The sequence below is a fragment of the Hevea brasiliensis genome, chromosome 3 (assembly GCF_030052815.1).
Source record: "Hevea brasiliensis isolate MT/VB/25A 57/8 chromosome 3, ASM3005281v1, whole genome shotgun sequence".
In the NCBI taxonomy this organism is placed as follows: Eukaryota; Viridiplantae; Streptophyta; class Magnoliopsida; order Malpighiales; family Euphorbiaceae; genus Hevea; species Hevea brasiliensis.
Window position 1 is genome coordinate 31,624,002 of NC_079495.1, and position 72,089 is coordinate 31,696,090.

Here is a 72,089-nt window from a genome sequence, read left to right on the forward strand (position 1 = left end):
TGCAAACAGTGGAGGGAACTGTTGCCTCATCGTCTCTTCACTTTCCCAAGTTGCCTTCTCGGTGTTGTGGTGCCTCCAAAGCACTTTCACCAGTGGAATCTGTTTGTTCCTCAATTCTTTTACTTCCCAAGCCAGGATCCGTAGAGGTTCTTCTTCATATGTCAAATCCAGTTGTATTTCAATTTCTTTCCTGGAGATGACATGTGAAGGATCTAAGCGGTATCTTCTGAGCATGGATACGTGAAACACATTGTGGATCTTGTCCAGCTCTGGAGGTAAAGCTAGCCTATAGGCCACTGGACCCACACGTTCAATGAATTCATATGGGCCAATGAACCAAGGGCTTAACTTACCTTTCCTTCCAAACCTCAATACTTTCTTCCATGGTGACACCTTGAGGAATACTTTGTCGCCAACCGCATATTCTATTTCTTTTCTCTTCAAGTCGGCATAGGATTTCTGTCTATCTGAGGCAACCTTCAGATTAGCTTTGATTAGTTTTACCTTCTCCTCAGTCTGTTTCACCAGGTCTGGCCCTACCAGTTTTTCTTCGCCCAATTCAGTCCAGCACAGTGGAGTTCTACATTTCCTCCCATACAGTGCTTCATATGGAGCCATTTGGATACTAGCTTGGTAGCTATTGTTGTATGCAAATTCTGCCAGTGGGAGGTATCTATCCCAACTTCCCTCAAACTCAATGACACAACTCCTCAGCATATCCTCAAGAACCTAACATATATTTCATGTTATTATTATCATTTTAATTCAATATTTGTATCAATTTCATTGGTTTCAATTGTTTACCTAGATTACTCTTTCTGATTGCCCATCCGTCTGAGGATGGAAAGCTGTGCTAAAGTGGAGTTGTGTATCCAAGGACTCATGCAACTTCTTCCAAAATCTTGATGTAAACCTTGGGTCTCAATCAGATATGATGGAAAGTGGAATTCTATGCAGTCTAACTATCTTACTGATATACAATTCTGCTAACTTCTCCAGTGAGTAGTCAGTTCTAACTGGCAGAAAGTGTGCTGACTTGGTCAATCTATCCACTATTACCCATGCTGCATCATGTTTCTTCTGGGTGAGAGGTAGACCACTTACAAAATTCATGGTGACCCGATCCCATTTCCATTTAGGTATGCGTATAGGCTGTAGCAAACCCGATGGAACTTGATGTTCTGCCTTGACTTGCTGACATGTCAAGCATTTAGTCACATAGTCAGCTATGTCCTTCTTCATACCAGGCCACCAATACTGAAGCTTCAAATCATGATACATTTTTGTACTTCCTGGGTGCATAGCATATACACTGGTGTGTGCCTCTTTTAGAATACTGGCCTTCAATTCCCCATCATCTGGTACACACAGTCTTCCTTTGTAATACAGACACCCATCTACCTTCACCTCATAGTCAGTTGCTTTTCCCTCTGATATTTTGGTCATAATTGCCATTAACTTTTCATCTGCCTTTTGCCCATCTAAAATCTGATGTAGCAAGTTTGGCCTCACTTGTAACTCAGCCAAAATAGCTCCATCTCGAACCAAAGATAGTCGGGCATTCAATGATCTCAAAGCTGTCATGGATTTTCTGCTCAAAGCATCAGCAACTACATTTGCCTTCCCAGGATGATAGTCAATCACACAATCATAGTCCTTCAGGAACTCAATCCATCGCCTCTGTCTAAGGTTGAGCTCCCTCTGAGTTGGCAAATATTTTAGGCTTTTGTGGTCCGTGTAAATGTAGCACTTTTCACCATACAAGTAATGCCTCCATATCTTGGTCACGAAGATAATTCTTTGTAAACTCTAGATCATGGGTAGGGTAATTCTGTTCATGTGGCCTTAGCTGCCTGGAAGCATAAGCGACCACCTTTCCCTCTTGCATCAATACACACCCTAGCCCATTATGTGAGGCATCACTGTAGACCACAAAGTCTTTTCCTGACATTGGCTGTGTTAACACTGGTGCCTCTGTCAACATAGCCTTCAACTTCTCAAAACTGGTCAGACACTTGTCATTCCAGTCAAATTTGACATTCTTGTGTAACAACTTGGTCATTAGAGCAGCTATTAAGGAAAATCCCTTCACAAATCTTCTGTAATACCCAGCTAGCCCCAAGAAGCTTCTGACCTCAGTTGTATTTCTGGGAGGCTTCCATTCCATCACTGCTTCTATTTTCTTGGGATCCACCCTAATCCCATCAGCTGACACTATGTGTCCAAGGAATGCAATCTCATTCAGCCAAAAGTCACACTTGGACAACTTAGCATACAACTTTTTTTCTTTCAGGGTTTGCAGAACAATCCTCAAATGCTCATCATGTTCTTCCCTGGTCTTGGAATACACTAAAATATCATCAATAAAGACCACTACGAACCGATCTAGGTATGGATGGAAGATACGGTTCATAAGGTCCATGAATGCCGCTGGTGCATTTGTTAGGCCAAAGGGCATCACCAGAAACTCATAATGCCCGTACCGGGTCCTGAATGCAGTCTTTGGCACATCTGCATCCTTCACCCTCAACTGATGATACCCTGATCTGAGATCAATTTTAGAAAATACTCCTGCTCCCTTCAACTGATCAAACAGATCATCAATTCTAGGCAATGGATATTTGTTCTTCATAGTCACTTTATTTAACTGCCGATAATCAATGCATAGCCTCAAAGTCGCATCCTTCTTTTTCACAAACAGCACTGGAGCTCCCCATGGTGACACACTGGGGCGTATAAACCCCTTATCAAGTAACTCTTGCAACTGAGTTTTCAACTCCCTCAATTCAGTGGGTGCCATCCTATAAGGAGCAATGGAAATGGGTCTTTGTGCCGCGATGTCTCAATAGCAAATTCAACTTCCCTTTCGTGGCAAACCGGGCAATTCTTCAGAAATACTTAGGAAGTCTCTTACTGTGGGTATACCACTCAGGTTTGGCTTAGCCTGCCTAGTATCCACCACATGTGCTAGGTAGGCTTCACAGCCTTTTCTCATCAGTTTTCTTGCAACTGTGGCTGAGATGACATTGGACAAGAAATCTGTCCTTTCCCCCACAACAATGATCTCATTACCCTCAGGGGTTTTCAAAGAAATTCTCTTCAATTTGTAATCAACTATTGCCTGATGACGTGACAACCAGTCCATTCCCAAAATCACGTCAAACTCGTGGAAGGGCAACTCAATCAAGTCTGCCAAGAATTCATACCCCTGAATCCTTAACGGGCAACCCTTGTATACTTTGTTCACCACTACACTGTGGCCCAATGGATTAGTGACCAGAATATCTTGGTCACTCTCCCCTACTAGTATCCCCCTTTCTACGGGTAGGTTGATGCAGATGTATGAATGAGTGGATCCTGGATCCACCAATGCATGCACAGGTGTATTGTAGAGGGAGAACGTACCCCTGATGACGTCCGGGGCATCTTGCTCCTCCTGAGCTCTAATAGCATAAGCTCTTGCAGGTGGTCTGCTGTCAGGCCTCTCTGGCTCGGATCTGAGCCTCTGTGATGGTCCTCTGACCTCGGACTTGCAGATTTTCTACCCCTACGTAGTGCGGAGCAGTGCATTTGCTTGTGTTGGAGCAGCTGTAGTAGTTCTGCGTGGGTAGTTCCTCAGCTGATGCTCTGTCGACCCACATCTTAAGCAGGCACCAGTTACTCTCCAATATTCCCCCTTGTGCCATTTCAGACAGTGTGGACATGAAAAAGATGTTGGGGCTGGTCCCCTGAACCCCATCCCTGGAGAGCTGCCCACTGATGGTGTGGACTGACCTCTCCTAGGGGTGAGCGTGGCACTGGGCCCTGAGACCGACCGAACCTTGTAGGCGGCCGAACTGCATGCGGATGGACCTCTGAACTTCTTCCCAGGTGTAGGAGATGAACTAGACTGACCCGGGCCCCTCTTCTGCTGTCTATCCCATGCAGTGCGCTCACCGATTCTCACTTTTTCAACCCTTATTGCAGCTTCCACTAACTTGCTAAATTCTGTGATTCCCAAGGCAGTGAGCTGGATCTTTATGTTGTCATTTAGTCCCTCTTCAAATCTCTTACATCTTTCAGCTTCATTAGGGACTATCTCCCTTCCATAGCGACTTAATCGGACGATTTCCTTCTCATACTCGGCCACTGATAGCTGTCTCTGCCTCAGATTAATGAACTCTCTTCTTCTCTCTTCCAGGTATACAGTACCCACATATTTCTTCTTGAATACAGAGAGAAAGAAGTCCCAAGTTACAGCTTATGGCTGCACTTCACTAGACACAGTATCCCACCATTCGTAGGCATCATCTTGCAACAGGGATATGGCAGCCTCTAGGTTTTGCTCTGAGGTACAGTGGAGTTGTTTTAGAACTCTGCCCGTTCTGTTCAACCAATTCTCGGCTGCGACAGAGTCATCTTTTCTCTTACCGAAAAAGTCCACTGCTCCAAACTTTCTTAGCCTTTCCAGGTGTGATTTCTGCTGTGGAGGTGGAGGTGGTGGTGGTGCTGGCATTACTCCGGCCATTTGTCTAAAGAAATCAGCCATTTGCTGGAACATGGCCTGTGGAGGCTGAGTAGGCTCTGCTTGAGCTGGCGGAGCAGGTTCTCCCATGCCCCCAGTCTCAACTGCTGCAGGTGGAGCATGACTCTCCACTTCCTCCTCGACTGCTCTTTGAGATGAAGGATCCATATCCTATTCAAAATAAGAAAAACAAACAGATCTGCATTAGTGTCACCTCGACTCTTACAAATGCAATGCATGGTATGGACTCAATCTAGGCCCAGAAACGCCTAAACCGTGCTCTGATACCACTAAATGTGACACCCCTTACCCGTGTACAGTATACCCGAGTAAGTAATGCCACATGGTGTACCGGCACACTCTAATATACCTTAATTAATTTATATCATGCTTTTGAATATAATTTGTGAAAGATAACTCATTTAAGTCATTTATTGAAATCACAATTTATTTGAGGTTCCGAAAATTTTAAGAAAATCCGGCAGAGTACCGGCTAAAAATGGAGAAAACAGTTCTTCGGAACCTGTTAAAAAAACTTCCAAATAATTTCAAAACAATCCCAACTTCAATTCATCAACAAAATCTCAATATCAAGATCTCAACAACATTTCAATTTTAGTTCTCAATCATCCATCACATGTAATGATAACGTATAAATCACAAATAAACATTTACTTTTCCATTTACAAACACCGTTTTCATCATTTACATGAACATCTAAATACATTACATAATCCAAATACATATGAGAAAATAAAATTTAATTACAAATCACCAAAATAACACCTAGTGTCCTACCAATGCACTGCAGAAGTTGAGGTGACACGGACACTGTGGAGAACTGCAGGATGGACTCACCCAGTCTGCGGTCTACTGGGCTCATGATCTGTATCTCCAGAACCTACGCGTGGCAAAAGCAACGCGCTAAGCAATAATGCTTAGTGGTGCAATAATAAAATAAAAGATAGCAAGAAATAAATATGTAATGAATGTATATGTTTTATTTGTTTTGAATTTGTGTATCATTAACTTTGTCCACTTTTATTCATTTGGTTGCCCCAAGTAACCTACACTAGACAATGAATGGATAACAGTAAGCGCCTTTGGGTATCTAGTACCTCGGGCCGTCACACCATCGGTCACAAATTGCATCTCTCGGTGTGCAACAGAACAGCTACCAAGCTGTAAATAATCTCAGGCACAAGGCCAAATCTCAATGCAAGGTCAGAATGGCTAAAAGCCATGAAATCACAGAACGACATATTGCCATGTGCGATCGCTAATCGAACCCTATTGGCATGCCAAACTATCCAAACCAATCTTTTTAGGTATACTAGGGCATTTGAAACTTTTAAATTCTTCAATTTGTGAATTTCAAGTTTTGGTGTTACTATTCACCTCATTGGTCAACAAAAATGTTGACTTTTGGATAGAAAATATGTACATTGACTTTGGCACTCCCAACATACCACATTTGGCATTTAAAACTTGTTGGAATTGGTCACCATTACCATTTCCCAACTTAAATCTAAGAGGGCAGAAATTTCAGTTTTTGTGACCCAAATTTACTGTTCCATTGGGCCCTGTTGCAGTGGGAATTTGAGGAAATGGTAAACATGAAAGTTGTTCCTTATTTTGTCTAGTTGAATTTCCTTTTCTGAATCACTCCATTTGGAGTCTTGAAGCTCCAGATATGGTCCAAAAACCACAGCTGGCCGGATTGCCAAAACTGCAGAGTTACCAAATCTATAGTACCATGAACAGTGACTGTGACTGCCATTTGGGTTAGGTTCTAGTCATAATTTGGGGTAGGTTTCTTCATTAAAGTTGTTTGTCTATGTCTTAACTTGTTGCTGTAAACATTTCAGGTCAATTGACCATAGCTATAGTGAGTTATGGCTAAATGAACAGTTACTGTTCATTTGGTCATTTCTGCAGGTGCTGTTGCAGGGTATCCGGATTGGGGCCAACTTTTGGTCCTCTTGATTTGGTCTTTTGGGCATGGTTTCTTCAGAAAAAATGTGCCATTATAAGCCTAGTTTCATGTCCAATTGGCCAAACACCAATTGGACCTACATAGCCAAAGTTATGGCTGTCTAAGTGGGCTGGAATCACGGCCACCATGCTGCACTCTCTAGGCAGCATACTCATTCACTTTGCCATGCTATATTTCAGTCCCAATTATGGTCAAATTTCCTCAAATGGTCACTAATTGACCATTAAAATGTTCTTTAACAATTTCATAAGCCAAATCAAAATTTTCACTCCTAAACCCTAGCTCAATTTCAAGGTTTACACCCATTTACCTTAGTTAGCACACCCATTCATTATACATGTGTATATGTACCTTAAACATCATTTCTAGTCCACTCTAAGTCCAACAAAATACTCATTCCTATTCCTTCAATAGGGCTACCGGAATCCATGGTATGTATACACATAATTTTTGTTCATTTAAGTTATAAATTCTTATTGATTTCAAGTTCCTAACATAGAAAATAAGAGTTTTAAATAGATAGGTGCACTAACCTCTTATAGGCAGATTTTTTCCAAGCTCAAAACTTTACTTCCTTTCCTTTTCTTGGCTGCCAAAAGGTTGTTTAAGGTGTGGGGTAAAATTTTAATGAAGAGAGGTTAGGGTTTTGTGGTGGAACAAAGTAAGAATCAAGCTTGGGAAGTGAGGTTTAATGGAGGTTGAGAGAGGGAGAGAGAAGCTGTCGATTGATGAAGGAAGAAGAACAGATTTTTTTGTTTCAATTTTGCCTCATTTTCCCTTTTTAATGAAATTGCTTGATTGTCATTGGTGGAGAGAAATTTTAATGACACCATGTGATGTCAAAAGTCCCATTTTTTTCATTTTTCTTTTCTTTTCTTTTCTACTTAATTTCAATTTAATTTTTAGTAATGTTTATTCATATTTTATGTCATATTAATTATTTACTCAACTGGACAAGTCGGCCAAAAATCACCTCTGAAGGCGAAATGACCAAAATGCCCTCCGTTTGGCTTAACGGGTTAAAATTGTCTGTACCGATTGAAAAATTTTCCTAGGTATTTTCTTGGCACTCTAATGCCATGGGAACCTCAATAACCCTTCTCTGGAGTCCTAAAAATTATTTTATAATTTTTTCCCCGGGTCTAAGGCTCCTAGTTGCTAGAACCGCAACTTCCCTCTGGGTTACCCCTCGCTAGGGCACCGGCTCGTTTAACTTGGTTGTATTTTATTTCTAAAATTTTTACTAAATTTTTCTTATTAATATTTGAGTTAATTTTGGTTCCTCCCTTTAGTTTAAATATTTTTCCGGACGTTCTAGCTGTCCGGACCGACACTGGTCACCGGAACAGTAGAATGTACGGAATTGCTACCGGGAGGGTGTTATAGATCAGTAAAGAGCCCACAGTGCGGTTTCGCCTGAAAGAACCAGCACTCGTTGTCCTTTCGACGATTTAGCCTATGTAGCTCGACAAACACCTTCGCAGTAGGACTGAGTCCCTTAGCTCGGCAGAGGCCTCTAAAGGCTGCCAGGATCTGCCATGAGTTCGAATGTACTTGGGCTATACACACTTGGTGGAATTTCAGATCTTCCTTGAAGAAGTCATCAAGAGGAAACTGTAACACCCCTAAGTTCGGTAGTGCGTTCTACTGCTCCGGTGACCAGTGTTGTCCGGACAGCTAGGATGCCTAGAACCGTACTTCAATATGAGTGAGGAGACATAAAATAATGAAATACAAGAAAAGAAAAACAAAGGAAAAATCATAGCAAAGAAATGTAACCGAGTAAGTGAGCCGGGAAACCTAGCGATGGGTGACCGCACCGGGAAGTCACGGCGTGGACCGTTGACTAGCCCTGGACTGCGGGGAACCCTGGGAAACATTTTTAGGACTTAAATAGACTATTGTTGAAGAGTAAATATCATTAGAAAGATCAAAGAAAAATTAAATAATTAGTACAAAGAAAAGTGAGAAATCGAAAAACAGACAAAATACGGTGTTACCGAAAAATTGGGAAAGCCACCCGAACAGGGGCATTATGGTCATTTGACATCCCGAAGTGTCTTTTGACCTAAATGTCCATTAAAAATAAATAGTATTACACTTAGAAAATGAAATGAAAAATTAATTTGATGGTACCTAAAATAAATAGTGGAAATAATGGGTTAAATGTGGATTAATTGAAAGTTAACTTATAATATGTTTTAATTTTAGTTAGTGGACCACTATAGGATTAATTTATCATTGAAATATGGCTGATATGGTCCACTCACCATCTGAAATTCCATCTTCCTCAAAATTCTCTCAAATGGCCGAATTGAAGAAACCTTGAAACTCCATTGACGTGTTTCTTTGAGCTTCATTTCCTCTCTCCATTTCAACTCCATTCTCTTAGGTTCTTTCATGAAAAATGGTCTACACACCACAAGGAAGATATTGATACTAATTTTGAGAAGTTTGGTGAAGGTTTAGCAAGTTACAAATAAAGGTAAGTTTGCATTTTTGAGAAATCCTTTGTTAAAGTTTTTATGCATGTTATGGGTATTGGTTTGGTGAAGGAAAATTTTGAGTTTGAAGGGTTATTGTTGTTGCCATTTTGGACAGCCATGGGTCACGTTTTTGATGAGGTATTTGTGTATATAATTGATGAGAAATAATGTTAATCATGGTGATTTAGTAACCTAGTGATTTAATGCATGTATATATGGTGAATGATGCACTTTGATGGGAATTGGCATATGGTATGGCAATGTGATGTTGATGAATGAATTGTGGCAGCTTGTGGACACTTGAATAATGGTGTATATTGAAGGGAGTGTGGGCAGCATATTGACCTAGAAGGATTGATGATATGTATGTCAATTTACATTGTAAAGTGTATGTAAAGTTTGTAATGTTTAGGTGTGGTTGTAATGGTATTTAGAAATTGTAATTGTGAATGATATTTGGTGTGTTGAGGGTGATTGGAATCTGCCCAAAATAATGCTTATGTAATGTAGAAAATGTTTTTGGTAATGTGCCAAAACAGTTTGATAGGGTATGGAAGTAAACCTTGCAAGGTAAATAATGTGTTTGAAGTTGGGGTGTGAATTGCATATTGAGGGCAGTGTATATTTCAGCCTATAACCTTGAATGTGTAACCTCAATTGGTATGAGACCAATTTGAGGTGAAACTAGGCACAAAATGTGCCAACTTTCATTGAGAAACCATGCCAAAATTCTGCTTGCAAGGTGACCTAAAAAAATGACCAATTCGGATTAGGTGCAATTAGGACCTGAAAAATGACCAATTGGGCAGCAGTGAGTGTTTAGGCCATAACTCACTCAAACCAGGTCCAATTGACCTGAAATTTTGACCAAGAATAGTTACGACCCATACCTACAAGTCTTATGAAGACACCAAAACCCAGAAATGACCATAAGCAAGTCAAACAACTTGCACAAGTTCGGGTCCAAAAACTGGCCGAACCAGAATTTACCAATTTGACCTAAAATTGACCTAAAATGGTACCACTTGACTAGCAATAGTGTAATGACCATAACTTGGTCTACTTAACTCGGATTGACCTGAAATTTTGCACCGCGTGCAATAAGACCTAGATCTACAAGTTTGTAGTTTCGACCGAGACCGAAAACCGAGGAACTAGATCGTCGGTTAGGTCAAACCGGTGTTCGGAATCCAGCAATTTGCATTAAAATGCACTAAGCAAGGAAATGACTTTGGTAAAACATACCAAATCTAAAACCTTATCGAATGTGACATATTAACGACACTAAAACCTAATTTACCTAAAACGCAATGAGGGTCGGTATATTAGGTGACTTAGTGAATAATTGAGTTCAGTGCATTATTTACCAAACCCCATCGATAGAGACAGTTTAATTTGGTACTGAAACACTTCAAATTGTGTTTCTCAGTTAGCAAGGACTCGAGAAAGGGGAAAGAAATACTGAGTCAAGACCAGGAGACAAATATCAGAGGTTTGTGCACAACAACTGTTTCTTTTGAATTATTTTCAATGGAAATAAATATTGACTATTTGTATATCATTGTTTTAAATTGTGGAAATGTGTTTGATGGACACTTATTGATTGAAAAATATTGTGAATGGTTTGAAACTGTGAAAAACTATTTGAATGACATTGATGGATACTTATTGATTGAAAAGCACTGTAAATGGTTTGAAACCACAACTATCATGTATATTGATTGTATTCCTCTCTAGCTTGTCTAGTGGGATGAATTGAATTCCCTCTCTGGCTGAAGTGTTGAGGTGTGTGCCTGTTGAGGACGAATAGAATGAGTACTCATATTTTTGCTAGCTAGCCATGTTATTCCTCATTAGTCATCGACTTTTGGGATGAATTGAATACCTCATTAGCCATCGGCTTTTGGGATGAATTGAATTATGGATCATGATTAAGCTGTGTGTGATTTATTGATGTGTATTGTGAGATTGTGAAATGGATTTAAACTCTCATTGACATATCTTGTCTTTTGAATTCAAACTGATCGACTTATGGAAAATTATTATGATATTGAGAAATGGAGTTTAAATTCTTGTTGACAATTATTGTCTTGAATTTAATTATGATTTTAAGTATCCACTATTTACATGACTTATGAATTGTGATTTAAATTGGATTTGGTTAATGTTGTGCACCATCGAGACATTGTCTCGTGATAGCTTTATTCTTTATCGCAGTAGAGAGATAGGCAGAGCGAGACTAATTTGCATATACATCCAATGAGGGATTACAGTATATTGAGTATACCGCTTTTGCTTTTTGTACTGTAATGTATGACACTGTATGTACATATTGTATTTGGTTTTGAGCAGTTGTAAATTAAATTGTACTTGAAGTTGTAAATTAAATTGTACCTTGAAGTTGTAAATTAATTATGAGTGTTTTGGATTGTAAAAGTTGTATTATATTTCCTTATCTCAGACTTTGAAAAATTCCTATGGAATTGACTTGAGAAATGTGTTGTGTTGATAAAAATGTTGGAGTTGAGACTTGGAAAAATATTGAAGTGCTTTTTACAGGTTTTCTGAAGAACTGTTTTATCCAAAATACAGAGGGCACTTTGCCAAAAATTTTACAGAAATTCTAAATAAATCAAATGAGTTAGTTATTTCACTTCAGTTCACCAAAGTCTTTAACACCTGTAAATAGTGCTCACCACTGTAAAAGAAGTAAGAAAAGTTTTTTTAAAATCCCTTGTAGTGTATTTAATGGGTTATCAGTAGACGGAGTTGGTAATTCATTAGGTATACTACGGGATCATGTTATGCCTTACAGAGGGGTAGGGTGTGACAGAAACTGCAGCCCGGCTTTTAATTACTCTTCATATACCATGATCATATCATTTTCTTCGAAGAAATGATCAACTCGGAGATTGCCATGGCATTTGATAAGCTCGTATGAGTCGATCTGAAGATTGTATTCCTGGCTAATCGTTTGCAGATCAGTTTCTTGAAGGATGGATGGCAGCTCATCCACGGGAAGGCTCTCTCTCCCTGAGGAATGCGTTCGTTTTGAGGGTGCCGCTTGATCATGGGTTGAAACGGAGGTTGTAGGAGGTTCAGATCGCCCGCTTGGTCCGACCACTTCAACCTCATCTGACGACCATGAGACATGAATGAAAGGGGGGCTCACCGCTCTCTGACACTCGGCGCCGCTCATTTTCAAAGAAAAGAGAAAATTTAACTAAAAGAAAGATCAAAACCCTTATCGGAGGGTGATCGGTGTCGGAAGAACTTGAAAAAACGAGAGGATTTTGGAATCGCTCGTGAGATGCTGAAAATGACATAAGGGAGCAACTGGCTGACCCATCCCCTATTTATACCCGTCTAAGCATTTAATGCTCACAGTATCCCAAGCGGTGCATCGGTTAGCGAGATTCGCTAGTTTTTTCTGACACATCGCAAGAATATTCCAGAAATTCCATAAATAAGTAAGGGGAGATCGGTTGGGTAACGATCGATAGATTAAGGTAGATGTTTACAATCACAGATCGGCAAAGGTCTATTTAGTTAGGAATCAGATCGGATAAACACATTAGAGATCGGAAAGTAACCAATGCAATGATAATTGTCAAAATAAAATTTCATTTCCAAAAGGTCAGATTACATTATTTGGGCGATCTCAAGAGATCGGATTACATTAAAGGTCAGACTACATCATTTGGGCGATCTCAAGAGATTGGATTACATTAAAGGTCAGATTACATCATTTGGGCGATATCTAGAGATCGGCGATGCATCCTACCTAGTAAAGACCTATGTCAAAGCCTAATCTCGTGGCTGAATCAAAAGATATATTCGATCAGGAAACCAGCCATCGACATCGGATAGATGTACAGCTCAGATGGGGTGACTATGACTCTTATGAGGGTAGGAGAGGTCATCGTCAATGTTATCGCTCAGAATCGAGCCGCTGTCGGGACATCCGATGTGGTGAGGAGCCAAGTGAACTTCAAAGGGCAGTCACCAATGATGAGAGGAAAATTAGCAGTCTTCTCGCCCGAAATTGGTTCACCAATCATATCGATCGACCGACTCGAGATGGACACGATCAATATTCTCGATCTGGATCGGTAAATTAGTCTGGTTCTCTCACTGTCATCAGGGGTAGCTATCGTGATTTTCTGATCACTGGGGTTGTAAATTTTCAGTTGATAAACAAAGGGAATAGTCAGAAAAAGATCAAAAGCAGCTTCCATGGCTGGGATTATTACCGGAGTGGCTAGAACAGGAAGAGTGAAAAACAGAAAGAGGAGAAAATGAAATGCGGAAGGATGTCTCGTTGAAGGTATATATAGAGAGAAGTTCTGAGCATTTATTGCTAGCGGAAAACGAAGCGAATGCCTCGGTAACAAAAGGAATAAATGCTTTGACTGAATCAGCCCAGAGAGAATTCTAGAATGAGAGAGATCGGGAGAAGGGCCCGGCATGAGAGATCGAAAAATGATCGTATTAGAAAGAGCGGAAAGGATGGGAGATCGGAAAGCAAAGAGAATAAGACAAACTTTCAATGACTGTTGTCATAATTAGAGCCGAGGTAGTTAAAGCATTACATATGAGATCAAATCTCCACCGCACGCCTCATTTGTAGAACCGCCCACATTGCTGACAGGTGTTAGGATATGTCATGACAGTCCTGCATATCTCGATCTCCACTGTTGATCTTAATTGCAAAGACAAACCCAGAGCCCTTGGATCAAAGAGAAGACGACAAGACCGGCGCCTTTTATTCCCGGCCCTCAGATCTCCCTTGATAAGAGGATTTTGGACCGTTGGATTAGAAAAGAAAAAGGAAAAATGTTCGGAATAAGATCTCAGCCATTCATTTTGATTCTCTTTAATTCTCAGACATCAGATCATGTCCTTTAAAATCCAAACCTTCCATCTCCCTCAATGAAAATCCTGACCCTTCATTGAGAGCACCCGTTCTCTATAAATACCTGTATGAAAACTGTTGAAGGGGGGAACAAAAAAAGGGTGGTGATTATAGTGGAAAGGCTCTGAAAATCGATTCAGTTTTGCTACTCTGCTATTTTTAATCTTTCAATATAGAAAAAACTTCAGAAACTAGTTTTCTAAAGTATTTTCTTTGAAGGAGTGTTGGACACTGAAACTCTTAATTTTCAGTTTGTTTATTACTCTGCGATACCCTCTCTTAGTTTCAGTTCTGCTTTCCTTAGCTTTATATCCACTCTTATTTTTCAAGCTCAATCTCATTCGGGCCTGGTTATTGTCATTTCGGTTCGACTGCATTTTAACTTGGTACTCTTCATTACAAGGCAAGCATTAGTCCCCAGGCTATTAGCAAGCAGCTCTACCATATTTATGACTTCATAGTTAGCATGATAGATTCAACTCTCCACAGGTGAGCGCCTGAACCGTTGTTTTATCAAGCTTCTTTATTTGTTTTCATGTTAAAGAGTTTCATGAGGGTGGTTATTCTCTTGAGTTTACCTTTATTACATCAGTTCATGTTATTTGTTTGTTCTTAGCCTTATTATCTTTCAAATATGGGTGTTCTAGTTACTGGTAACGTATAGGTAGTTTAATAAAGGTTGATAGCCGTATTTTGATACGAGGGTTTCTTTAGAATAATAAAAGTTTGGATAATAAATTGGAGGAAAAGTCATGGAGTCAAACTATTAAACAAGCTCAGGATTTAGCCTGGCATAATGGGGGATTGAGGTAAGATCGGATCCAGGCCAGTAGACGAAAAGAGATCGGACGTCACCTGCCAAAAGTACTAGTAAGGCGATCACAAAGGAGGTCAGAAGAAATTCAGTCTGGTATCCTTTCCTTAGCTATAAGGTACCAATGGGCTAAAAGAAAGCCTGGTTCAGGTCCCCATTGTCTTCGGATGCCAAAACCCTTAGTTTTAGGTTCTCATGATATGTAATTGTAATCAAATTTTAAGAGGTCGGGAAGAGTTCTTACCCGATCGTCACTTAAATACTAAAAGAGATCGGAGGAGAGTTCTTATCTGATTCTCAAATCAAATTTTAATAAATACTAAAAGAGATCGGAGGAGAGTTCTTATCCGATTCTTAACCAAAATTTTAATAAATATTTAAGAGATCGGAGGAGAGTTCTTATCCGGTTCTCAATCAAAAATTTTCATAAATATTTATGAGATCGAAGGAGAGTTCTTATCCGATTCTGAAATCAAATTTTAATAAATATTTAAGAGATCGGAGGAGAGTTCTTATCCGATTCTCAACCAAAATTTTAATAAATATTTAAGAGATCGGAGGAGAGTTCTTATCCGATTCTCAAATAAAATTTTAATAAATATTTAAGAGATCGGAGGAGAGTTCTTATCCGATTCTCAAATAAAATTTTAATAAATATTTAAGAGATCGGAGGAGAGTTCTTATCCGATTCTCAAATCAAATTTTAATAAATATTTAAGAGATCGGAGGAGAGTTCTTATCCAGTTCTCAATAAAAATTTTCATAAATATTTAAGAGATCGAAGGAGAGTTCTTATCCGATTCTCAAATCAAATTTTAATAAATATGCGAAGATCGGAGGAGAGTTCTTATCCGAAATCCCTAACTCAAACTTTAAACAGATCACCCCTAGAGATCGGAAGAGGTTTTTAAGCCGCCTCTCTCAAATTTAGACAATACAATACACCAAGTGATCCCCTAAATAAAAATCCCTACACAACATCGACTCACTAAAGGCCGTCTCATGTAGTTATGTATCTGGGTACCCGAAGTAGTGAAAAATCGAATTTTCTCTTTTATCTAAGGGATTAACATCTTCATTCTTCCCCCCTAACTATCGATTTTAATTTATAAGGAGCATAATGTTAAATCTGCTTACCCTCATTGAGGGACGAGGTGGGGTGCCTAACACCTTCCCCACTCGTTTACGGACCTCGAACCTAGAATCTCTATTTTCGAAGTGGTTGCTTTTTAATTTACCTTCACAAATGGTTTTCTTTAATTTCTCTCAAAATTAAAGTCGCGACTCCTCACTTTTCCCACTTCGGTGTCCAGGCGACCGCAAAACACCTTGCGACAAGTTGATCAAATATTGGAGTTGAGATTGAGAAATATATTTGAAGTGCTTTTTTTTACAGGTTTTCTGAAAAACTGTTTTATTCAAAATACAGAGGGCACTCCGCCAAAATTTTTACAGAAATTCCTAATAATTCAAATGTGTTAGCTATTCCCTTTAGTTCAAAAAAAATTTTAACACCTGTAAATAGTGCTCACCATTTTAAAAAGAAGTAAGAAAAGTTTTAAAATCCCTTGTAGTGTATTTAATGGGTTATCAGTAGATGAAGTTGGTAATTCATTAGGTATACTACGGGATCATGTTATGCCCTACAGAGGGGTAGGGTGTGACACTAATTACTGACACCAAGTTATATGGAGCCACGCTCCTGTCACCATCAAAGCTAAACTCTTCCACACTAAGTATATGAAAGTATACCCTTTTGTTCCTGTAGTCTAAAGTGGCATAATGAGTTGCCAACCAATCCATTCCCAAAATTACATCGAAATCCATTACTGGTAGAGGAACCAAGTCTGCTGGGAGGATCCTTCCATCCACTACTACTGGGCTACCCAGAAAAACCATATCCACATCTATGTTGTCACTAAGTGGGGTAGCTACAGACAATGGGCATTCTAAAGTTGTAGGGTTCCTACCCAATCTCATGGCAAAAACAGGGGAGACAAATGAGTGCGTAGCACCCGGATCTATCAAAACATGAGCCTCATAGGAATAGACTAGAAGAATACCTGCCACAACTGCATTAGAAACTTGAGCATCCTGGTAGGTCAAGATGAAAACCCGAGCTTGACCCCTACCCTGCATTGCAGAATCCTGAAATTGACTTCTACCTCCTGACCTGCCTCCAAATCCATGTCCTCCTTGTCCTCGGCCCTGTTGGCCACTGAACTGACTGCCTGCCATGCTGGAAGCACCAAGATACAATTGACGAGGAACATTTGCAACAAAACCTTGTGACCCCATCTGTGGCTCGCTGAACACTGGACATTCTCTAGCAAAGTGACCTTGCTGGCCACACCGGAAACATACTCCTGAACCCATCATACAAGGTCTTAAATGTCCTCTTCCACACTGCGTGCAAGGTGCCAAGGAGGATCCTGAACCAGACCCAAAACTGCTATAACCCAAACTGTGACCACTACTGGATCCGTACCTTGGTCTGAATCCTCGAGATTTATGTTTAAAACCACCCTTCTTATTGTTTCTACCCCTTCCTTTATAGTGACTTTGGCCTCCGTTATCTGTGGTACCCATGTAGGGAACACCTAAAGAACCTTCTACTCTATTATTCTTTGCCCTTCCACTGTCATCTCCTATATAGCTAATCTCAATCTATCGGGCTCTATCAACTAATACATCAAAAGACTGATTAGACATCATAGCCAAGTTTGTATACCTACTGTCCAGCCCCTTTAGGAACCTCTTTACCTTTATACTTTCTGTAGCCACTCCTGTGGGGGCATATTTACTTAGTTCCAAAAATTCTGTAGCATATTCATCTACGGATCTGCCATTCTGCCTTAAGGCCTCAAAGGCCCACTACTTTTGATCTCTGAAGCTTTCTGGCATAAACCTGTTGATGAACAGTTCCACAAACTGGGTCCATGATAATCCCTTAATACAAGGTAGTACATAGTCTATCATCCACTATCTTGGCACTGGCCCCAATACATGCTGGACACACTCTATAAGCCTCCCATCAATCAACTGCAACTCCATCCCTACCTGTTTGTAGGAATCCAAAAACTGATAGGTATCATCTGACACATCATAAGTACTAGGCACCAACTTCTTGAAATTAATTATTTGTTTGTAAGGTTCCCCTCTTGGTGCGGTGGACTGCTGCTGTTGGAGAGGGTGAACCATATATTGTGCCATCATATCGATGGTTCTCTGTAATCCGACTAGGGTAACTGCCATTGGATCCATGGGACCCTGAGCTATAAAAGATTGTTCCTTAACTAGTGGCGGCTACTCTTCTACATGAGTAGCTCTAGGTCTCCTACCCCACCTCCTCGGGGCAGGCACCTCATCTTGTGCTGACACCTCGTCTGGTACATCCCGTTCTAGTGCAGCGGCAGCTCTTCTGCTTTTACGTATTTTCCTGAAATTCAACAGTATTAGCCCAAAAAAATTCAAAATGGCATGTTACACAACTCTATAGACTCATATTTACACACAATTATATAAAGCATAAACTAGAAGCAAAGATGACAATGCAAGGATGAATGTGGACCCTATTCTCTGCATGTGACTCCTATTAGACTCTTCCCAACACTTTAGACATATATTCCCTATGAATCTGGAGCCTAAGCTCTGATACCACATTTATCATGACCCAACCTATGGGCCGGACCGACACAAGGACCTGGGCCAGCCTAAAGCCCCTAAGGCCTGTAGTAAGCCTAACTATTCCTCAACCCAATCATAAGGCCCCTTTGGGCCCAATTTTAAGAATTCAACCGAACAGAGTCCAACCATAAGATGGACCATTCAACGGAGAGTTTTTGACTCGCCTGACCGGTAAACACAATTTAAAATAAATTAGAGAGCTCAGCTCACCCTCCATATGTAACACCACTGTAGCAATTCTGTACATTTTACTGTTCCGGTGACCAGTGTCGGTCCGGATAGCTAGAACGTCTAAAAAAATATTGAAACTAAAAGTGACGAACCATAATTAACCTAAATAATAAAAAGAAAAATATAGGAAAAATTTTAGAAATAAAATACAACCAAGTTAAATGAGCCGGTGCCCTAACGATGGGTAACCTAGTGCGAAGTTACGGTTCTCGCAACTAGGAGCCCCAGACTAGGGAGAAAACTTATAAAATAATTTTTGGGACTCCAAAGAAGAGTCATTGAGGGTTCTATGGCATTAGAATGCCAAGAAAATGCTTAGAAAAATTTTTTCAATCGGTACAGACAATTTTAGTCTGTTAAGCCAAACGGAGGGCATTTTGGTCATTTTGTCTTCAGAGATAATTTTTGGCCGACTTGTCCAGTTAAGTAAATAATTATTATGACATAAAATATGAATAAATATTGTTAAAAATTTAATTGAAATTAAGTAGATAAGAAAAGAAAAGAAAATGAAAATAAATGGGATTTATTACTTCATGCTTATGTAAGCATGAGGTAATTAAAATGCTTTGGCCAATCAAAATAAAGAACCACCATATATTAAAAATGAGGAAAAGAAGTCGAATTCTAGAAAATTTCTAATGTGAACCTTCAAGCAATTGGTAACTTGAAAACCCACATTCAAGAATTAAATGAACAATATGGAAAACACCAAATCAAGATGTATGAATTTGATTCTTTGAACCAGCACAATCAGATTGTTGTGTAATTCAAAGAAAATATCAGAAATTGGATTCTTGACCTAATTCATATGGAGAATGAATAAACCAAGAATATTATGCACATTAAACCTTGCAAGATAGAAATCTCAGCAAGTTAATGAGCTTCACAAGAACAAAGGCAACAGCCAATTTACTCACTAAAGGAGCAGAAACAATCCTTCATTAATATTCAAAGTGTGTCCTCCACTCTCTCATTACACTTGTATTTATAGCCTCTTGGCTTCAAAGCTAAAGAAAAAAATATCCCTACTTTAGTAACAGCTGTAAGGAGCTTTAAGTCCAAACAAAAATTAATCTATCAAAAGACTAAAAACTCCTTACAAAAAAGTAAATTTAATACAGCAGCAAGTAAGGGCATTTAAGTCCAAAAGAGAGGTGGTTATAACAGCAAGGAATATTCCTTGAAAAAGGTGCCAACAGATACATGTACATGGGTTGGATCTAGTGCATGCATGTCCACAGGTTATTCCATGTAATCTAATGCTCCACATGACACCTGATCACTTCCAAGCATAATTTTCACAAAATTTAATCATTTATATTTTTCTTCATGCCATTCCAGCTTATACTCCTTACTCCTTATGATTTCACAAATTAAATTCTGAAGTGATTTAGCTCTAACTCTAGTAATTGGACCTTGGATGAAATCCTTTGGCGTCGATGTAGCTTGATTCTCATCATTCCCCTCCGCTTCAAAAGGTTCGTCCTCGAATCTGTTCCTGCATCAACATAAGGAGATAAATCAGCAACATTGAAGGTGGCACTGACATTATACTCACCGGGCAGGTTTATTTTGTAGGCGTTATCATTAATTTTGGTCAGCACTTGGAAAGGTCCATCACATCTTGGTTGTAATTTTGATTTCCTTCGAGAGGGAAACCATTTTTTGCGCAAGTGAACCCATACCCAATCTCCAGGTTGAAATGTGACTTTCTTCCTTCCTTTGTTGGCTTGACTAGCATATTTTTCATTTTTCTTTTCAATTTGAAGCTTGGCTTGTTCATGGATTTTAAGTGTGTGGCTCCAATTGGTATGAGACCAATTGAAGTGAAACTAGGCACAAAATGTGCCAACTTTCATGAAGGAAGCTTACTAAAATTCTGCTTGTAAGGTAACTTAAAAAATGACCAAATCCGGATTAGTACAATTAAGGCCTGAAAATTGACCATTTGGGCAGCAGTTAGTGTTTAGGCCATAACTCACTCAAAACAGGTTCAATTGACCTGAAATTTTGACCATGAATAGTTAAGACATATATCTACAAGTCTTATGAAGACACCAAAGCCCAAAAATGACCATAAACAAGTCAAACAACTTGCACAAGTACTGGTCTAAAAACTGGCCGAACCAAAATTGACCTAAAATGACTTAAAATGACCAATTTCGGTACATTCTGATCAGCAATAGTAAAATGACCATAACTTGGTTTAGTAAACTCAGAATGACCTGAAAATTTGCCCCGCGTGTAATAAGACATAGATCTACAAGTTTGTAGTTTTGACCGAAACCCAAAAATTGAGGGAACTAGGTCGTCCGACTAGGTCAAACTAGTATCCCTGAATCCAGCAAATTGCAAGAAAACGCAGTATACATGGAAATGAATTGGATAACATGTACCAACCCTAAAAGACTATTGAATGTGACATATTGGTAACATTAAAACCTAATTCACCTAGAATGCATCGAGGGTCGACATCTTAGGTTGACTAAGGAAATAATAGAATTCAGTGAATTAATTATCAAGCATTATCGTTAGAGACAGTTTAAATGAGTACTGAAACACTTCAAATTGTGTTTCTCAGTTAGCAAAGACTCAGGGAAAGAGAAGGAAACACTGAGTCAAGGCCAGGAGATAGTTATCAGAGGTTTGTGCACAACAGTTATTTCTTTTGAATTTTTCAATTGAAATAAATTATGACTATTTGTATATTATTGTTTTCAATTATGGAAATGTGTTTGAATGGATACTTATTGCTTGAAAAGCATTGTAAATGGTTTAAAACTGTGAAAAAATTTATTTAGTGTGATTTACGAAAATTGAAGTTAATTATGAATTGTGTTGCCATTTTGTGAATGAAATTATGACTTTGGAAATTTATTAGATTTCTCACAAATCATTTGAATAAAATGTTTGGAATTGATTTGTGTTCACACTTAGCATGACAGTATCACATTATTCCTCCTCCATTTATGGGGTTGAGATCGTTTATTTTCCTCCCTCTCTGGTTTGCCAGTTGAGGTTGAGATCGGATGAGTACTCATTATATAGCTAGCTTCCTCCCTCATTGATTTCGATTAGTGGGGTTGTAGATTTTTCGTGGTGTACAACGCGGCATTGATCGGAAATTTGTGTCATGGCTTAAGTTGTGTATGAATTGGCAACACTGTGTTCTTAAATTATTTGACTAAATTTTGTTATTATGAGCTTTGATAATTTGTGAAATGGAGTTTAAATTCTTATTGACATTCACTGTCTTTTGAATTTAATCATGTTTTGACTTATTGAGATTTATTGTGATATTGTGAAATGGAGTTCAAATTCTTTATGACATTCATTGTCTTGAATTTAACTATGGTTTCAATATCCACTCTTTATATGACTTATGATTTGTGATTTAAAGTTGTATTTGGTTAATGTTGTGCACTACTAAGACATTGTCTCAACGATAGCTTTTCACTACTGTCATAGATAGATAGACGGACAGGGCAGCAGACTAGGCTGCTAGTGCATTCAGCGAGTGATCATCGGGTATACTGAGTATACCACATTTTGCATTTTGTACTGTAATATATGTTCACTGTATGTATATATTGTTCTTGGTTTTGAGCAGTTGTAAATTAAAGTTGTACATTGAAGTTATAAAATAAATTATGAGTTATTTTGACTTGTAAAATTTGTAATATATTTCTTTTATCTCAGCTTTGAAAATACTGAAAAATTACTATGGATTTGAGTTGAGAAACATATTGAGTTGATCAAATATTGGAGTTGAGATTGAGAAATATATTTGAAGTGCTTTTTTACAGGTTTTTGAAGAACTGTTGTAACATCCTCATTTTAGCTAGTTCGTACAATCTACTATCCCGGTGACCAGTGTCAGTCTGGACAGTTAGAATTCAGAAAAATATTTAAACTAAAGTGAGGAACCAAAAATTAACTCAAATAATTAATAAAAAAAATTTTAGGAAAAATTATAAAATAATTCTTGGGACCCCAGAGAAGGGTCATTGAGGTTCTTATGGCATTAGAATGCCAAGAAAATACTTAAAAAAAATTTTCAATTGATAAAGACAATTTTGGCCCGTTAAGCCAAACGGAGGGCATTTTGGTCATTTCATCTTTAGAGATGATTTTTGGGCCAACTTGTCTAGTTAAATAAATAATTTATATAACATAAAATATGATTAAATGTTGTTAAAAATTTAATTGCAATTAAATAGACAAGAAATGGAGTAAAAATGAAAGAAAATAGATTTATGACATCACCATGAGGTCATTTAAAATTCTTCCAACCAACCCAATGTTGACACATGGTATAAGCTCACTTAAAAGAGACAAATGGGCTGGAAATGGAACAAAAAAATCAGACTTCTTCAACCTTTGGGGCAGCAAAAAACGTGGAGAGAGAGAGAGGAAGGAAAAACTCCATTAAAGCTCACCCAAGCTCCCAACCTCACCAAATCTCACTCCAAAACCCTAGCCTTCTTCATAAAAAAATTAACCTAGCACCTTGAGGACACTTTGGGCAGCAAAAAGAAAGAAAAATCAAGAAGTTTTCTAAGCTAGGGAATCTCTCCAACAAAGGTTAGTGGCCTAACCCTAAATTTTTACTTTGAATACATGTTTAGGGACTTAAATAAGTGTGAATTGCAAAGAAAAATTATTGAATACCATTTGGATGGAAACCCTAGATTTTGGGCAGCCATTGTTAGGGTTTGATTGGGTTGAGTTTAATGAAATTAAAAGACTATTATGGCTGCCCACAACATGTATTTACTAAGTGGATTGATGAAATGCAAGTTAAATGCATGATTTGAGAAGTTAGGGTTAGGGTTAGGGTATAAAAATAGGATTTTGACCATGTGATAATGAAAATAGATTTTAATGGTCAATTAGTGACCATTTAGTTCTTTTTAAATTAAAAATGAAGTGTGTTGAGTGATGGGATTGGGTTTGGTGTGGCTGCCATGAAAGGGACCTGCAGAATGGAGTGACCTGCAGAATTTGGACTTGAGTCCAGCAGGTTTGGACAGCCATAACTTGAATTGTAGAGGTTCAATTGGTGCAAGGCCAATTGGACATGAAACTAGACACATAATGGCACAACTTTGGTGAAGAAACCATGCCCATAAAACCAAACCAAGTGGACCAAAAGCTTGCTCAAATCCGGGTGACCTGCAGGCTGTTTCTGCACAATGACCAAATGAACAGTGATTGTTCATTTGGCCATAACTCATTGTAGAAAGGTCCAATTGACCTGAAATTTTACCAGCAACAAGATAAGATATATACCATCAACTTTTATGAAGAAACCTACCCCAAATTATGATCAGAACCTATCCAACAAGTGAGTTGTAGTCGGTGACCTGCAGTCTGATTCTGCAAAATGACTTGGCCATAACTCAATGTAGAAATGTCCAATTGACCTGAAATTTTACTAGCAACAAGATAAGATATAGACCAACAACTTTCATGAAGAAACCTACCCCAAATTATGACCATAACCTATCCAACAAGGGAGTTGCAATCACTGTTCACTGCACTATAGATATGGTCAGTCCAGAAAAATTCCAATCTGGCCAGTTGTGGTTTTTGGACCAGAACTTGAGCTACAAAACTCTAAGTGGAGTGATTCAAAAAAAGAAATTCAACTAGAAAAAATAAGGAACAGCTTTCATGTTGATCATTTTGCCAAATTCCCGCTGCAAAAATAACTAATGAAACAGTAAAAATGAGGCATGAAAATTGAAAATTCTACTTACTTAACATTAAGCTTTGAAATGGTATTGGCAACCAATACCAACAAAATTTGAATGCAAAATATGGTATGTTGGGAGTATTAAAACCAATGTACCTATTGTCTATGCAAAAGTCAACATTTTGGTTGATTAATGAAGTGAATAGTAACACCAAAACTTGAAATTCAAAAATTGTAAAACTTAAAAATGTAATATGCCCTAGTATACCTAGCAAGATTGGTTTGGATAGCTTGGCATGCCAATAGGGTTCTGTTAGCAGTACTGCATATGGCTTTATGCCATTCTGTGTTTCATGGCTTTCCCATGCCATTATGTGAAATAATAGTCTTTGGCTATGTTATTTGAGTTGATATACTTGGGTTTTAACCCTAATAATTATTATAGCTTATTAGCTGTTCTGTTGCACACCGGGAGACACAATGTGACCGATGGTGTGATGGTCCGAGGTACTTAGTACCCAGTGCCAGTTTACCCGTTTATCCAGTCCAGTCAATTAGTATGGGTTACTCGGGCAATGATAATAAACCTTACCAGAGTTTAATCAAATAATAATGAAATTAATATCAGAAGTTAAGTCTACCAAAAATGTAAACACACATTCTGCATATTTGTTTCATTTTATGTTATTTTGTATTATTTTATATTGTCACCACTAAGCAGAATTGCTTAGCGTGTTACTTTTGCCACGCGCAGGTACTAGAGACCTAGCTGGGGAGCCCAGCAGACATCAGATGGGGTGAGTCTTCAGAGCTACATCAGGAGTCCAGAATCACCTCACATCTGCACTGCATATGGTAGGACATTAGGACTATAGGTGGCCCTTTTGTATTCTGCATTTTGTATTAGTTTGAATTGTAACTATAAACTCCTGTAATTATGTATTAATATAAATATATGAAATTTCATATTATTGAGATTTTCTGCATTATGTATGTTGATAAATGAAATGTTGAGAATTATTTGTGAATATGCTTCAAGTGATGAAGTGAACAGAAAAGTTTTGAAAATAGTATCGTGATTGAGATTGAGATTTTGAGATTGACTTGAATATATATAATGGAGTTTGGATTTTGAAATTATTTTGGAAGTGTTTTTAAACAGGTTCAGAAGAACTATTTTTCCAATTTACAGCCGGCACTCTGCCGGATTTTCTATAAAATTTGCGGATAAATTTAGATTTATCAAAATTGAAAATAAACGAATTATAAAGGGATAAATTTTAATAGAAATATAAATTGGTGCTCCGGCACACTGAGTGGCATAACTTGCTCGGCCATACTGTAGACGGGTAAGGGGTGTCACATTTAGTGGTATCAGAGCTAGGTTTAGGCGTTTCTGGGCCTAGATAGAGTACATACCATCGCATTGTATTTGTAAGTGTTGAGGTGACACTGATGCATATCTGTTTGTTTTCTTATTTTGAATAGGATATGAATCCTGCCTCGCAAAGAGCAGTTGATGAAGAGGTGGAGAGTCATGCTCCACCAAGGGCTGAGTCTGGGGACAGGGGAGAACCTACTCCACCAGCAGCTGAGGCACCTGCCCAACCTCAGTTTGTACTATTTCAACAAATGACTGAATTCTACCGGCAAATGATGGGGGCAATTCCACCACCACAACCACAGCCACAACCTCCACCAGCACCACAAAAATCTCATCTGGAGAAATTGAGGAAGCATGGGGCTGTGGACTTCTTTGGGAAGAGGGAAGATGATCCCATGGCTGCAGAAAATTGGTTGGATAGAACCATCAGAGTGCTGAAACAGTTAAATTGCACCCCCGAGCAAAACCTGGTGGGTGCTGTGTCCCTACTTCAGGATGATGCATATCAGTGGTGGGACACAGTAACCAGTGAGGTGTAACCTGAACGGATCACCTGGGAATTTTTCCTCACAGAGTTCAGGAAGAAATATATTAGCAAAGTGTATTTAGAAGAGCGAAGAAGAGAATTTATCAGTCTGAGACAGAGACAATTGTCAGTGGCTGAGTATGAGTGTGAATTTGTCAGACTGAGCAGATATGGGAGGGAGATAGTCCCTACAGAGGTAGAGAGGTGCAGACGGTTTGTAGAAGGGCTCAATGACAACATCAAAGTCATGATCACAGCATTGGAGATCATAGATTTTGCTAAGCTAGTGGATGCTGCATCAAAAGTGGAAAGGGTCAGAATCAATGAACAAAACAGAAGGGAAAGACAGCAGAAGAGGGGTCTGGGTCAGTCCAGTGCATTTTCTGCTCCTACCAAGAAGAGTAAGGGTCCTCCTGCTCAGAGTTCAGGACCACCACAGGGTCAGGGTCAGTCTCAGGGGCCCAGACCACAGTTCACACCTAGGAGAGGCCAGTCCACACCATCAATGGGCAGCTCTCCAGGGACGGTGTTTAGGGGACCAGCCCCTGCATCTTTTACTTGTCAGTACTGTCAGAAGTGGCACAAGGGGGAATGTTGGCGAGTGACCAGTGCATGCTTGCGGTGTGGATCTACAGAACACCAGATCAAGAATTGTCCGAAGAGGACTACTACTGTTGCTCCAACACAAACTGACAGACCTGCTCCTGCACCACAAAGGGGTAGGAAACCTGGTAAACCTGAGGCAGCTGGTCCATCACTGAGGCCTGCATCCGAGTCAGCTGAGAGGCCAGACACTAGAATACCAACTAGGGCCTATGCCATTAGAGCTCAAGAGGAGCAAGATGCCCCGAATGTCATTAGGGGTACGTTTTCCCTCTACAACACTTCTGTACATGCATTGGTGGATCCACGATCCACTCATTCCTACATTTGCATCAAACTACACATAGAGAGGGGAGTTCCAGTAGAGGAGTGTGATCAAGACATTTTGGTCACAAATCCACTAGGCCACAGTGTGGTAGTGAATAAGGTGTATAAAGGTTGCCCATTGAGGATTCAGGGGTATGAATTCTCGGCAGACCTAATTGAGTTGCCCTTCCACGAGTTTGACGTGATTTTGGGAATGGATTGGTTGTCACGTCATCAGGCAATAGTTGATTGCAAATTGAAGAGGATTTCTCTAAAAACTTCTAAGGGTAATGAGATCACTATTGTGGGGGAAAGGACAGATTTCCTGTCCAATGTTATCTCAGCCACAGTTGCAAGAAGATTGATGAGAAAAGGCTGTGAAGCTTACCTAGCACACGTGGTTGATACTAGGCAGGCTAAGCCAAACTTGGGTGACATACCCACAGTAAGAGACTTCCCAGGTGTGTTTCCTAAAGAGTTGCCTGGTTTACCATTAGAAAGGGAAGTCGAGTTTGCTATTGAGGTAATGCCAGGTACAGCACCCGTTTCTATTGCTCCTTATAGGATGGCACCCACTGAATTGAGGGAGTTGAAAACTCAGTTGCAAGAGTTGCTGGATAAGGGGTTCATACGCCCCAGTGTGTCACCATGGGGAGCTTCGTCGCTGTTTATGAAGAAGAAAGATGGAACTTTGAGATTGTGTATTGATTACCGGCAGTTGAACAAAGTAACTGTAAAGAATAAATATCCGTTGCCCAGAATTAACGATCTATTTGATCAGTTAAAAGGAGCCGGTGTATTTTCAAAAATTGATCTCAGATCAGGGTATCATCAGTTGAGGGTAAAGGATGCAGATGTGTCAAAAAATGCATTCAGAACTCGGTATGGTCACTATGAGTTTTTAGTGATGCCGTTTGGTTTGACAAATGCACCAGCAGCATTTATGGACCTTATGAACCGTATCTTCCATCCATACTTAGATCGGTTTGTAGTGGTCTTTATAGATGATATTCTGGTGTATTCCAAGACCAGGGAAGAATATGATGAACATTTGAGGATTGTTCTGCAAACCCTGCTAGAAAAGAAGTTGTATGCTAAGTTGTCCAAGTGTGACTTTTGGGTGAGTGAGATCTCTTTTCTTGGACACATAGTATCAGCTAAGGGGATTAGAGTGGATCCCAAAAAGATAGAAGCAGTGATGGAATGGAAGCCTCCCAGAAATACAACTGAGGTCAGAAGTTTCTTGGGGCTAGCTGGGTATTACAGAAGATTTGTGAAGGGGTTCTCTCTTATAGCTGCTCCAATGACTAAGTTGTTACACAAGAATGTGAAATTTGGCTGGAACGACAAGTGCCAAGCCAGTTTTGAGAGGCTAAAGGCTATGTTGACAGAAGCACCAGTGTTAACACAGCCAGTGTCGGGAAAAGACTTTGTGGTCTACAGTGATGCCTCACATAATGGGCTAGGGTGTGTATTGATGCAAGAGGGGAAAGTGGTTGCCTATGCTTCCAGGCAGTTAAGGCCACATGAACAGAACTACCCTACTCATGACTTGGAGTTAGCAGCAATTATTTTCGCACTGAAGATATGGAGGCATTATTTATATGGTGAAAAATGCTACATCTATACGGACCACAAGAGCCTAAAATACTTGCCAACCCAGAAGGAGCTCAACCTCAGGCAGAGGCGATGGATTGAGTTCCTGAAGGACTATGATTGTGTGATTGATTATCACCCTGGGAAGGCAAATGTAGTTGCTGATGCTTTAAGCAGGAAGTCCATCACAGCTTTAAGATCACTCAATGCCTATCTGTCCTTAGCTCAAGATGGAGCTATTTTGGCTGAGTTGCAAGTAAGGCCAACCCTGCTACAGCAGATACAAGATGGGCAGAGGGCAGATGAAAAACTAATGACCATTATGGGTAAAATTCCTGAGGGGAAGGAAACTGAATATGAGGTGAAAGCAGATGGGTGTCTGTACTACAGAGGAAGAGTGTGTGTACCAGATGATGGGGAACTGAAGACTAGCATTCTGAAAGAAGCACACACTAGTGTTTATGCTATGCACCCGGGGAGCACAAAAATGTATAATGATTTGAAGCCTCATTATTGGTGGCCTGGTATGAAGAGGGATATAGCTGACTATGTGACTAAGTGTCTGACATGTCAGCAAGTTAAAGCAGAACATCAAGTTCCATCAGGATTGCTACAGCCTATAAGCATACCTGAATGAAAATGGGACTGGGTCACTATGGATTTTGTTAGTGGTCTATCTCTCACCCAAAGGAAGCACGATGCAGTGTGGGTGGTAGTGGATAGATTGACAAAGTCAGCACATTTTCTACCAGTTAGGACTGACTACTCATTGGAGAAGCTAGCAGAATTGTATATCAGTGAGATAGTTAGACTGCATGGAATCCCACTTTCCATTATATCTGACCGAAACCCAAGGTTTACATCGAGATTCTGGAAAAAGTTGCAAGAAGCCTTAGGCACACAACTCTGTTTTAGCACGGTTTTTCATCCTCAGACAGATGGACAGTCAGAACGAGTAATTCAGGTAAACCTAAGAACTAATTGAATTTTTACAATTAATAAATTGAAATGATAGTAACAATGTGAATTATGTGATAGATCCTGGAGGATATGCTAAGGAGTTGTGTCATTGAGTTTGAGGGGAGTTGGGATAGATACCTACCACAGCGATCGCATACAACAATAACTACCAAGCTAGCATTCAAATGGCTCCGTATGAAGCACTGTATGGGAGGAAATGTAGAACCCCAGTGTGTTGGACTGAATTGGGCGAAGATAAGATGGTAGGACCAGACCTGGTGAAACAAACTGAGGAGAAAGTAAAGATAATCAAAGCTAACCTGAAGGTTGCCTCAGATAGACAGAAATCTTATACCGAATTGAAGAGAAAAGAGATAGAATATGCAGTTGGCAATAAAGTGTTTCTCAAAGTCTCACCATGGAAGAAAGTACTGAGGTTTGGGAGAAAGGGTAAGTTAAGCCCTAGGTTCATTGGCCCATATGAAGTCATTGAACGTGTGGGACCAGTGGCTTATCGGCTAGCTTTACCACCAGAACTGGATAAAATACACAATGTATTCCATGTTTCTATGCTGAGAAGATATCGCTCAGATCCTTCACATGTCATTTCCATGGAAGAGATTGAAATCCAACCGGACTTGACATATACAGAAGAACCTATACAAATCCTAGCTCGGGAAGTGAAGGAACTGAGAAATAAACAAATTCCACTGGTGAAAGTGCTTTGGAGGCACCACAACACTGAAGAGGCAACTTGGGAAAGTGAAGAGATAATGAGGCAACAGTTCCCTCAACTGTTTGCATCAGGTAAATTTCGAGGACGAAATTTTTATTAGAGGGGAAGAGTTGTAACATCCTCATTTTAGCTAGTCAAATCTGATCTCTTGTCCGGTGACCAGTGTCGTTCCGGACAGTTAGAATTCGAAAAAAATATTTAAACTAAAGTGAGGAACCAAAAATTAACTCAAATAATTAATAAAAAAAAATTTAGGAATGTAACACCCCTAAGTTCGGTAGTGCGTTCTGCTGCTCCAGTGACCAGTGTTGTCCGGACAGCTAGGATGCCTAGAACCACACTTCAATGAGAGTGAGAAGACATAAAATAATGAAATAAAAGAAAAGAAAGTACAAGAAAAACAAAGGAAAAATGATTGTAAAGAAATGTGATCAAGTTAAACGAGCCGGGAAACCTAACGATGGGTGACAAGTCACGGCGTGGACCGTTGGAACCACGGAAAACATTTTAGGACTTAAATAGACCCTTGTTGAAGAATAAATATCATTAGAAAGATCAAAGAAAAATTAAATAATTAGTACAAAGAAAAGTTAGAAATCGAAAAAGCAGACAAAACCCTGAAAAATCGGCATTATGGTCATTTGACATCCCGAAGTGTCTTTTGACCTAAATGTCCATTAAAAATAAATAATATTACACTTAGAAAATAAAATAAAAAATTAATTTGGTGGTACCTAAAGTAAATAGCTAAAATCAAGGGTTTAATGTGGGATTAAATGAAAGTTTAGCTTAAAATATGATTAAAATTGTGAGTGGACCACTAATGCATAAAATAAACATATAATAGGGCAGCTGTAACTCCACTAAATCAGCTGAACTTCATCTTCCTCAAAGTGATCTCAACATTGCCGTGAATGAAGGTGAGAGGAAAAACCATGGCCATTTCTCATGCAAGCTCTCTTAACTCTCCATTTTCAACTCCAATCTCTTAAGTTCCTTCATGAAACTTTGTCTACTCATCACAAGGAAGAGTTTGATACTAAATTTGAGAAGTTTAAGCAAGGTTTAACAAACTCCAAGCATAAGGTAAGTTCATAATTTTGAAGATAGCTTTGTTAAGTTTTGTGTGCATGTTATGGGTGTTGGTTTTGTGAAGGAAATTTTGAAGTTTAAATAGTTATTGAGATAGCCATTTTTGGACAGCCATGGGGTCACACATTTGATGATTTATTATGCATATAATTGATGAGAAATAATGTTGATCATGGTAAATTAATAACCTAGTGAATTATTTCATGTTTATATGGTGATTTATGCACTTGGATGGGAATTGGTAACTTGGACAGCACTTTGATGTTGAAGGACAAATTTGGGCAGCCTTGGGGACACTTGAATAAATGTGTATATTCATGGGAGTGTTGGCAGAATTGTGGCATTAAGGAATGAAGGATATGTGTATGAAATTATTGTGTAAAGTGTATGTGACAATTAGTGGTGTTTAGGTGTGTATGTAATGGTATTGAGATATTGTAAATGTGAATTATATTTGGTGTGTTGAGGGTAATGGTAATCTGCCCAAAATAATGATAATGTAAAGTAGATTATACTGTGGTTAATGTACCAAAACAGATTGGTAGGGAAGTGAACCAAATTGCAAGGTATATGTGTGTTTGAAGTGGGGTGTGAAATGCATATTGAGGGCAGTGTACATTTTAGCCCATAACCTGAAATGTGTAACCTCAATTGGTATGAGACCAATTTGAGGTGAAACTAGGCACAAAATGTGCCAACTTTCATTGAGAAACCATACCAAAATTATGCTTGCAAGTTGATGTGAAAAATGACCAATTCGGATTAGGTACACTTGAGGACCATTTGGGCAGCAGTGAGTATTTAGGCCATAACTCACTCAAAACAGGTCCAATTGACCTGAAATTTTAACCATGAATAGTTAAGACCCATACCTACAAGTCTTATGAAGACACCAAAACCCAGAAATGACCAGAAGCAAGTCAAAAAGCTTGCACAAGTTCGGGTCCAAAAACTGGCCGAACCAAAGTTGATCAAATTGACCAAAAAAATGACCTAATTGATGCCATTTGACCAGCAATAGTATAATGACCATAACTTGGTCTACTTAACTCGGATTGACCTGAAATTTTGCCCCGCGTGCAATAAGACCTAGATCTACAAGTTTGTAGTTTCGACCGAGACTCGAAAACCGAGGGAACTAGATCGTCCGGTTAGGTCAAACCAGTGTCCCGGAATCCAGCAATTTGCATTAAAATGCACTAAACAAGGAAATGACTTTGGTAAAACATACCGAACCTAAAACCCTATCGAATATGACATATTAATGACACTAAGACCTAATTTACCTAAAACGCATAGCGAGTCGGTATATTAGGTGATTAAGTGAATAATTGAGTTCAATGCATTATTTACCAAACACCATCGATAGAGACAGTTTAAATTAGTATCAAACACTTCAAATTGTGTTTCTCGATTACCAAAGACTCAGGAAAGGGAAGGAAACACGAGTCGGATCGAGGGACAGTCATCGAGGTTTGTGCACAACAACAAGCTGTTTCTTTTGAATTATTTTCAATGGAAATAAATATTGACTATTTGCATATCATTGTTTTAAATTGTGGAAATGTGTTTGGTGGACACTTATTGATTGAAAAACATTGTGAATGGTTTGAAACTGTGAAAAATTGTTTGAATGGTATTTGATGGATACTTATTGATTGAAAAGCACTGTAAATGGTTTTTGTGGAAATTGAAGTGAATTACGAATTGTGTTGCCATTTTGTGAATGAAATTATAACTTTGGAAATTTATTGGATTCTTACGGATCATTTGAATAAAATGTTTGGAATTGTTTTGACTCACAATTGGCATGACACTGATAATATGTTCCTCCTCCATTAATGGGGTGAGTGTGATTATTCCTCCCTCTTTGACTTATTAGTCTGGGGTGAGTATGATTATGTTCCTCCCTCTTTGTCTTCGACGTCTGAGGTGAGTATGGATGAGTTCTCATTATATAGCTAGCTTCCTCCCTCATTGATTTTGATTATTGGGGTGAGCATGTCTTGTCGTGGTGTACAACACGGCATATATGGAAAAATTGTGTCATGGCCTAAATTGTGTTATAGATTGGCAACACTGTATTCTTCAGTTATTTGATCGAATTGTGTTATTATGTATTGTGAGATTGTGAAATTGATTTAAACTCTTATTGACATATACTGTCTATTGAATTCAACCATGATCTGACTTATTGAAAATTATTGTGATATTAACAAATGGAGTTTAAATTCTTGTTGACATTTATTGTCTTGAATTTAACTATGGTTTTAAGTATCCACTATTGATATGATTTATGAATTGTGATTTAAAATTTGTATTTGGTAAATGTTGTGCACCACGAGACATTGTCTCAGCGATAGCTTTATTCTTTGTCGCAGTAGAGAGAGCAGTGAGGCTGCTAGTATCGCCAATGAGAGATTTTTGGGTATAGTGAGTATACCACATGTGGCATTTTGTCTTGTAATGTATATTCCTTTGTATGTATATTTTGTTCTTGGTTTTGAGCTTGTAAATTTAAGTTGTCTGATAAAGTTGTAAAATAATTATGAGTTATTTGGCTTGTAAAAATTGTGTTATATCTTTGTATCTTAGTCTTTGAAAATCACTGTGGATTTGACTTGAGAAATGTGTTGTGTTGATAAAAATGTTGGAGTTGAGATTTGAAAATATATTGAAGTGCTTTTCTGAGTTTTACAAGAACTATTTTGTCCAAAATACAAATGGCACCTTGCCAAAATTTTCTGAGATATTCCAAATAAATCAAATGAGTTAGTTGTTTCACTTGATTCACCAAAGTCTTTCACACTGTAAATAGTGCTCACCACTGTAAAAGAAGTAAGAAAAGTTTTAAAATCCCTTGTAGTGTATTTAATGGATTATCGATGAGACGGAGTTGGTAATTCATTAGGTATACTACGGGATCATGTTATGCCTTACAGAGGGGTAGGGTGTGACATGTTTTAGTGGTATCAGAGCAATGGTTTTAAAGTGAATTTCGAACTGTGAATTTGAAATCTTTTTGTCGGTAACTACAACTGCTCAAATGTTTGATACATACAGTACATTACATTATAAATATGCACTAACGGGAGGAAATCTCCTTGTATTATTGTACAGGAGGTCAGGGAAATAAATTTTGATGCATTAGTGACTAGTCCTTTAGGATAAGGATTGTGATAACAAGTGAAATTAGTTTTGGAAGAGTTTATCGGCGAAAAGTATTTGCTGACACACCATAAAATTATAAGCTAATTGGCGAGCCTACTTAATGTAAGGCAAGAGGACGTAAAAGTAAGATGCAGTAATGGAATTGCTCTAGATGAGGGCAAGGAGGTTACTGTTAGAAATTGCTAATGGATATTGTAATCAGAATAAGATTCGAATATCAGTGAATTCAAAAAGAATAAAAGATAACAAAGTTTGATCTATTGGGATGTATCGTAGTAACTATGCAATGTTCTTGATGTTTATCTGTAGTGCAGATTACGATCGACTTGAGATTATTGTGTAGAGCTACGTACTACCCGATAGTACACCTAGATAAGAATAGTTGCCAACGGCATCTGTTTTGGTATAGTTATGCCATGACAGAATTTAATTGTTAGAAATAAGTTTGAAAATCCTACTTAGGGATCTAAAACTCAAAAGTTAAAATATCGAAAGGTTATAGTTCAGTACAAAAGGAAGTAAGTTATAGAATATTGACAGATAAAAAGAGTTATGAAAGTAGAGAATTGAACAGTTGATTCATATATAACAAAGAAATATTCCGAATGTGAGGAAGACTATGGACTAGAATGGTCAGAGGACCAATGACTGATGAATGATTCTAACATGACCTCAAGGGTCATTCAAGAAGGAACGTGAGCTGAAATATTAGACAACATAATAGTAAGAGGAGATTGGTGTTATCCAAACAAAGTAAACATTGTATTAGATTGTTAAAAGTCTTACGATCATATAGAAAGGAGAAAATAAACGTATGACTATTGTAAGATGATTACTGGGTAAAATTTCGTGGACGAAATTTATTTAAGGGGGAGAATTGTAACACCCTAAGTTCGGTAGTGCGTTCTGGCTCCGGTGACCGATGTTGTCCTGGACAGCTAGGATGCCTAGAACCACACTTCAATGAGTGAGAAGACATAAAATAATGAAATAAAAGAAAAGAAAGTACAAGAAAAACAAAGGAAAAATGATTGCAAAGAAATGTGATCAAGTTAAGCAGTAGGAAACCTAACGATGGGTGACGAAGTCACGGCGTGGACCGTTGGCTGCGGGGAACCTGGAAAACATTTTAGGACTTAAATAGACCCTTGTTGAAGAATAAATATCATTAGAAAGATCAAAGAAAAATTAAATAATTAGTACAAAGAAAAGTTAGAAATCGAAAAAGCAGACAAAACCGGTAATAGAAAAATCGAACGTAACGAGCAGGGCATTATGGTCATTTGACGTCCGAAGTGTCTTTTGACCTAAATGTCCATTAAAAATAAATAATATTACACTTAGAAAATAAAATAAAAATTAATTTGGTGGTACCTAAAGTAAATAGCTAAAATCAAGGGTTTAATGTGGGATTAAATGAAAGTTTAGCTTAAAATATGATTAAAATTGTGAGTGGACCACTAATGCATAAAATAAACATATAATAGGGCAGCTGTAACTCCACTAAATCAGCTGAACTTCATCTTCCTCAAAGTGATCTCAACATTGCCGTGAATGAAGGTGAGAGGAAAAACCATGGCCATTTCTCATGCAAGCTCTCTTAACTCTCCATTTTCAACTCCAATCTCTTAAGTTCCTTCATGAAACTTTGTCTACTCATCACAAGGAAGAGTTTGATACTAAATTTGAGAAGTTTAAGCAAGGTTTAACAAACTCCAAGCATAAGGTAAGTTCATAATTTTGAAGATAGCTTTGTTAAGTTTTGTGTGCATGTTATGGGTGTTGGTTTTGTGAAGGAAATTTTGAAGTTTAAATAGTTATTGAGATAGCCATTTTTGGACAGCCATGGGGTCACACATTTGATGATTTATTATGCATATAATTGATGAGAAATAATGTTGATCATGGTAAATTAATAACCTAGTGAATTATTTCATGTTTATATGGTGATTTATGCACTTGGATGGGAATTGGTAACTTGGACAGCACTTTGATGTTGAAGGACAAATTTGGGCAGCCTTGGGGACACTTGAATAAATGTGTATATTCATGGGAGTGTTGGCAGAATTGTGGCATTAAGGAATGAAGGATATGTGTATGAAATTATTGTGTAAAGTGTATGTGACAATTAGTGGTGTTTAGGTGTGTATGTAATGGTATTGAGATATTGTAAATGTGAATTATATTTGGTGTGTTGAGGGTAATGGTAATCTGCCCAAAATAATGATAATGTAAAGTAGATTATACTGTGGTTAATGTACCAAAACAGATTGGTAGGGAAGTGAACCAAATTGCAAGGTATATGTGTGTTTGAAGTGGGGTGTGAAATGCATATTGAGGGCAGTGTACATTTTAGCCCATAACCTGAAATGTGTAACCTCAATTGGTATGAGACCAATTTGAGGTGAAACTAGGCACAAAATGTGCCAACTTTCATTGAGAAACCATACCAAAATTATGCTTGCAAGTTGATGTGAAAAATGACCAATTCGGATTAGGTACACTTGAGACCTAAAAACTGACCATTTGGGCAGCAGTGAGTATTTAGGCCATAACTCACTCAAAACAGGTCCAATTGACCTGAAATTTTAACCATGAATAGTTAAGACCCATACCTACAAGTCTTATGAAGACACCAAAACCCAGAAATGACCAGAAGCAAGTCAAAAAGCTTGCACAAGTTCGGGTCCAAAAACTGGCCGAACCAAAGTTGATCAAATTGACCAAAAAATGACCTAATTGATGCCATTTGACCAGCAATAGTATAATGACCATAACTTGGTCTACTTAACTCGGATTGACCTGAAATTTTGCCCCGCGTGCAATAAGACCTAGATCTACAAGTTTGTAGTTTCGACCGAGACTCGAAAACCGAGGGAACTAGATCGTCCGGTTAGGTCAAACCAGTGTCCCGGAATCCAGCAATTTGCATTAAAATGCACTAAACAAGGAAATGACTTTGGTAAAACATACCGAACCTAAAACCCTATCGAATATGACATATTAATGACACTTAATCCTAATTTAACTAAAACGCTTAGAGTGTCTGTATATTATGTGATTAAGTTAATTATTTAGTTCAGTGCTTTATTTACCAAACACCATCTTTAGAGACAGTTTAATTTAGCACTGAAACACTTCAAATTGTGTTTCTCGATTAAAGACTCGAGAAAGGGAAGGAAACACGAGTCCGGATCGGGGGACAGTCATCGAGGTTTGTGCACAACAATTTCTTTTGAATTATTTTCAATGGAAATAAATATTGACTATTTGAAAATCATTGTTTTAAATTGGGGAAATGTGTATGTAGGACACTTATTGATTGAAAAAAATAGTGAATCTATAGAAACTGTGAAAAATTGATTGAATGGTATTTGATTGATACTTATTTATTGAAAATCACTGTAAATGGTTTTTGTGGAAATTGAAGTGAATTACGAATTGTGTTGCCATTTTGTGAATGAAATTATAACTTTGGAAATTTATTGGATTCTTACGGATCATTTGAATAAAATGTTTGGAATTGTTTTGACTCACAATTGGCATGACACGATAATATGTTCCTCCTCCATTAATGGGGTGAGTGTGATTATTCCTCCCTCTTTGACTTATTAGTGCAGGGTGAGTATGATTATGTTCCTCCTCTTTGACTTAAGTCCGAGGTGAGTATGGATGAGTTCTCATTATATAGCTAGCTTCCTCCACATTGATTTCGATTATTGTGGTGAGCATGTCTTGTAGTGTTGTACAACACGGATTATATGGAAATATTGTGTCATGGCCTATATTGTGTTATAGATTGTCAACTATGTATTCTTCAGTTATTTGATCGAATTGTGTTATTATGTATTGTGAGATTGTGAAATTGATTTAAACTCTTATTGACATATCATCTATTGAATTCAACCATGATCGACTTATTGAAAATTATTGTGATATTAACAAATGGAGTTTAAATTCTTGTTGACATTTATTGTCTTGAATTTAACTATGGTTTTAAGTATCCACTATTGATATGATTTATGAATTGTGATTTAAAATTTGAATTAGGTAAATGTTGTGCACCACTGAGACATTGTCTCGTGATAGCTTTATTCTTTGTCGCAGTAGAGAGCAGACAGGCGTGAGCTAATTTGCTAGTATCGCCAGCTAGAGATTTTTGCGTATAGTGAGTATACCACATGTGGCATTTTGTCTTGTAATGTATATTCACTGTATGTATATTTTGTTCTTGGTTTTGGCAGTTGTAAATTTAAGTTGTACAAAGTTGTAAAATAATTATGAGTTATTTGGCTTGTAAAATTGTGTTATATCTTTGTATCTTAGTCTTTGAAAATCATGGATTTGAATTGATAAATGTTTTTTGTTGATAAATATGTTGTTGTTGATATTTGAAAATATTTTGAAGTGCTTTTTATAGGTTTTACGAAGAACTATTTTGTCCAAAATACAAATGGCACCTTGCCAAAATTTTTCTGAATATTCCAAATAAATCAAATGAGTTAGTTGTTTCACTTGATTCACCAAAGTCTTTCACACACATGAGTGCTCACCACCAGTAAAGAAGTAAGAAAAGTTTTTAAAATCCCTTGTAGTGTATTTAATGGATTATCGATGAAGCGGAGTTGGTAATTCATTAGGTATACTACGGGATCATGTTATGCCTTACAGAGAGGGTAGGGTGTGACATGTTTTAGTGGTATCGAGCAATGGTTTTAAAGTGAATTTGAGTGTGAATTTGAAATCTTTTTGTCATTAACTACAATGCTCAAATGTTTGATACATACAGTACATTACATTATAAATATGCACTAACGGGAGAAATCTCCTTGTATTATTATGCAGAGTCGGAAATAAATTTTGATGCATTAGTGACTAGTCCTTTAGGATAAGGATTGTGATAACAAGTGAAATTAGTTTTGGAAGAGTTTATCGTGAAAAGTATTTGTGACACACCATAAAATTATAAGCTAATTGGCGAGCCTACTTAATGTAAGGCAAGAGGGCGTAAAAGTAAGATGCATTAATGGAATTGCTCTAGATGAGGGCAAGGAGGTTCTTGTTAGAAATTGCTAATGGATATTGTAATCGAATAAGATTCGAATATCGGTGAATTCAAAAGAATAAAAGATAACAAAGTTTGATCTATTGGGATGTATCGTAGTAACTATGCAATGTTCTTGATGTTTATATTACTGATCGACTTGAGATTATTGTGTAGAGCTACGTACTACGATAGTACACCTAGATAAGAATAGTTGCCAACGGCATACATTTTGGTATAGTTATGCCATGACAGAATTTAATTGTTAGAAATAAGTTTGAAAATCCTACTTAGGGATCTAAAACTCAAAAGTTAAAATATCGAAAGGTTATAGTTCGATACAAAGGAAGTAAGTTATAGAATATTGTGAGATAAAAGAGTTATGAAAGTAGAGAATTGAGCAGTTGATTCATATATAACAAAGAAATATTCGAATGTGAGGAAGACTATGGACTAGAATGGTCGGAGGACCAATGAGTGATGAATGATTCTAACATGACCTCAAGGGTCATTCAAGAAGGAACGTGAGTGAAATATTAGACAACATAATAGTAAGAGGAGATTGGTGTTATCCAAACAAAGTAAACATTGTATTAGATTGTTAAAAGTCTTACGATCATATAGAAAGGAGAAAATAAGCGTATGACTATTGTAAGATGATTCTTGGGTAAAATTTCGTGAAATTTATTTAAGGGAGAATTGTAACACCCCTAAGTTCGGTGAGTGCGTTATGCTCCGGTGACCAGTGTTGTCAGGACAGCTAGGATGCCTAGAACCACACTTCAATGAGTGAGAAGACATAAAATAATGAAATAAAAGAAAAGAAAGTACAAGAAAAACAAAGGAAAAATGATTGCAAAGAAATGTGATCAAGTTAAGCAAACCTAACGATGGGTGAGAAGTCACGGCGTGGACCGTTGGGGAACCACGGAAAACATTTTAGGACTTAAATAGACCCTTGTTGAAGAATAAATATCATTAGAAAGATCAAAGAAAAATTAAATAATTAGTACAAAGAAAAGTTAGAAATCGAAAAAGCAGACAAAACCGGTAAAAATCGGCATTATGGTCATTTGACGTCCCGAAGTGTCTTTTGACCTAAATGTCCATTAAAAATAAATAATATTACACTTAGAAAATAAAATAAAAAATTAATTTGGTGGTACCTAAAGTAAATAGCTAAAATCAAGGGTTTAATGTGGGATTAAATGAAAGTTTAGCTTAAAATATGATTAAAATTGTGAGTGGACCACTAATGCATAAAATAAACATATAATAGGGCAGCTGTAACTCCACTAAATCAGCTGAACTTCATCTTCCTCAAAGTGATCTCAACATTGCGTGAATGAAGGTGAGAGGAAAAACCATGGCCATTTCTCATGCAAGCTCTCTTAACTCTCCATTTTCAACTCCAATCTCTTAAGTTCCTTCATGAAACTTTGTCTACTCATCACAAGGAAGAGTTTGATACTAAATTTGAGAAGTTTAAGCAAGGTTTAACAAACTCCAAGCATAAGGTAAGTTCATAATTTTGAAGATAGCTTTGTTAAGTTTTGTGTGCATGTTATGGGTGTTGGTTTTGTGAAGGAAATTTTGAAGTTTAAATAGTTATTGAGATAGCCATTTTTGGACAGCCATGGGGTCACACATTTGATGATTTATTATGCATATAATTGATGAGAAATAATGTTGATCATGGTAAATTAATAACCTAGTGAATTATTTCATGTTTATATGGTGATTTATGCACTTGGATGGGAATTGGTAACTTGGACAGCACTTTGATGTTGAAGGACAAATTTGGGCAGCCTTGGGGACACTTGAATAAATGTGTATATTCATGGGAGTGTTGGCAGAATTGTGGCATTAAGGAATGAAGGATATGTGTATGTAATGGTATTGAGATATTGTAAATGTGAATTATATTTGGTGTGTTGAGGGTAATGGTAATCTGCCCAAAATAATGATAATGTAAAGTAGATTATACTGTGGTTAATGTACCAAAACAGATTGGTAGGGAAGTGAACCAAATTGCAAGGTATATGTGTGTTTGAAGTGGGGTGTGAAATGCATATTGAGGGCAGTGTACATTTTAGCCCATAACCTGAAATGTGTAACCTCAATTGGTATGAGACCAATTTGAGGTGAAACTAGGCACAAAATGTGCCAACTTTCATTGAGAAACCATACCAAAATTATGCTTGCAAGTTGATGTGAAAAATGACCAATTCGGATTAGGTACACTTGAGACCTAAAAACTGACCATTTGGGCAGCAGTGAGTATTTAGGCCATAACTCACTCAAAACAGGTCCAATTGACCTGAAATTTTAACCATGAATAGTTAAGACCCATACCTACAAGTCTTATGAAGACACCAAACCCAGAAATGACCAGAAGCAAGTCAAAAGCTTGCACAAGTTCGGGTCCAAAACTGGCCGAACCAAAGTTGATCAAATTGACCAAAAAATGACCTAATTGATGCCATTTGACCAGCAATAGTATAATGACCATAACTTGGTCTACTTAACTCGGATTGACCTGAAATTTTGCCCGCGTGCAATAAGACCTAGATCTACAAGTTTGTAGTTTCGACGAGACTCGAAACTGAGGAACTAGATCGTCGGTTAGGTCAAACCAGTGTCGGAATCCGACAATTTGCATTAAAATGCACTAAACAAGGAAATGACTTTGGTAAAACATACCGAACCTAAAACCCTATCGAATATGACATATTAATGACACTAAGACCTAATTTACCTAAAAGCATAGCGAGTCGGTATATTAGGTGATTAAGTGAATAATTGAGTTGATGCATTATTTACCAAACACCATCGATAGAGAGTTTAAATTAGTCGTACAAACACTTCAAATTGTGTTTCTCGATTTACCAAAGACTCGAGAAAAGGAAGGAAACACTGAGTCGGATCGAGGGACGATCATCGAGGTTTGTGCACAACAAGCGTTTCTTTTGAATTATTTTCAATGGAAATAAATATTGACTATTTGCATATCATTGTTTTAAATTGTGGAAATGTGTTTGGTGGACACTTATTGATTGAAAAACATTGTGAATGGTTTGAAATGAAAAATTGTTTGAATGGTATTTGATGGATACTTATTGATTGAAAAGCACGTAAATGGTTTTGTGGAAATTGAAGTGAATTACGAATTGTGTTGCCATTTTGTGAATGAAATTATAACTTTGGAAATTTATTGGATTCTTACGGATCATTTGAATAAAATGTTTGGAATTGTTTTGACTCACAATTGGCATGACACTGATAATATGTTCCTCCTCCATTAATGGGGTGAGTGTGATTATTCCTCCCTCTTTGACTTATTATTATGGGGTGAGTATGATTATGTTCCTCCCTCTTTGACTTATCAGTCTGAGGTGAGTATGGATGAGTTCTCATTCTATAGCTAGCTTCCTCCCTCATTGATTTGATTATTGGGGTGAGCATGTCTTGTCGTGGTGTACAACCACGGCATATATGGAAAAAATTGTGTCATGTCCTAATTTGTGTTATAGATTGGCTACTGTTTATTCTTCAGTTTTTTGATCGTATTGTGTTATTATGTATTGTGAGATTGTGATTTTGATTTAAACTCTTATTGACATATATTGTCTTTTGAATTCATCCATTATCTGACTTATTGAAAATTATTGTGACATTAACAAATGGAGTTTAAATTCTTGTTGACATTTATTGTCTTGAATTTAACTATGGTTTTAAGTATCCACTATTGATATGATTTATGAATTGTGATTTAAAATTTGTATTTGGTAAATGTTGTGCACCAGAGACATTGTCTCGTGATAGCTTTATTCGTAGAGACAGACAGGCTAGGTTGCTAGTATCATGAGAGATTTTTGGGTATAGTGAGTATACCACATGTGGCATTTTGTCAGTAATGTATATTCACTGTATGTATATTTTGTTCTTGGTTTTGAGATTGTAAATTTAAGTTGTCTGATAAAGTTGTAAAATAATTATGAGTTATTTGGCTTGTAAAAATTGTGTTATATCTTTGTATCTTAGTCTTTGAAAATCACTGTGGATTTGACTTGAGAAATGTGTTGTGTTGATAAAAATGTTGGAGTTGAGATTTGAAAATATATTGAAGTGCTTTTGAACGGTTTTCTGAAGAACTGTTTTGTACAAAATACAAATAGCACCTTGCCAAAATTTTCTGAATATTCCAAATAAATCAAATGAGTTAGTTGTTTCACTTGATTCACCAAAGTCTTTCACACTGTAAATAGTGCTCACCACTGTAAAAGAAGTAAGAAAAGTTTTTAAAATCCCTTGTAGTGTATTTAATGGATTATCAGTAGACGGAGTTGGTAATTCATTAGGTATACTACGGGATCATGTTATGCCTTACAGAGGGGTAGGGTGTGACAAGGAAAAATTATAAAATATTTCTTGGGACCCCAGAGAAGGGTCATTGAAGTTCTTATGGCATTAGAATGCTAAGAAAATACTTAGAAAAATTTTTCAATCGATAAAGACAATTTTGGCCCATTAAGCCAAACGGAGGGCATTTTGGTCATTTCGTCTTCAGAGATAATTTTCGAGCCAACTTGTCTAGTTAAATAAATAATTTATATAACATGAAATATGATTAAATGTTGTTAAAAATTTAATTGCAATTAAATAGACAAGAAATGGAGTAAAAATGAAAGAAAATAGATTTATGACATCACCATGAGGTCATTTAAAATTCTCCCAACCAACCCAATGTTGACACATGGCATAAGCTCACTTAAAAGAGACAAATGGGCTGGAAATGGAACAAAAAAATCAGACTTCTTCAACCTTTGGGGCAGCCAAAAACGTGGAGAGAGAGAGAGAGGAAGGAAAAACTCCATTAAAGCTCACCCAAGCTCCCAACCTCACCAAATCTCACTCCAAAACCCTAGCCTTCTTCATAAAAAAATTAACCTAGCACCTTGAGGACACTTTGGGCAGCAAAAAGAAAGAAAAATCAAGAAGTTTTCTAAGCTAGGGAAACTCTCCAACAATGGTTAGTGACCTAACCCTAAATTTTTACTTTGAATACATGTTTAGGGACTTGAAAAAGTGTGAATTGTAAAGAAAAATTATTGAATACCATTTGGATGGAAACCCTAGATTTTGGGCAGCCATTGTTAGGGTTTGATTGGGTTGAGTTTAATGAAATTAAAAGACTATTATGGCTGCCCACAACATGTATTTACTAAGTGGATTGATGAAATGCAAGTTAAATGCATGATTTGAGAAGTTAGGGTTAGGGTTTGGGTATAAAAATGGGATTTTGACCATATGATGATGAAAATAGATTTTAATGGTCAATTAGTGACCATTTAGTTCTGTTTAAATTAAAAACGAAGTGTGTTGAGTGATGGGATTGGGTTTGGTGTGGCTGCCATGAAAGGGACCTGCAGAGTGGAGTGACCTGCAGAATTTGGACTTGAGTCCAGCAGGTTTGGACAGCCATAACTTGAATTGTAGAGGTTCAATTGGTGCAAGGCCAATTGGACATGAAACTAGACACATAATGGCACAACTTTGGTGAAGAAACCATACCTATAAAACCAAACCAAGTGGACCAAAAGCTTGCTCAAATCCGGGTGACATGCAGGCTGTTTCTGCACAATGACCAAATGAATAGTGATTGTTCATTTAGCCATAACTCAATGTAGAAAGGTCCAATTGACCTGATATTTTACCAGCAACAAGATACGATATATACCAACAACTTTTATGAAGAAACCTACCCCAAATTATGACCAGAATCTATCCAACAAGTGAGTTGTAGTCGGTGACCTGCAGTCTGATTCTGCAAAATGACCAAATGAACAGTGATTATTCATTTGGCCATAACTCAATGTAGAAAGGTCCAATTGACCTGAAATTTTACCAGAAACAAGATAAGACATAGACCAACAACTTTCATGAAGAAACCTACCCCAAATTATGACCAGAACCTATCCAACAAGGGAGTTGCAGTCACTATTCACTGCACCGTAGATATGGTCAGTCCAGAAAAATTCCAATCCGGCCAGTTGTGGTTTTTGGACCATAACTTGAGCTAAAAAACTCCAAATGGAGTGATTCAAAAAAATAAATTCAACTAGACAAAATAAGGAACAACTTTCATGTTGATCATTTTACCAAATTCCCGCTGCAAAAATGACTAAAGAAATAGTAAAAATGAGGCATGAAAACTGAAAATTCTACTTACTTAATATTAAGCTTAGAAAATGGCAATACCAACAAAATTTGAATGCAAAATATGGTATGTTGGGAGTATTAAAACCAATGTAACTATTGTCTATGCAAAAGTCAACATTTTGGTTGACTAATGAAGTGAATAGTAACACCAAAACTTGAAATTCAAAAATTGTAAAACTTAAAAATGTAATATGCCCTAGTATACCTAGCAAGATTGGTTTGGATAGCTTGGCATGCCAATAGGGTTCTGTTAGCAGTACTGCATATGGCTTCATGCCATTCTGTGTTTCATGGCTTTCCCATGCCATTCTGTGAAATAATAGCCTTTGGCTATGTTATTTGAGTTGATATACTTAGGTTTTAACCCTATAATTATTATAGCTTATTAGCTGTTCTGTTGCACACCGGGAGACACAATGTGACCGATGGTGTGATGGTCCGAGGTACTTAGTACCCAGTGCCAGTTTACCCGTTTATCCAGTCCAGTCAATTAGTATGGGTTACTCGGGCAATGATAATAAACCTTACCAGAGTTTAATCAAATAATAATGAAATTAATATCAGAAGTTAAGTCTACCAAAAATGTAAACACACATTCTGCATATTTGTTTCATTTTATGTTATTTTGTATTATTTTATATTGTCACCACTAAGCAGAATTGCTTAGCGCGTCGCTTTTGCCACGCGCAGTCTTTGAGACCTAGGTGGGAGCCAGGACATCAGACGGCGTGAGTCTTCAGAGCTGCATCAGGAGTCCAGAGTCACCTCACATCTGCACTACATATGGTAGGACATTAGGACTATAGGTGGCCCTTTTGTATTTTGCATTTTGTATTAGTTTGGATTGTAACTATAAACTCCTCTAATTATGTGTTAATGTAAATATATGAAATTTCATATTATTGAGATTTTCTGCATTACGTATGTTGATAAATGAAATGTTGAGAATTATTTGTGAATATGCTTCAAGTGATGAAGTGAACAGAAAAGTTTTGAAAATAGTATCGTGATTGAGATTGAGATTTTGAGATTGACTTGAATATATATAATGGAGTTTGGATTTTGAAATTATTTTGGAAGTGTTTTTAAGCAGTTGGAAGAACTGTTTTCCAATTCTGGTAGGCACTCTGCCGGATTTTCTATAAAATTTGCGGATAAATTCAGATTTATCAAAATTGAAAATAAATGAATTATAAAGGGATAAATTTTAATAGAAATATAAATTGGTGCTCCGGCACACTGAGTGGCATAACTTGCTCGGCTACACTGTAGACGGGTAAGGGGTGTCACAACTGTTTTATTCAAAATACAGATGGCACTCTGCCAAAATTTTTACAGAAATTACTAATAATTCAAATGTGTTAGCTATTTCACTTCAGTTCAAAAAAGTTTTTAACACCTGTAAATAGTACTCACCACTGTAAAAAGAAGAAAGAAAAGTTTTAAAATCTCTTGTAGTGTATTTGATGGGTTATCAGTAGACGAAGTTGGTAATTCATTAGGTATACTATGGGATCATGTCATGCCTTACAGAGGGGTAGGGTGTGATAGGGAATTCAAAGTCAATTCATCCCACTAGACAAGCTAGCGAGGAATTCAATCAATATACATGATAGTTGTGGTTTCAAACCATTTACAATGTTTTTCAAGCAATGAGTATCCATTAAATATCATTAAGACAAATTTTCACAATTTAAACAATAATAGACAATTTGTCATAATTCATTTCAATTGAAAATTCAAAAGAAGTAATTGTTGTGCACAAACCTTTCATAAATGTCTCTTGGCTCTGACTTAGTGTTTCCTTCCCCTTCCCTAAGTCTTTGCTAACTGAAACACACAATTTGAAGTGTTTCAGTACTCATTTAAACTGTATCTAACAATAAGGTTTAATAATTAATTTATTAAATTCAATTATTTTCCTTAGTTAACCTAAAATGTTGACCCTCGATGCACTCTAAGTGGATTAGGTTTAATGTTACCAATATATCACATTTTATAGCCCTTTAGTGTTGGTATATGTTACCAATTTCATTTCCAAGTATATTGCATTTTATTGCAATTTGTCGAATTTCAGTATGCTAATTTGACCTAACCGGATGACCTAGTTTCCTTGGTTTTCGGGTTTCGGTCCAAACTACAAACTTGTAGGTCTATGTCTTATTGCATGTAGGGCAAAATTTCAAGTCATTCTGAGTTGTGTAGACCAAGTTATGGTCAATTTACCAATGCTGGACAGAATGTACCAAAATGGTAACTTTAGGTCATTTTTAGGTCACTTTTGGTTTGGCCAGTTTTTATACCCGAATTTGTGCAAGCTATTTGACTTGCTTATGTTAATTGTTGGGTGTTGGTGTCTTCATAAGAATTGTAGATATATGTCTAAACTATTCATGGTAAAAATTTCAGGTCAATTGGACCTGTTTTGAGTGAGTTATGGCCAAAACACTAACTATTGCCCAAATGGTCAATTTTCAGGCTTTCAAAGCACTAATTCGGATTTGGTCATTTTTCAAGTTACCTTCTAGGAAGAATTTTGGTAAGCTTCCTTCATGAAAGTTGGCACATTTTGTGCCTAGTTTCACCTCCAATTGGTCTCATACCAATTGAAGCCACACACTTAAGGTTCTAAGCCAAAATATACACTGCCCTATTACACATTGTTCATCCTTACCAATTACACATCCAACACTTACCAAATTAAATCTTCCATGCCAATTCTGGTTTGTACCATAACATTAACACACTTTACTTCACATTTTTTGTCATTTTGGCAGCTTGTAACTACTCTCAACAAACACATTATAATACAGAATTTTCCAAAGTCCCATTTACAACAATTAAAGTCTCATTTACAATAATTCAACCACATGAACATACCCCATTTCCATGTCCAAATTCAAACAATTATTTATATACACATGCTGCCATCAATGACAACATAATTCAAAAACATTTCATGAACTCAAACACTTCAATCTTCTTCATGAGGCTGCCACAAGTTTACACATACTCATCAATTTCCATTTTCACTTTTCAAGCTTCCAAATCAAACCTTACACATGGAATTCAACTACAATACAATCAAACATTTAAATCATCATTCAAACCACTATTTACAGACAAGAATAAGCTATTCATATTGAGGTGTCATGGTTGCCAAAATGGTGCACCACCATTAACTCATCAAACATAAAAACTTCTTCCACAAATTAACTCACCACAACATCCACTCAAAGTTTAATGAAACAAGAATAAAAAATATACGCTTACCACTTTTGAAGCTTGACCAAAACCTCACTAAACCTCCTTAAAATTGCTATCAAAATCTTCCTTGCAAGGTGAGGATTAACTTTAAAGAAGAGACTTAGTGAAAATGGTGGCTCAAAGGGGATTGCATTGAGCTTGGAAAGGATTTGGCCATGAAGGTTTCTCTCCCTTGTTTCGGCTGGTTTTTCCCAAGATTGAAAATGACAGAATTTTTTCTGTCAAAGGGTTGATTAGTGGTCCACTTAAGTGGTGTTAGTGGAGCACTAATTGAATAAAAGGACATTTTAATGTTAAACTTTCTAATTTTTCACATTTTTCTCTTATCTTTTGCTATTTAGATTATGTACCACTATTTTAATTTTTCATGACATTTTTCAAGTGCAATATCATTTATTTTTAATGGAAAATTAGGTCAAAAGACAACTCGAGGTGTCAAATGACTACAATGCCCCTGTTCGGGTTGCATTCCCGATTTTTCGGTAACACCGAGTTTTATCATTTTCTCGAATTCTTGTCTTTCTTTGTACTAATTATTTAATTTTTCTTTGATATTTCTAATGACATTTATACTTCAATAGATGTTTATTTAAGTCCTAAAAATATTTTTTCAGGGTTCCTCGTGGTCTAGGGCTAATCAACGGTCCACGCGGCAACTTCCCTGTGCGGTCACCCATCGCTAGGGTTCTCGGCTCGTTTAACTTGGTTACATTTCATTGCTATTATTTTTTCTTTGTTTTTTTGTATTTTCTTTTCTTGTATTTCATTATTTTATGTCTCCTCATCAATATTTAAGTGTAATTCTAGGCATTTTAGCTGTCCGGACGGACAGTCACCGAGACGATAGAGCACTCTAGAACATAGGGGTGTTCTGAGTGTTTTCTTAAAATACAGACGGCACTCTGCCGAAATTTTTCCAAAATTTGCGGACAAATAAAAATGGACAAAAATTCTAACTAGTTTTCAAACTCCAATTAAATGTTTTTAATACCTATTAGAAAATGCTCACCACTTCTAAAAAGTAAGAAAATTGTTTTAAAATCCCTTGTAGGGTACTTAATGAGTTATCGGTAGGTGAAGTTCGGTAGTTCATTAAGTATTCTACGGTATCATGTTATGCCTTATAGAGGGTTAAGGTGTGACGTCTGATGAGAAAAATCTTTTTAATCAAGAACTGGAATTAAAAGAGAACATAATATTCATAGAAAATGGGGTTTGACATAAGCCATGACTGCAGATCGAATTGGAATTTTATAACAGAGAGATTCTAGTGCATGGTAACATATGATTATAGGTTTATTTAAGGTAAACCTTATTACTGATTGGGTGGCTATGGCATGCTATACTAGGTGTTAACCATAGTCTACAAGCTGCATAAAATGATTTAGAGAAATCATTTATGGTAAGAAAGAGTTCTGATGATATTAAGAGTTGATATTATGTCTCATTGCTAATTAGTGATGAGCTTAGTAAGTCACACACATACACAAGTAATCATCAAATTAAATATGATTTAATTAATTAATTAAGGAGTTTAATTAATTAATTAAATAGGTTTGGTTTGCAATTAGATTGCAAAGTCTCTAGCATGACTTGAAACCAAATATAGGTTATTAAATGTATAATATAAGTTAAATTTATATTTAAAGTGTTTAAATGTGAATTTAATTAATGAGAAATTAATTAATAGAGATTAATTAATTAATTTATATTTGATATAAATTGATTAGAAGAAGAGAAATAATTATTTTGGGTTGAGAACTCAAAATTAAGACACAGGGGTATTTTGGTCATTTCACAAGGTGACACATGGCACCATGAGATGGTGACACATGGCACTACACATAAGCTTGCCAAATGTCTTTTAATCATGTAAGATTATCAAAGTCAAAATTAAATATAGGTTTGACACTTGGCACAATGTGATTAGGTCAATTAAACCTAGAACCAATCAAAGGGTGACATGTGGCAAGAGTTTTAAGTGGTGACCTAGCTATATAAGTGTAAGGATGAAAGAACAAAAACATAAAATGCCATTCATCTTTTTGTGCCACCACCCTCGGCTGCTCTCCCTTCTCTTCTTCTTCATCTCTCATCAATTCAAAGAGATTAGCAAACAATCTCTTGAATTAAAAATACTAGAAATTGTTTCTAGTGTCCTATTTACATCTGTAATCTCTCAAAAGGAAAAACTTGATTTTCTAATTCATAGAAAAAGCTTTAGAAGTTGTTCAAGAGCTGCCATAGGTGATCTTGGTGTGGACAAGCTAGAGGGACAACATCTGGTATCCTAGGCGCATCCCAAAGGTGCCAAACACACTACAATGCATCAAAAAGGATAGTGCACTTGTTCATGATCTAATCTAGGGCTCTAAAGAATTAATCTATTAATTCTAAAATCTTAAATAGCAAATGTAGATCCAAAAATATATTACAAGAGTTTTAATATGCTATTTATCATTGAAATCAAATAGATAAAAATGAATCTTGCATGATGCATGTGACCCTAGATGAAAAATTTTGAATTTCAATGATCTAAACTTGGATTTTTCATGCTTCTGCTCCTTTAGTTCTTTCATCCTTACACTTTTATAGCTAGGTCACCACTTAAAACCTTTGCCACATGTCACCTTCTGATTGGCTCTAGGTTTAACTGACCCAATCATATTGTGCCAAGTGTCAAACCTATATTTAATCTTGACTTTGATCATCTTACATGATTAAAAGACATTTGGTAAGCTTATGTATAGTGCCATGTGTCACCATCTCATGTTGCCACATGTCACCCTGTGAAATGACGAAAATACCCCTGTGTCTTAATCTTGAGTTCTCAATCTAAAATAATTATTTCTCTTCTTCTAATCAATTTATATCAAATATAAATTAATTAATTAATTAATCTTTATTAATTAATTTCTCATTAATTAAATTCATATTTAAACACTTTAAATATAAATTTAACTTACACTATACATCTAATAACCTAGATTTGATTCCAAGCCATGCTAGGGACTTTACAATCTAATTGCAAACTAAACTTATTTAATTAATCAATTAAACTCTTTAATTAATTAATTAAATTATATTTAATTTGGTGATTACTTGTGTATGTGTGTGGCTTACTAGGCTCATCACTAATTGGCAATGAGATATGATATCAACTCTTAATATCATCAGAACTCTTTCTTATCATAAATGATTTCTCTAAATCATTTTATGCACCTTATAGACCATGGTTAACACCTAGCATAGCATGCCATGGCCACCCAATTAGTAATAAGGTTTACCTTAAATGAACCTATAATCATATGTTACCATGCACTGGAATCTCTCTGTTACAAAATCCCAATTCAAGCTGGAGTCATGGTTTATGTCAAACCCCATTTGCTATGAATATCATGTTCTCTTTTAATTCTAGTTCTTGATTAAAAAGATTTTTCTCATCAGAAACTCTTTTCTGATTAAATCTTTCTGTCCTGGCCAGGAATTTGAAACATCAAGACTAATTAAATGAACATAGGATTTTATCCCTATTTACTTAGAGGAACAGATTCCATCTTAATCAACACCTACCTCCATATATAACTAGTAGGAGCCAACACATGCCCATATACCCATACACAATACAAGTATGAAAGCAGTATCAAACTCAAACCACCTATATACAAGATAACTGTGCTATCTCAGGTCTAAAGATTATAAGCACTGATATGATTTAAGACAATACATTGACAAGAGTAAACTCCATGTGCTTGTTATAAATGTCACTGGTTCGACCTACTTATCGTGTATAAGTGCCTATTATGTTTGTTATATGGCATGAGACTCACCATTCCATCTTATTTACATCTCATATAAATAATTTGGGAACAAACATGATTACAATCTTTCTGGATAAGTCATGTCCTTAATGTGAAGTATCCTCAATTGTGAACTATCCTTGATTGTGAACCTATATATGATACTTTGTGCTAAAAATACTGTCACTCATATTCTTAACAACTTAAGAATAGAATTTTTAATAAAATATCAATGGACCTTTTCTATTACACATAAATATATTATGTAAACGGAAAAGTGAAAATGTCTTTTATTAATAAAACATCTACAAGATACATACTAAATGATATGCTCTAGGGCATACTACTAACAGAATTTACATTCAACCCTAAAACTTGTAACTCCCAAAAAGTCCTTAAGCCTTCAAAGCATGCAAGTTATTAAGAAAGGGAGAAATTTATTTCAAAATGGAATGGATCTTAGCTCTTACTTGTAATAACATAGAGAAAAGTTGCTAGATTCAAAAACTTCAAGTTTTTCTTTTAAAAGTTTTTGGGTATAAGCCATTAATACCCTTACTATAAAAGGACTTTGGGTTGCTGAAAGTATTATTAAAAGTGCGTATCAGTTTCTTCTCTTTTGCTAAACAGTTCTCACTCAAGACATATCATGCATAAAACACATTTAAAAGGCATTCAAAATTTTATTACTAATGAGCAAAAGAGGTCTCATATCCCTGTTAGGCTTTCTAGTTCTCTATTTTTTACTTGAGTCCCTAACTCCTCTATAGTTTGATTATTATGTTTAGAGTTCCAAAAATTATGAACATATTCATGATGACCATTTAGTCATCCTTTAATTATTTAATTTCATTTTACTTATTTTCTTTCAATCAGAAATACTTAGATAATATATCAAGAACCTTATCTCTAAGTAAAAAATGCATAAGTTGAGTTTGGGTTTAGCTTCACCAATTTTGCAACCTGGAATGCATCCAGAGCATCTCAAAATGCTTGGAAACCTTTAAGCATAACCATCTTCCAAGATGGTTTGCTGGGTGTCATGATTTAATTGGAAACCCAGTCCTAGGTGCTAGTGAGGTATCACTAATCTGAATGCACACCTAGGATGCCTAGAGGCCACTGGTGATGAATTTGAACTTCGCTTGTTAAAAATTTGATTTGATCATTATAGATTCGTTGATTTAATCCCAGTCATCTGATTAGCATCTTCATAATGCAATGTTTGATTTAGGTGTGGTTTATGTCAAATCAAAGCTTAAATCACTATGTGTCCGTTAAGGGTCTTAGATCTTTTAAGTGGTGTTTGAAATGGTTGGAATTTGATCAAATAATCTTGGTTTAAAGGTCCCTTAGGCAAATCCCACATCGGCAAAGCACGAGAGAGATCCTGGACTTAAATTGGGTGTTCTTAGAACACTGGTTAGCGCGCTTTTGGGTGTAAAAGCCCAAAGGACAAATCTTCAAGGACTAATATGGGCTGGGCCAAAGCGGACAATACTAGCCAATGGGCCGAGCCGTTACAATTGGTATCAGAGCACTCCGAGTGGCCTTTTGAGCGATGGTGGGGCAAACTTTAGTGAGGACGTTGAGTCCCAAAAGGGGAGGAGAAAGGTCCCTTAGGTAAATCCCACATCGGCAAAGCACGGGAGAGATCCTGGACTTAAATTGGGTAGTCTTGGAACACTGGTTAGCGCGCTTTTGGGTGTAAAAGCCCAAGGGACAAATTTGTGAGGCCTAGTATGGGCTGGGCCAAAGCGGACAATACTAGCCAATGGGCCGAGCCGTTACAATTGGTATCAGAGCAGTCCGAGTGGCCTCTTGAGCGATGGTGGGGCAAACCTTAGCGAGGATGCTGAGTCCCAAAAGGGGGGGAGAAAGGTCCCTTAGGCAAATCCCACATCGGAAAAGCACGGGAGAGATCCTGGACTTAAATTATATGGTCTTGGAACACTGGTTAGTGCACTTTTGGGTGTAAAAGCCCAAGGGACAAATGCATGAGTCCTAGTATGGGCTGGGCCAAAGTGGATATTACTAGCCAGTGGGCCGAGCCATTACAGTTTCTCTCTTTTTGATCTATTGGAATTTGATGATGGTGAGGGATATGGTTAGTTGGGAATTAGAGTTGAAGGGGAAAGGAGTACGATGCCACTGCTCATCAGTCTAAATGCTACTAGAAATGATAAAAATTTGGCCAGAGAAAGCCTCATAGATTTATGGATCACTAAACTACTTTAAGCATGTTTTGTCACTGTCTAAGAGTGGCATCGAATCACTGAAGCTATCAGTGGATGGTCGGCATGTTGATAGTAGTCTAGTGCTTTACCAGAGACAATAAAAGGTTATGGGGGGGGGGGGGGGGGAAGCAAATGGTTCGTGAGGAATGTCCTAGGTGAAAATTCTATTTTTTAATAAATAATAAAAAAACAATATTATAAATTTAACTTTAATTTCAATTAATATAGTAATAAATTGTTATATTTGAAGAAGCTTTGTGAGAGATTGTTTTGATAAATAAAATTATGGAAACTAGAATTAGAGTTCAAGTTCTTGAGAATAATAAAGATAAAGATAAAGAACTTAATGCAAGGTCTCAAGTGAAGGCACTAGTTTTGCAGTAGAAATTTTAAAATTTTAATTTAGGCTAAGTCAAATGAATCTCATGTCATTCCTAATTTTATGCAAGATATTATCAAAAATCAAAGGTCACAACACTGATAACTACAACTAGTTATCAATCCCATTGTTTTCATTTTAGGAAACTAAAAGGAAACATCCAAACTAAGTTTAGGAGATTTACTAAAAGAGGCATTGAATTACTATTCAACCTTCTCTTTTTAAGAAGCTGGGTCTCCAAATGTAGACCCTCTCATCTATTCACATTAACTCAATGATCAAGACAATCCAACCACTTGAACCATTTCCCTTTTGATGTGCCCTCACTTTGTTGACCAAGCAAGCATAAGGGGTTTTAGGTACTATTGGTTTTACAAAGGTAATTGAAGAAACAATTTCTTCAATTTCTAATTCAAAAGTATCAACTTCTAATTTCCCTTGAATTAGTTTGGGAAGAAGCTTAAGCTTAGCAATAATGGAGGTTTTAGAAAAGATGAAGAAGATGAAGAAAGGAAATCGCTAAAAGAACCACTCTTTGCATATGGATTTCTTACCCTTTACACTTTAGGGATATATGAATCCATAAAGTGGGGAGAAATCCCTAACATTTAGGGATTTCAAATCTCTAAATGACATGGGTGGGTGGAGAATATTCTCCACTTTGGAGATAAGGGTGACACTTGTTATACAAGGTCATTCTTTGTCTCCCATTGATGTCATCTTAAGTCATCTCATGTCATCTTATGTTAATACATGTTCAGAGACATTAAAAACCACTCACATGTTTTTCTCTAAATGGCATGCCCCACGCAATATTTGCCTTGGTTTAACATGCCTCATGCCACTTGCATGCCCCTTGCAACACTTGCACTGGGCTATTGCTTGCCCCATGCCACTTTTGCATACCTCATGCAATTCTTGCACTGGGTTGCAGCATACCTCATGGAATGAGGTATCCTTGATTATGAACCTATATTTATAGTACTTATACTAGATCATTCCATCGCTTATTCTTAACAATTTAAGAATGAAAAATCTAACAAGCTACTAAAGGACTTATTTCAAATAAACATAAAAAATTTAGATTTAGCCATTTGATATCCTAACCATTCTTCTGAATCCACATTAACACCTAAGCTCTAAACTCATTGAGTGATGTATAGTCTTCTACCGGTCTTTCTTTCAAAATCTCTATCTAGGCCATATGATTTCCTATCACTACTGTATCCACTTCTATTAGATTTCTTATTAGATATCTTACAAGATTTTTATTCTTCCTTTAATGCAGTTCACTCATCATCTAGATAAATATATTTATGAACTCCTTCCATGAGCTATTGGTAGTCCAAAGCTACATTTTTTATGAGAGAATCCATGAACTTCACATTCCTAGAGCTCTTTTTCATTACTTCATAAGTAGTCTCATGATTGAGATTTTTAATCTGGATCACCTTAGCGTTGAATCGTGACATATAATCCCTAATGACTCCCCTTCCATCTTGATATTTGTATATCATTTAGTTAATTAGTTTATACTTCATAATCGTTTTAACTTTTTATTGATTAATTTTAGTTAATTTCATTGGTTATTTAATTAGTTTTTCATATTTGTTAATTTTAGTTTAATTTATGAATTTGTTCTTGTTTTATAAGCTAAATGGTGCTTTTGAAGAATTAAGGGTCAATTTCATTTTTAAAGAATGAATTTCAAGTCCAAAGATGCTAAAAACGAAGTGTAAAAATTGCTAAATTTCAAAGCTATCGAAAGTTACACAAGGAGTTGAACAGTTTGTGCAACTCGCATCTAAAAATAGAGAAGATGTTGAATCCTTCCAAAAGTTTCACAACTTTCTACATAAGCTGTGAAACTTCTTATGTAAGAATCTAAGAAATAGTTACAACTTTGTCTGCATTACTTGTGCAACTGCTTATGCACAAATTCGAAGAGCAATTTTAGGGTTGTCAAAACTTGCACAACCTCTTGCACAACTTATTCTATCACTTATGCAGAAAGTTGAAAAATTGTTTAGAGTTGCCAAAAGTTGCACAGTCACTTATATGGCCATACAATTGCTTATGCAGTTACACAGAAGCATTCTAAACTTGCCAAAATGCGCATAGGATCATGCATGGCCATGTAAGTCCATCTTCAACTATTCTTCTCAAACCTGATTCTGCATGAGATCCTGCATAAGCACTCAAGCAGTTATACATTTTCATGCAAATCAACTGATGCGACAAATCATTACACACGTGCAATGACTTCATTCTAGACCATTTTTAGCCTATTTAATGGTTTTTTAGGTATAAAAAGTCTCCTTACATCATTTTGCTATAAGAGGAAATATTTAAAGGAAGAGGAGAGAGAAAAGAGTAGCGACATGCCATTTTTGTTTACAGAGCTTGGATTCTTCTTCTTCTTCATCATTTCTTCATGCCAAACATCGGGTTTCTTTAGTTTTAGTTTACTTTCATGTTTTATTTCCTTTTTTTTTTTTTTTTTTTTTTTTGCTTTGAATCTCTTATATTGAACATGGATAGTGAGTAGTTTCTCAAGATTCTAGAGTTGGGGATGTAATATTCGACTTATTTTGTGAATTTAAATTGGGTTGGTCCAGATTTTATGATTCTATGAAGTTTAATCCATTTCTTATGTGCTTTATGACACACTTAGTGTAAGATCCTACTAAGTTATATTTTTAACCCTTGGTTGAAGGACCAAAATGAGAAAACTAAGTGATAGATAATCAAGAAACTGGACTTAATTAACTTAGATCTTGAAATAGACCAAGGATTGAGAGGGTTTTATAGATTGATTAAAGATTTTAATGGGTTTTAGTTGATTTTAAACTCTGCAAAAGTAGGATTTAATTAACTTAAACACTCTTTATTTTTACTAGAAAGAGATTTCAAAGGATTTTAGCATCAATGTCCTTTAAACTCATAAATTTTATAAATCAGGTTAATTAGGGAAAATCCCAAATTGACTTGAATATGAACTCTTAACTCCAAAATTGTCTTTTCACAATTGTTGCTTGAAATTTTACTTTTGAGTGCTTAGTTTAATCTCATTTTATCAATTTTCATTATTAATACTCTATTTTCTATATTTAGCCAATTATTGAATTAGTCATTTATTGCAATTAACTTTGCATTTTCATATTCTAAACTTCAAATTCCCATTTTTTATTTGTTTAATTATATTACAAATTTTAATATAGTTCATTTTACATCAAAAATTTAATTTATAACACAACTCTTCAAGGGAACAATATCTATTTCCTATACTACTTGAACGACCCATGCACTTATGGTGAGTCCATATCACATTTATCTGATCTTCCTCATATCATATGAAATTTCCAAAGTGGGATGCAACTGATAAACTTCCCCTTAAAGGAGCTCGCTAACCGCTTGAAGTTCTCAATGGATTCCATTAGGAGTCTATGGTATAATTTCTGAGCAAGTCTAATAAGGGTGTTTAGGAACACTCTACACAAAATGTAACTATTGACATTCTGGAGTAGCATGGTAGTTTGGAAGTTTGCGAGGTGGCTTCTCGAATCTATTATCCTATCATATTTGTCAAGGGTTGGGAGTTTGAACTTAGGTTGAAAGACCTTAGATAAGATCACTTAGCAAAGCGAAGATCCATCACCCGTGCTAAAATCATCATCCTGGGGATGCCTTTTGTACTTCTTGATTACCTTGTTAATCTTTTTAACTCAAAGTGCTATCTTTCGAATTGGACTCTTCATATCTAGTTCGATTAATTTTGGCCTTACCCTTGCTATTTATTGATTTAGCTTTCCTAAGGGATCTCTAAAGGGAACATGAATCAATGCTAGTAGCAGCAATGGAGGGGTTGCTATTGGAGTTGATGAAGTAATGCTTTTATTTACTTATTCATATTCCTTATTTAGAGATGCCAACATGGCCTCCATTTCCTTGATTCTTAGGAAAATAGGGTCTTGAAAGGAGTCATATGCTCCTATTAGATTAGTTGCATGGTTTTGAGTAGCAGGTGGGATGTCACATAACCCAACGAGATTAGCTGTGTTACCAGCGATGGTCTTTAAAGGTGTCTTCCCCAGATTCAAACTGTTTTAGCCTATTCTATCTTTGATCTCCAAGTCAAATTCTTGCAATAAGAGTATCCACCTTATTAATCTTGGCTTGGCTTTTTCTTTTTCAATAGGTACCTAAGAGTTGCATGGTCAGAATAAACAATAACTTTAGTACATAATAAATAAGAGCGAAACTTTTCTAATGCAAAGACAATAGCAAAAAGTTCTTTTTCAGTGGTAGAGTAGTTGCATTGGGCATCCTCCAATGTTCTTGAAGCATAGTAAATCGTGTGAGATGCCTTTCCTACTATTTACCCTAAAATAATCCTACAGCCTTGTCACTTGCATCACACATAATCTCAAAAGGTAGATCCTAATTTGGAGTTTGAATGATGGGTGCAGTGGTGAGAAGCTCTTTCAACCTATAAAATGCTTGTTTGCAAAACTCTTTCAATCTGAAATCTACATTCTTTTCTAGTAGGCAACACAATAATAAAACAATCTTAGAGAAATCTTTGATAAACCTTTGATAGAAACCTGCATGTCTAAGGAAAGAATGCACTTCCTGCACATTTGTAGGATAAGGTAATGCATGTATAATATCTATCTTAGCATTGTCAACCTCAATTCCCCTAGATGACATAACATGCCCCAAAACTATACCTTGCTCTGAAGGAGCGGAAGCATGTAAATTGTTAGATTAGAACATTGAATTCAAAAATTTTCTTCTAGGGTTTCATGCATCATGCCACATCCATTATGTGCCTAATTAATTTCAATGTTTAATTGCATATTAAAACACTTTTAATATGTATTAGGATCTATGTTTACCATTTAAGAATTTTGAATTAATAAATTAATTCATTAGAACCCTAGATTAAAAGAATAATATGTGCACTAACCTTTTGATACACTGTAGATGTAATTGGTACCTTTGTGAAGCACCTAGGACCCTAAGAGTTGTCCCTCTAGCTTGTCCACACCAAGATCACCAATGGCAGCCCCTAAACCAGCTTCTCAAGCCTTGCCAACCAATTAAAAATTAGGGATTTACCTTTAGAGAGGCTGTAGATGTGTATAAAACACTAGAAACAATTTCTAGCAATTTTAATTCAAAAGAATTTGGGCAATTCTCTTTGAATTGATGAGACAAGATAAAGAAAGGAGAGAGAGCTATAGGTGGCAGCACACTTGAGGGAATAAGAAGAGTGGCTGAATTTTTTTCTTTCTTTTCCCTTTTATAATTAGGTCACCACTTAAAACCCTTGCTATATGTCATCATCACATTGCATCTAAATTTTAATTGACTTAATCACATTAAGCCAAGTGTCAAAGCTAGACTTAATCTTGACTTTGATCATCTTGCATGATAGGAAGACAAATGACAAACTATGATGCCATGTGTCACCATCTCATGGTGCCACTTGTTACCCTGTGAAATGACTAAATTGCCCTTATGTTGTAATTTTGAGTTCTCAACCCAAAATTATTATTTCTCCTCTTCTAATCAATTTAAATCAAATATAAATAAATTAATTAATTTCTCATAATTAAATTCATATTTAAACACTTGAAATACAAATTTAACGTGTACTATATATCCAATTACCTAGATTTGGTTTCAAGCCATGCTAGGAACTTTGCAATCTTATTGTAAACCAAACCTATTTAATTAATCAATTAAACTCTTTAATTAGTCAATTAAATCACATTTAACTTGGTGATTAACTTGTGTTTGTGTGTGACTTACTAGGCTCATCATAATTGGCAATAAGATATGATATTAACTCTTAATATCATCAGAACTCTCACTTACCATAAATGATTTCTCTAAATCATTTTTAGGCATCTCATAGACCATGGTTGACACCTAGCATAGCATGCCATGGCCACCCAATCAATAACAAGGAATACTTTTAAATGAATCTATAATCATATGTTACCATGCACTAGAATCTCTCTGTTACAAAATCCCAATTCGAGCTGGAGTCATGGTTTATGTCAAACCTCATTTGCTATGAATTTTATGTTCTCTTTTAATTCCAATTCTTGATTAATTAGATTTTCTTGTCAGAAACTCTTTTTTAACTAAATCTTTCTGTCCTCGCCAGAAACTTGAAACATCAAGAACAATTAAATGAACATAGGATTTTATCCCTATTTACTTAGGGTAACAGATTCCATCTTGATCAACACCTACCTCCATATATAACTAGTAGGAGCCAACACATGCCCATATACCCATACACAGTACAAGTATGAAAGCAGTATCAAACTCAAACCAGCTATATACAAGATAACTATGTTATCTCAGGTCTAAAGATTATATGCATTGATATAAGTGCCTATCATTTTTATTATAAGGCATGAGACTCACCATTCCATCTTATTTATATCTCATATAAATACCTTGGGAACAAACATAAATACGATCTTTCTGGATAAGTCATGTCCTTATTATGAAGTATCCTCAATTATGAACCAATTTATGATACTTTATATTAGAAATACTGTCACTCATATTCTTAACAACTTAAGAATAGAATTTCTAACAAAATATTAATGGACCTTTTCTATTACACATAAATACATTATGTAAATGAAAAAGTGAAATTGCCTTTTATTAATAAAAATATGTACTAGATACATACTAAATGATATGCTCTAGTGCATACTACTAAAAATCTCCCACTAGCACTAGAGCCATTCATTACAATCTCTTAGATCCATCTTCTCAAGATGTCGGTCTAACCGAGCTTGTGACATAGGCTTCATGAATGGATCAGCTGGATTTTCAGCTGATGCTATTTTCTGCATGGTTACATTGCCTCACCCAACTATTTCTCTGATATTATGGTAGCGCCTTTCTATGTGTTTGAATTTCTAATGAGACCGGGGTTCCTTATCCAAACAACCTCTTTTATAGCATCTGATGCAGCAATGTACTCGACTTCTATAATGGAATGAGCAGTCGTACTCTATTTGGAACTCTTCCAATTGACTGCACCCCCATTACAAATGAACACAAATCTAGAGGTAGACTTTCTATCATCGATATCTAATTGGAAATCAGAATCAGTATAACTAACCAATTGCAAGTCACCGCCTCCATAAATCAAGAATAAATCCTTAGTTCTTCTCACGTACTTAAGGATATTCTTGACAGCTATCCAGTGTTCCAAACTTGGATTGGATTGAAACCTGCTAGTCAAACTAACAACATGTGCGATACCTGGCTTAGTACATATCATTGCATACATCAAACTTCCAATAGCCAAAGCATACGGAATCCTGGCTAATTTATCTCTTTCTTCAGGTGTCTTTGGAGACATCTCTTTAGAAAGGTGGATACCATGTCTCACTGGTAACAATCCTCTCTTGGAATCAAGCATGTTAAACCTCTTTAACACCTTTTCCAAGTATAGACTTTGGGATAAACCAATTATTCTTTTTGCTCTATCTCTATAGATGTGAATCCTAAGAATATAGGTTGCCTCCCCTAAGTCTTTCATGGAGAATGTATTTGACAACCATACCTTTATAGCTGTCAACATACCTATGTCATTACCCATCAACAAAATGCCATCCACATGTAAGACAAGGAAAGTGATAGCACTATCACTAACCTTCTTATATACACATGGCTCATCCTCATTTTTGATAAAACCAAATGACTTAATGGCTTCATCAAAATGGATGTTCCAACTCCTCGAAACTTGTTTTAAACCATAAATGGATCGCTTTAGCTTGCATAATTTGGAACCATCTTGGGATTCAAAACCCCTAGGTTGTTCCATGAAAATGTTTTCTTTAATGTATCCATTGAGAAAAGCTATTTTGACATCCATCTGCCAAATCTCATAATCATAGTATGCAGCTATAGCTAATAGAATCCTAATTGATTTAAGCATGGCAACAATAGGTGAGAAAGTCTCCTCATAGTTGATTCCTTTCCTTTGGCGAAACCTTTTTGCAACTAGCCTTGCTTTATAAGTCTCTACCTTTCCATCAGAACCAATTTTCTCCTTAAAAACCCATTTATTCCCTATAGGTGCAATACCTTCATGTGGGTCAACAAGATCCCAAACTTAATTCTTATACATGGAATTAATTTTAGATTTCATAGCATCAATCCATTGTGAAGATTCTATATCTGATATAGCTTCTTCATAAGTAAGTGGATCATCTCCATGATCTACTTCTTCATGAGTAAACAACTCTTGTTCATCTTCATGAAGAAAACCATATCTCACTGGTGGGTGAGATATCCTGGTTGATCTACAAGGAATAACTGTAGATGTTTTATTAATAGGTATAGGTTGACTAGATGGATCTATATCCATTTGATCTGTTAGTTAGTTAGAATTCTCCAATTTTAACTCTATTTGCCTTGCTTTGCCTCCTTCTTGAGCAAACTATTTTTCAAGAAAAGTGGCATCTCTACTCAGCACATCCTTTTATGATGTAGGCAAATAAAAATAATATCCAAAACTCTCTTTTGGATATCCAACAAATCGACCTTTTTCTGATCTGGTTTCTAATTTATCAGTGTTCAGCTTTTTGATATAAGCTGAATAACCCCAAATCTTAACATGCTTAAGACATGGTTTTCTTCCATGCCATATCTCATAAGGTGTGGAAGATACTGATTTTGATGGAATCTTATTCAGAATATGCAAAGCTGATTCTAATGCAAATCCCCAAAAAGAGATTGGCATATCTGTATAGCTCAACATACTACGTACCATATCTAATAGGGTACGATTTCTCCTTTCAGATACACCATTCAGCTGTGGCATTCTTAGAGGAGTCAGCTGAAAAACAATGCTATCTCTTTTAAGTATTCATCAAATTCAGTACTCAAGTATTCACCTCCATGATCTGATCGAAGAGCTTTAATACTTTTTCTTGTTTGATTTTCTACTTCAGATTTAAATTCTTTGAACTTTTCAAAGGATTCTTGTTTGTATTTCATCAAATACAAATACCTAAACCTTTATTTATCATCAGTAAAGGTAATAAAGTAATGAAAACCACCTCTAGCCATTTCTTTAAATGGACCACATACATCACTATGTATTAGCTCCAAAATATTTTCAGCTCTTAGCCCTTGTCCAACAAAGGGTGATCTAGTCATTTTGCCTTAAAGGCAGGATTCACAAGTTGGAGTAGGTTCAGAACCCAATGAGGATAAAATCCCCATTTTCTCCAGTTTTGCAATCCTATCTTCTACAACATGACCTAATCTTAAGTGCCAAATATATTTTGAACTTGAGTTGATTTTCACCATGGCATTGCATTCTTTTAGATTGATTGCATTCATTTTGTGTTTATCATTATTATCCAAATAATAAAGACCATCATGCATATAGCCCGAGCCAACATATTTATTTCTAAAATAAATATTGCAAACATCATCTGTGAACTAAAATTCATAACCATTTCTAGTCAAACTAGATATAGAAATGATGTTCTTAAAAGCATCAGGTACATATAAAATATTATTCAAACACAAAACATGTCCGGGCATGTAAAAAGATTTAGATCCTATGGCTAAAGCTTCAAAAGTTGAGCCATCGCCAATCTGGAGTCTAACATCTCAAGAACGCAAGCTGCTACTATTTGCTAGTTCTTTCTGAAGGTGTATCCTTCTTGTCCTTTAGAGAAGCAAGATACTCTGGGCAGTTCCTTTTCCAGTGCCCATCCTTCTAGCAATGGAAATACTTTCCTTTGCCTCCATTAGCTTTGGTCTTCCCTTTTTATATAGTTATCTTCTTGGAAGGACCAGGAATTTGAGGTTTCTTTTTCTTATTGCCATTCTTCTTGTTAGACTTTCTAGCAGAAGAAGATGCAATCAAAGCTACCTCTTTTCCTTTATTACCCGACATATTCTTTTGGGAAATAACCAGCATGTTAAGTAAACCAGCCAAGGTATATTCCTGCTTAGTCATATCAAACTTTATCAAAAAATTCCCAAATGACTCAGGAACGGACTAAAAGATCAAATCCGTCTGTAGTTGAAAATCCATGTGAAAGTCAAGATGTTCCAGCTACTCAATTCGCTGAATCATCTTGTGGACATAATCCCTAACATTCTATCCCTCAGAGATCCTCATGCGGAATAGCTGTCTAGATATCTCATACCTAGCATTCCTGCTGTGCTCACCATATAACTCTTGTAGGTGAAGGAGGATCTCACTTGCATATTGCATATTTTCATGTTGCTTCTGTAACTCATTACTCATAGAAACAAGCATGTAACACTTGGCTCTGATATCATGCTCCATCCATTTGTCCAAAGTATCATGTTCCTCTTAAGTGGCCTCTGGAGGTAAGGGACTAGGAACCTTTGAGTTTAGAACATATCCAATATGTTCTAAGTTCAGGACAAGTTTTAAATTTTTAGCTAATTAGAAAGATTAGGTCCTGTCAACCGATTGTGATCAAGTATGCTCGTAAGTATATTGGATGATGGTGGTTGTTGTGTGCTCATTATTATTAAAAAATTAACTGCAGAAAATAACTAGATTAATTACTAAATGTATCATGTAATTAACCAAAATGATTATGGTCTTTTAATCAAATTGGTCCTCCCATTAACTTAGCGAATCCTACACTTCCAAAGTAGGAAACTGAAATCCTAATTGGATGGATTTCTAGTGGGTGATTGAATTCTTATAGTCTTATTGATCATCCTCAGGTACATCCATTATTGGAATTAGAATAAACTGTAAGTGAGCAACTTTTTGCCCATCACATCTCTTGTGAGGTTCAATCATTTACCTAGCCCCTAATGCTCAAGATCTCAGGCACATCCATTATTGACTTATCTTGAATCAGTTAAGTTGAACCCATTGAGCCAGTAAACATGCAAATAATTTTAATGTCCTCAGGCACATCCATTATTGGCCACCAAACCATTTACATATTTACAACATCTCATGCTTAACAATTATTCTTAAGAAAATCTCTTAAATTAATTGCATCATAGGAAAGTATTTAAAATTTCTTAAAATAATTGCCTTAATGGAGGGTCCATGATATAATTACCTTAATTATACCATTTCCAACTTCATTATTTGTTTGGAAGATTTAGTGGTCAGATTAATTACTATTATGGTCTCACTTTGCACATTATCCAATTAACATGCATGTATCATATACTTGCATACATTCCCATACATCTCATGCATACATGGATAAACAATATAAATAAGGTATGATCATGGACTTTCTAAGGGATTCAATTCTGAGCCACCAAGAATTGAATCGGAGTAATCCTACGTGCATTTCATTCATTCATTTTATAAGAGTTGCTGAAGGAGTACATAATCAACACTTGATCTTGAATTCCTCCCACTAGTCCCACCAATGCTCTTAACCTCCTTGATCTTCTTGCAATCCAATTACATTATAATCTTTGGCATACCAAGGCGAATTTACAAGAACATGGACTTTAAAGTCCTCAAATAAATGAAATTACAAATCAAAATTATTACAACACTTATAATACATGCCACCACAAATAAAATTAATTATTTTACAACCCAAGAAAAATAAATAAAATAAATCCAATCACATTGGTCTTTTATTGTCCATGATCATCCATCATGCATATTACCATTTAACAATTAAATAAAACATACATACTAAAATTAAATTGAATATCTCATATTCAACTAAAAAATTCAGATTTGAATCTCATTCAAACAAATTTAAAAATTCAGATTTGAATCTCATTCAAAAAAATTTAAAAATTCAGATTTGAATCACATTCAAACAAATTTAAAAATTCAAATTTAAATTACATTCAAACAAATTTAAAAATTCATATTTGAATCACATTCAAACAAATTTAATTGTGTGATTATAATTCCTAATTAAACAATTTAATTAGTTATGGGCATAATTATGGGCATCAAAGCATACAACAATTGTATAATCATCCCCATACCATGCACACCATTGAGGTGCCATCCATACCGCCACACTTTTGATGCAACTAGCAATGAATCAATCAAAAATTGATTAAATCACATAATTAAATCTCATCTTGAACAATCTAAATGGCAAATATAGTGCCTCTGATACCAATTGAAGTAGCAGAAGCATGTAAATTGTTAGATTAGAACATTGAATTCAAAAATTTTCTTCTACGATTTCATGCAACATGCCACATCCATTATGTGCCTAATTAATTTCAATGTTCAATTGCATATTAAAACACTTTTAATATATATTAGGATCTATGTTTTCCATTTAAGATTTTTGAATTAACAAATTAATTCATTAGAACCCTAGATTAAAAGAATAATATGTGCATTAACCTTTTGATGCATTGTAGATGTATTTTGTACCTTTGTGAAGCACCTAGGACCCCAAGAGTTGTCCCTCTAGCTTGTCCACATAGAGATCACCAATGGCAGCCCCTAAACCAGCTTCTCAAGCCTTGCCAACCAATTAAAAAATAGGGATTTGCCTTTAGAGAGGCTGTAGATGTGTATAGAACACTAGAAACAATTTCTAGCAATTTTAATTCAAAAGAATTTGGGTAATTCTCTTTGAATTAATGAGAGAAGATGAAGAGAGGAGAGAGAGCTATAGGTGGCGACACACTTGAGGGAACAAAAAGAGTGGCTGAATTTTTTCTTTTTTTTCCCTTTTATAATTAGGTCACCGTTTAAAACCCTTGCCACATGTCATCATCACATTGCATCTAAATTTTAATTGACTTAATCACATTAAGCTAAGTATCAAAGCTAGGCTTAATCTTGACTTTGATCATCTTGCATGATAGGAAGACAAATGACAAACTATGATGCCATGTGTCACCATCTCATGGTGCCACATGTCACCCTGTGAAATGACCAAATTACCCTTATGTTGTAATTGTGAGTTCTCAACCCAAAATCATTATTTCTCATCTTCTAATCAATTTATATGAAATATAAATTAATTAATTAATTTATCATAATTAAATTCATATTTAAACACTTTAAATACAAATTTAACTTGTACTATACATCAAATAACCTGGATTTGGTTTCAAGCCATGCTAGGGACTTTGCAATCTTATTGCAAACCAAACCTATTTAATTAATCAATTAAACTCTTTAACTATTTAATTAAATCACATTTAACTTGATGATTACTTGTGTATGTGTGTGACTCACTAGACTCATCACTAATTGGTAATAAGATATGATATTAACTCTTAATATCATCAGAACTCTTTCTTCCCATAAATGATTTCTGTAAATTATTTTAGGCTTCTCATAGACCATGGTTGACACCTAGCATAGCATGCCATGGCCACCCAATCAGTAACAAGGAATACCTTTAAATGAACCTATAATCATATGTTACCATGCACTAGAATCTCTCTGTTATAAAATCCCAATTCGAGCTAGATTCATGGTTTATGTCAAACCCCATTTGTTATGAATGTTATGTTCTCTTTTAATTCCAGTTCTTGATTAATTAGATTTTCTTATCAGAAACTCTTTTCTGACTAAATCTGTTTGTCCTGGCCAGAAACTTAAAATATTAAGAACAATTAAATGAACATAGGATTTTATCCCTATTTACTTAGGGTAATAGATTCCATCTTGATCAACACCTACCTCCATATATAACTAGGAGGAGCCAACACATGCCCATATACCCATACACAGTACAAGTATGAAAGTAGTATCAAACTCAAACCACCTATATACAAGATAATTGTGTTATCTCAGGTCTAAAGATTATATGCACTGATATGATATATGACAATGCATTGACAAGAGTAAATTCCATGTGCTTGTTATATGCATCACTGGTTCAGCCTATTTATCATGTATAAGTGCCTATCATGTTTATTATATGGCATGAGACTCACCATTCCATCTTATTTATATCTCATATAAATACATTGGGAGCAAACATGAATACAATCTTTCTGGATAAGTCATGTCCTTATTGTGAAGTATCCTCGATTGTGAACCAATTTATGATACTTTGTGCTAGAAATACTGTCACTCATATTCTTAACAACTTAAGAATAGAATTTCTAACAAAATATCAATAGACCTTTTCTATTACACATAAATACATTATGTAAATGAAAAAGTGAAATTGCCTTTTATTAATAAAAATATGTATTAGATACATACTAAATGATATATTCTAGGGCATACTACTAACATGCTCAACCATAAAATGACATTTTTCAAAGTTCAACTATAACACCCCTCACTCGTCTACAGTATAGCCAAGCAAAAAGTGCACATTCGGTGCCGGAGCACCCTATCTTATCCTTTCATGTCCATTGTTAATTTTTTAAACTTTGTAGAAAACATGTGGTAATATATATTTTTTTATCACAATTTATTTCTATGAAAACTCGGGCAGAGCCTCCTCTGATTTATTGGCATTTGGCGAATTCCAATAGTCACCTGTTAAAAACAATTTCATATATGTGTCATTTTTCCATGTACCATATCATATCATTTGAAGAAAATAAAATTCAGTTCATTCATATGAAAATTTATATACAAAAATTACAAGCTTTATTTACAGCCCAAATTATAAATTCATTTAATTACAATGTTCAAAATTAATATACATCTCATTGTACAAGAACCAAATTGCAAAACCTAAGTACATTGGGCCCTACCAAAATAAAAACTACTGAGGTGAGCTCTAAACTATAGCAGATCTGGACAACTGTAATTAGAGTACTACTGTGGTGGCTGCTGCTATGGCGACTGCTATGTCTGGTCTCCAGTACCTACGCGATGGAAAATCTAACACGCTAAGCAAATTACTCAGTGGTGCATAATCTTAAAGCAGAATAACTAAATGATTTAAAATGACAACAATATGTGAAATTTCATAATTTTAGGTCAATTGTATATTTCAATTGCACTTTGGGAATAATTTAATTATCAGTATCTTATCTATGCATCTATTTCTTTCTCTATCTTTTAAAGTCATATCAGTGGTCTCTTCATGTAATTATTTAATTTTTAAAGTTTATTACTTATGAGTCATTTTATAACTTTAGCTGCTCCTTAGGAGCATATTAATTTACTAAGATCTCTTCACATAATCAATTGATTTTTTACAACTTATTACTCATATCTGTGATCTTTCCGGTACTTAATTAAATTTAAGACTCATTACTCATATTTGTGCCCAAGTAACCTATAACAGTCTATAAAGACTGGATATACGAGAATATTCTATCTTGTATACGACAGTCATGTTAGGCACTAGGCCAGTGAGCAGGCATATAATATCCTGTATACAACTGTTTGTTAGGCACAAAGCCAGCGGGTAGGCATATAATATCCTGTATACAACTGTCTATCAGGCATAAGGCTAGCGAGCAGGTGTAACACCCTTATGTTCGGTAGTGCGTTCTACTGTTCCAATGACCAGTGTTGTCCGGACAGCTAGGATGCCTAGAACTACACTTCTATATGAGTGAGGAGACATAAAATAATGAAATACAAGAAAAGAAAATACAAGAACAACAAAGGAAAAATAAATAGCAAAGAAATGTAACCAAGTTAAGCGAGCCGAGAACCCTAGCGATGGGTGACTGCACCGGGAAGTCACGGCGTGGACTGTTGGCTAACCCTGGACCGCGGAGAACCCTGAAAAATATTTTTAGGACTTAAATAGACACCTATTGAAATACAAATACCATTAGAAATATTAAACGAAAATTAATTAATTAGTACAAAGAAAAGTGAGAAATCAAAAAACGGACAAAACCCAGTGTTACCGAAAAATTGGGAATGTAACCCGAACAGGGGCATTGTGGTCATTTGACATCCCGAGTTGTCTTTTGAACTAAATTTCCATTAAAAACACATGATATTACACTTGGAAAATGTCATGAGAAATTAATTTAGTGGTACCTAATGTAAATAGCAAAAATGGAGTGTAAATGGAGTAATTAACACATTTAAACATATAATATAGTTTATAATTGGTGAGTGGAGCACTATGGATTAAATTTAATCTTAAGTGGGCAGATTACTCCCACTCACACTTCATCTTCAACCTTCCTTCCATCCATGCCGAAAGAACACTCACCAAAACCTCCATTGCCACATTTGATTCAAGCTTCATCATCTCCTCCATTTCACCTCCAAACACCAAAGCTTCTTCATTAATTTTGATCCCCACCTCACAAGGAAGAAGTAGATACCAAAATCAAGGGATTTTAGTGAAGATTTAACAAGTCCCAACTATGACACCCCTTACCCGTGTACAATATACCCGAGTAAGTAATGCCACACGGTGTACCGGCACACTCTAATATTCCTCAATTTATTTATATCATGCTTTTGCATATAATTTATGAAATACAA